Source organism: Chamaea fasciata, unplaced genomic scaffold, assembly GCF_029207755.1.
Source record: "Chamaea fasciata isolate MVZ Bird 193981 ecotype frontalis unplaced genomic scaffold, bChaFas1.0.hap1 SCAF_22, whole genome shotgun sequence".
NCBI classification, from domain to species: domain Eukaryota; kingdom Metazoa; phylum Chordata; class Aves; order Passeriformes; family Sylviidae; genus Chamaea; species Chamaea fasciata.
The window spans coordinates 2864219-2933092 of record NW_027094107.1 but is presented as its reverse complement, the minus strand read 5'-3'; the positions used below and the strand labels follow the sequence as shown (position 1 = coordinate 2933092).

Here is a 68874-nt window from a genome sequence, read left to right as displayed (position 1 = left end):
CAGGGAAGTTGTGGTTTGGATCTGACAACTCCACTTCCCCAAGAGAGGTTTCGTCCAGGACCAAAAAGCCGGAGGGACTTTGGGATTAAGTTCAGGGTAGGAACCCAAATATGCAGCTTGGGAATGGTTTTGTGTTCAGCTCCTCGGAGGTGTGGCTGAAGACAAGGATTCCTGAGCTGCTCCCAACATCCAGAGAGGGATTTCCCCACATGTTGGACATGGGGATGGAGTTGAAGTAGCTCAGCAAGTTCTCCCTGGTGAAGTCCAGGGCAATCTCTGCTCCCACACAGCAGCTCCTCACACTCTTGGTACTGCCGGATGAATTCCTGCACCATGGGCTGCCACACCACCTGGAAAACCAGGACCCCTGCTCCATGGGCTGCCACATCACCTGGAAAACCAGGACCCCTGCTCCATGGGCTGCCACACCACCTGGAAAACCAGGACCCCTGCTCCATGGGCTGCCACATCACCTGGAAAACCAGGACCCCTGCTCCATGGGCTGCCACACCACCTGGAAAACCAGGACCCCTCCTCCATGGGCTGCCACACCACCTGGAAAACCAGGACCCCTGCTCCATGGGCTGCCACACCACCTGGAAAACCAGGACCCCTCCTCCATGGGCTGCCACACCACCTGGAAAACCAGGACCCCTGCTCCATGGGCTGCCACACCACCTGGAAAACCAGGACCCCTGCTCCATGGGCTCCCACACCACCTGGAAAACCAGGACCCCTGCTCCATGGGCTGCCACACCACCTGGAAAACCAGGACCCCTCCTCCATGGGCTGCCACACCACCTGGAAAACCAGAGCCCCTGCTCCATGGGCTGCCACATCACCTGGAAAAGCAAACCTCAGCTCCCTCCCCTGCCCCTGCAGCCACACAGGCGCTGCAGTCCAGGATCCCAGCCATCCCAGTGTCACACCCATCCCACCCCAGCTACTGGCAGAAGGTTTTCCTCTGGGGACAGACATTTGTGAGTTGTCCTGTGGAGGGTCTCCAGGGCTCTTTTGACTTCCTTGCCAGGATATTTTTCGATGACTTTCCAGAGTTCCTGCTTGCTGTAGGGCAGCTAGAAGCTGAGCTCCTCCTCCTTCACCCCCTGAGCCACGTGTGCTTTGACCCCCTCAAAGAAACGCTGGAAAGGGAAGGAGACATTCCACGAGCCATCCTGAGGTGGATTCCTGCATCAGGGCTGACACCTGAGCACTGCCCTCAGCTCCCATGTCTAATTCAGTTGAAATTAAGAATTTAAGAATGTTTAATGAAGTATTGGAGATTTTTATCCTCCAAGAAAGCAGAGTTCAGAGAATTTCATGGTTCTCTTCCCGCCCTGCTCAACAAGCAGCATTCCTGAAAGTTGCAGGCCTGTGGAGCAATGGGAGTGCTGGAAAATCCCTCCAGTTCCTTGATGCTCCCCCCGGTTTTCTCCTCACAGAAAGTTTTGAGCCAGAGGTGGGGATGGGGGATCCCAGAACCTGCAGAGGTGTAAAGCAAAACCTGAATTTTCTCAGTTCTCCTGACATCTCTGCCAGAGCTGGACAAGGCATTCCACATCTGCTGTAAAACAAGGGAACAATCCCTTCCTTCATCCTCCTGTCTCTTCATACAGCCCAAGAATCTGTTTCGATATTCCAGCTGCAACTTGGCTGGGGAGAAATAACCTAAATCCCAAGGATTTTGAGTTCCTAAATGTATGAACTGTTTCCAAGAACCAGGAATCAGCTCCTGCATTACTTACACCTTCTCTTGGTGAAGAGAAACTGGGAGAGCTGGAGAAGGCCATGCCAGGATTTGGGGAAATCCAGGTGCCCTCGGATCCCACTCACTTTGTTGTGAGCAACAAAATGATCCTTCCCCTTGGAAAAGGGAGGATTTGGCGCCATAGCAGAGCTCAGGTAGCATGAGACACGGAGCTGATTTTCCAGCCAAGCCAACAAATGTTTGACAGCAACGACTGGAAACAAATTGGAAGTAACAGGTCCCATAAATAATTCCAGCTGAGCTCCATCTGTGAGACGTTTTAGGAAGAGGGAAGGAGCAGGGAGCCGTGGTCTTGGGAAGGAGGGAATGTCTGTTTGAGTTAGCAGAGCCAGATGCTCTTAGCTCAGTTAACGGAGCAGCCACTTGGGAAGTGTTGGATGGATCAGCCCAGGCAGCTGTGAAGAAAGAACTGGGGTCTGCCAGATGCCGGCACGCAACCGGAGTGGGAGCGGGAACAAACTGGGAACAAACTGGGAACAAGTTTCCCACCAACGCTTTGGAATTCTGTCCCCCTTGTGTCTTGGTCCACCACCTGGAAATGGGCATGAGGACAAGGCAGCAGGAAAATGAGAAAAATCCCCACATGGTTTGGATTGTCAGTAGGAGGAAGGAGTGGGAAAGGAGGGCTCATCACATGGTCTGGATACAAGGAATTTTTTTCCAGTGAGAACAAGCTGGGACAATCAATCAAACCTGCCCAGGGATGTGATAGAGTCCCACCACTGGAGCTTACGGGATGTGCCTGGACAGGGAGCTGCAGAATCTCATCCAAGCGACCTCCTCACTAAGGTTTGGACTGGATGATCCTTTGGGATCCCTTCCAGCCTGGGATTCTGTGGTGCTGCTGAGGTGGGACTGCACAGCCAAACCCAGCAGCGGTCAGGGAAGGGAACACTGGACAGGACATTCCACATCTGCTGTAAAACAAGGGAATGATCCCTTCCTTCATCCTCCTGTCTCTTCATACAGCCCAAGAACCTGTTTGGGTATTCCTGCTGCAATTTGGCTGCAGAGAAATACCCTAGATCCCAAGGATTTAGAGTTCCTAAATGTACAGACTGTTTCCGAGAAGCAGGAATGGGCTCCTGCACTATTTACATCCCTTTGCACCTTCCCTTGGTGTCTGTGCTCAGACTGGGAGAGCTGGAGGAGGCCATGCCAGGATTTGGGGAATCCCTGAGCAGAATGAAATCCAGGTGCTCTCATTTCCTGTGGCAACAAAGTAATGTAATCCCAGACTGGATTCAGGGCAGGGAGATGTGAACCCCAGTTAATCCAGAGTTTTGGGAAGAGCCCTTGCCCTCGGGGGCCCAGGCCAGGGTCCTGTACTCACCCTGAGCCTCTCCAGGCTCTGGCCCGTGTACGTGGTGATTCATTTCTCCGTGTGCTTGCCTTCCCTCTTCTCGTCCTCCAGGCAGGGATGTTCTATTGGCACAGCAGGTTGTGGATTTGGTGGGAATTTTCCAGCATCACCACATCCGTGTTCACCTCCAGGCTTGCTGAGGGCAGGCTGGAAAGGAGGGAGGGGAGCAGGTGTGGAGAGAAGCCCCTGCAGGCTCTCAGGAGGGATGTGCCTTTGGGATGGCTCACGTGAACCATCTGACCTCAGAGGGACTAATTATAACACAGATCCTGATCCCTGCCCGTGATTCCCAGCCTGACCTGCTTCCCTGCAAACATTCCCGGATCCTGGCAGGGCCGTATCCATGGATTTATCAGTGGGTCACCCCAGAGTCACCCGCAGGTGGGAGGTGCCCCTCTGCACCACCTCGTGATCTGTAGTCAGAGCTGTGACTTCTGCAGCCCCTCAGGTCCTCTCCAGGCAGGAAAACAGGATATTTCCACTGACAGGGAGTGAGGGACCCAGCTGGGACAACACAGGGATCTACTGGAAGCTCCCCATCCCGCTCTCCCAACCCCTGCCTCCCTACCAACACCCCTTGGTGTTTTAGGGGGAGTTTTTCTTGGCTCCCAAGACCTTGTAAGAGGAGTCTGATCCATGAGGAGCTCTGGCTCCATAGTGGGGCAGGAGATGTTGGAATTGGATCCAAAGCTGAGCCTCTGTGTCTATCAGCCCTGTCACCCCCAGGCCCACTCTGCTGTGACAGACGCTGCACACACTGAATTTGTCTGGTGCTCCCAGGGCCCTGCTCAGGAAAAGGGGCTTCAGGTGCAGGCAGTGCCCAGGGGACAGGCAGCTCCCACCCTGCCACACCTGGAATTTGCCTGGTGCTCCCAGGATCTTGCTCTGGCAGAGAGATTTCAGTGCCCAGGGCACAGGCAGCTCCCACCCTTCCCTGGTGGCCCAGCTGGTCACTCCTGCAGCTGCAGGGGGACATTTCCTGACAGGAACACCCAGCCTTGCTCACTGCTGCTGAAGATGCTGCTAGCCAACCTGAGCTGGGCCTTGTCCAGCTCCCCCTGGCACTGGGAATGTCCAGAACACCTCCTTGGAGAAGGCCACGAACTCCTGGGAGCAGCTGCCCAGGGCAGGATCCCCCCTCTCATCCTGCGGGGAGTCTTGACCTCCTCGATCTCCTTGCACAAGGTCCCCTGAGAATGACACAAGGACGTGGCACCCTCAGATGTGACCTCCTTTGGTGGAGCACAGGCTAGGGAACAAGGCAAGGAACTGGGTTTGGGAATGATTCTTCCATTTGCAATGTCTTCTGTGATTCCAAGGAATGTGAGATTCCTTGTTTGAGGCTGACATGGAGCTGTGCTGCTGTAGGGGCTGCCCAGGGAGGTTTGGGGTCCCCATCCCTGGAGGTGTCCAAGGAACCCCTGGAGATGGCACTCAGAGCCCTGGGCTGGTGACAAGCACCAGTGGATGGGGCACAGCTTGGATTCGGTGATCATGGAGGTCTTCTCCAGCCTCCATGATCCTGGGATTCTGTTTAGAAGGTTCTGAAAGAGGTCAAACATCACTCAGGTCTACTGGGCTTCCTCCCACGATGGACACTCACGATGCTCTTGGCCAGGAGCAACACATTCCCTGGGAGGGCGTGGAGGAAGGACGGGTGGGGAGGTGGAGGAAGAGCCCCGGGTCCCAAACACGGCGTCCCCCAAGGTCACCAGGACGTGCAGGTGAGCGAACCTTGTTGCAGATATCCAGAAATGCCCTCAGCTCCGGCTCCAGGCAGCTGAAGATCTCACTCAGCAGTTGGGTTGTGGTGTCTTCTGGCCTTACAAACCAAACCGAATCATGGAAGAGGTCAGGAATTAACTGGGAGGGGACACTTCAGCCCAGGTCCTGTCAGAGCACCCAGTGCGTCCCGTCACCCACGTACTGGCTCTGGGTCTTGGCGCCAGGAGGGTCCTCTGAAGGTGCCCTGGGCTCTCCTCCCTTAGTGGCAGATCCCCAAAGAAAGATCGGAGTGGAACTTATCAAAGGATCCCAGAGTGGTTTGGGATGGAACTCAAACCCCTGCCATGGGCAGGGACAGTTTCCACTGCCCCAGGCTGCTCCAGGCTCCATCCAGCCTGGCCTGGGACACTTGGATACTTCCAGGGATCCAGGGGCACCCACAGCTGCTCTGGAAATTCTATCCCAGCACCACCCCCACCCTCACAGGGAGGAATTCCTTCCCAATATCCCATCTAAACCCACCAAATGATGATTTGTCTGCTCTCCCTCAGGCAGGAAAATGAGCCCTGGATTTATTTCCGCTGCCTAGAGACCCCTGCTTTTCCTGGAGCTGTGAATTAAATTCCATTTAATTCTCCTCTTAAGCTTCCCACGGCTGATTCCTGGAGGATGAGAGGCCAGGAGAGCTCAGGTAGGATAATGGGTGTGCCAGGCTGGATAATGGGCCTGGAGAGGACACGGTGCTCACTCTCACCTGCAGCACCTGCAGCTCCATGGAATCGCAGCCCAGCCAGGAGAATTCCTGCAGGAATTGCTGCTCCGAGGTGCAAAGGGGCTGCAGCTCGCTCAGCACCTGCTCCAACACCTGCTTAGAAACCACCTTTGCCCTGGAAACCCTCTGGAATTCACTGGGGACACGGGAGCAGGTCCGTGTGCACCTGAGGGGACGTCGGGCAGCACAGGGAGCACGGGGTGGGGTGGGACATGGAACACCTCAGGAACCCGCAGCTCCTGTCCTTGGGTGACTTTATGACGCCTGTGTCCCCAGTCATCTGTTTGTGCTGTGCCTTGAGTTCCGTGCCTTTAGGACTGGTTCTGAGAGCGAAGCAGGGGAGCAGGAGAAGCGCCAAGTTTGTTTTTGAGAAAGCTCCCGACTCCTACACGCTCCTTCTCTGCTGTGTGCTCGGCAGAGGCTCAGGCAGGCTGCAGCACAGACATCTGCTTTGCTCTTAGTTAGTTTTAGCTGGCTGAGACAGACAAGCTCCCTGGATTGGTTTTTTTGGGTTTTTTTCCTTTTCCTTGGGACTGTTTAAAGCAACTCTGGACTGGAAAACCCAGAAGAGCTCCGGGAGCTCACACCTGCGGCCCACCGGGACCTGGACCTCGGAATTTTTCCAGCAGCCCCGTAGGGACTGGGACTGATAAGAGACTGAGAGAGCTGAGCTACACCCACGGCAAGGACTTTCTCAATTTGGCATCTCACTCCAGAAGGAGAAGTTTTCTTGTTTCATATTATTCGTTCTTTATGCTTGTGGGCACTTGGCTTGTTAAATAAATAGTTTTTTCCACTTCTCTCCGAGGAGGTTTTCCCTGGACCAGTTCTGGGGAGGGGCTGTTGGGGTTTGCTCTCCAGAGGGACCCTGTTCAGGGGTTTTCTCCCAAATTTGCCCTAAACCAGGACAGCTCCTTACCCTGCCAATGTTCCCCCCGGCTGGGGTGTCTTCCTGCCTTTCCCTGCTTCCCAGGGCTGCTGCCTGGTCCCCATCGGCTTCTCCTAAGTTTCCTGCAGACCTGCACAGGGTGTGGGATGTCAGAAATCCCATCCCTCTTGGATTCTCCATCTCCTGGAGTCCTGGGTATTTAAAGTCTTTAATGTCTCTTTGTGTCTGACCTTATGCATGAATTGATCTTTTCCTGCTGCATTCAGATAAATGAGGAATTCGGATGAAATTCCCTTTTTTTTAAATCTGCCTTCTCACCTGTTTCTTCCTATTTTTCATTATTTTTGTTTTATTAAACTGCCTTTTTATTTCATTGATTGAGGTGTTTATCCCTTTGCTGCCTTCTGCTTACTCCTGACAGCTGAGTTGTGGAAAATCCCAGGGGATAAGACAGCAGATCAGCACAGGAGCCTGCAAAAGTCTCAGGAAAATTGTTTGGTGCTTAATTTTGATTGTGAATTGCCATAAAAAAATATCCTGGGGAGGTGGGAGTGGCTTTTTCCTCAAAAAATGCCCTTTTAAAATTAAAATCTTTCACCTGGAAATAAATATATTTCTCCAACACTGGCAGTTTTACCACTGGGGCTTGGCTCGAGCGGAAAAGTTGAAAAAACCCTTTGAAAGATGCATTTAAAAATTCCTGTTATACTCCCCAAAAAGAATCAGTGGGGAAACATCCAGATATTTTCCTAGTTAATCCTAAAAATAGGAATCATTCCCTTATTCCAAAAGTTCTGGGGCAGTCAGGCCCATCAGCCACAGTATCCCAAATAACTCTATTTGAACCACTCCCTGCAGGGTTTTTTTCCCTTTGGGAGCTCCAGGCTGAGCAGGGATGAGGGATGAGCCAGTCCTGCTCACGACCCCAGCCTTGCTAAAACCAGGACTAAACTAAGGAGCTGCTTCCTAGTCTTTTCCTCACCATTACATTATAATTTCACCGGCTGGGAAGTGGCAAAACCAGGAAAAAAAATATAAATCTTCCAACAGCAAATGGGAAAGAAATTTACAAGGGAATGGGAAAATGAGAAAGGATTTAATTACTGGCTCCCAATTAATTAGAAAAAGCTCAAGGTTGCCTTCTGAACTCTCCCATAACGTAAGGGAAGGAATCAGCAAGTGGTGCCATAAATAAAATCCTCTATAAGGGCAGGGAATCAACCCAAAAAATTTACTGGGATGATCAGGAGAAGGGAAGTGGCCTGGAGACCTGCACTGGGACATTTTCCAGCAGGGATGAGGGATGTTTTCGGGCAGGTTTCCTCATGGCCTGGGCTCCATCCGTGAGCAGGACAAACGGCAGGAAAGACCTTGGATGGGGTTCCTGCAGAACCTCAGCAAAGCCAGCCCTGCCCTGCACGACAGCCCGGGAGCAGCCGGTCCTGCAGGAATGTTCCAGCAGGAGGCTCCGGGAGCCGGGAGCGCCCCGAGAGCCGGGCTGGGAATTCCGGCCGCGTCCTGGAGCCGGGAACGGGTCACCTTCCCCTGCTCTGCCCCCAGGACGGCACAGAAAGCTCGGCTGTGACACCGCCAGCCCCGGGGAAGGTGCCACAACCTCTGTGGGGACAACTTGCTAAAAATTCCCCCTTTTCTCACGAACAGGGATGTTGTTCCAATGTTCTGCTGACATCAAGGATGGGCTGAACAATCCCAGCCCAGCCTGGGGCTTCTTCCTGTCCCAGACAGGCAGGAGCTGCTCTGGAGCAGAGCAGGGACATCCCAGGACAAGGAAATTCACCCTGTCCTGCCCGTGGAGCAACCCCAGCTCCGGGCAGACACTTTGGGATGATTTCTACCAGAGCAGGAACACCTTGGAGCCCTCCAAGGATTTTCTCCTGGGGTTTAATCACTCCTGGTTTATAGAGTCACGCAGGATATAAAGACAGATAAAATACTGGAAGGAAATTCCAGTTTAACATTTATGGAAGGGGTTGGGGCAGACTGGCTGCCCCACATGCCCTGCACCACCTTTTGTTTAATTTAACAACTTTATTTCCATAAATGGTCCAGTGGTGGCCAGTGAGGCGCCATTAGGAGTATTTCGGTGAAATTTTCCCCCATTTTTTTTTTCCCCAGACTGCTGTGTAGGTGTTTGTGTCAGCCCTCCCCATCCTGCTTGGATCCCAGGGTTTGGAGGTGCCCTGTTTTCCCAGCACCGAGTGTCTTTCCCAGGGGAAGTGACGCTGGGCAGGAGGAGCTGGAGGGGCTGCTGGGGATGTTTTGGGTGTGAGGAGCCCCAAAAGTGGGAGCCACCAACCCCATTCCCTTCCTTCAGCTCCATCCCCTGGCTCGGGATCTGAGCACCCGTGATGAAGGAGGTGCAGAGCTGGAGGTGCTGACTCTGATGGACAAAACACACCAGCCTGACCTTCAAACTGGGCCAAACTGGCCTGGAAATTTCCATTACAGCCCTTTGTTTAGCTGATGGAAAATGTGACTTGTGGGCCATAAAAAAATTACCAGAGGAGACAGATCAGTTTCTCTTTTTATCTTCAGAAACACCTGACTGGAATGTTTTGAGTCAGACCCAGCGATTTTGGTGGAAATGAGCACCTTGGGACAACACGGCCCCACGGTCAGCTCAGTGTGAAATCATCCCACAAATATTGCTGTGAATTCCCTCTGTCTTCTGGGACAGGCTTCCCCCTGCAGGGAAAAGTGTCTGAGGAATCTTGCAGGAAATATGGACCAGGCGTTACAGAATCATAAAATCACGGAATGCTTTGGCTTGGGGGGGACCAAAAAATCACCTCATCCCACCCCTGCCATGGGACACCCTTTTCGTGCCCAGAATTTGAAATTCAAAGCTCACAGAACTTCTAAGTGACACTTGAATGTCTGCAAAGATACGTAGTGGCTGCATGGGAGCGTTAGAGTTTAAAGTTAGGACTCTGAATACAGTTTTCTTACCTTTTATGGGCCAGGACCTTGAACATTTTTGATGATTTGGGAGGAATTAGTGTGACTAGAGTTAACAAGGGTGGAGTAAATTGTGTTGAGGAGTGTTTTAAATTAGACTAGACTATTATTAGTAGCTTCTCATGGGAGAAGAGGCCGGGGGAGGTTATTCCCAAGGTGTCTCTGGAATATGCAAAGACATGCATTTGTGTATGGACACCTCCCACTATCCCAGGTTGCTCCAAGCCCTGTCTGAAGACAAGACATGATCTGGAACACTTCCAGGGATGGGGGGATTGTAGGGTCTTCCTGGAGCCTCCTCCAGGCTGAACAACCCCAGCGGGTCCTCACAGGAGAGGAGCTCCAGCCCTTGGAGTAGGTGAAGGCAAAGGAAGAGAAAACCTGGTGGGGTTTTTTCAGGTGATAATGATGGAGTGGGAACTCTGGGAATCTTTGAGAGGCAGGGAGAAGGCAGCTGACAAGAGGTTTTGTTTCCCAGGCTTTTCCACATCCCCCTCTCTCTCCTGTGGCTCCTTGGAACACGATCCCAGCCACCACTGGGTCATTCCTGAGCCCTGCACAGGGAAGGACACAAAAACTTTGGCTCTGAGGAGCAGCTGAACAAAACTGGGGAATTCATGGAGCTGAGGCTCTCCCAAACACTGCCTGGTGTGGAGCAGAGTTGGCTTTTCCCATCCTGCCAACTGCAGACCCAGGGAATAAAGTCCTGGACCCAGCCTGGGGAAGCCGCTTGTGCTGGAGGTGACTGTCACCAGCCCTGGGTGCCAGCAAACCCTGCCCAGCAGCACAAAGGGCAGATTTGGAATCACTCACTTCCTTTTCTTCTTCCTGACAGGGAGATTTTGCCCTGTTCATACAGGGCTTTGATTTCCCCCTCGTAGAATCTGCCAAGGTTTTGGGAATAGACCTGGAATGGGGAGAAAAGTCCAGGAAAGAGCAAAAAGGCCAAATTTGGGCATTTCAGACCTTTTACTTCAACACAATTCTGCTACCCCCCACCTCTCTGTTGGGCACTGAGCTCCAAGTTGGCCGCACATTCCCAGAAGGACTGAACTCTGGAAGCTCAGGGGTTTCATGGCTTTGGTGACATCCAGGTCCCATCAGGAATCCCCCAGCTGGACCTGTCTGTTCCCAGGGAATGGTTCACAGTGTTTGTTGAGGGTGTCAGCCACACCTTGGGGAGGTTCCTGGGCAGAACAGGGTTCACGTTCTGTGGAAGTGCAGCCCCACACCTGAGCAGGTGTCTCTACATAAGGAAAAGAGGTTTGGCTTACCTTTGCACTTGTGTGGAAGTTAAACTAGAATTTTCCACAACCTTCTCATTGTAATTGGCCCAGCACAGGAGCACGGATCAGGCTTTGGAAATGCACCTCAAAGCCAATTTCATTGGGCAAGGTGCCAAATATCCCACCGAGACCATCAAGCACTAAAAAGACCAAGGAGCTCAATCGCTTTTTTGGGCTGCCTTAGCCAGGGTAAGAGTGTTCTCTGCACTGCATTCGACTTATATGTCTTTGTTTGACTATGTTTGTTATTGTTGTCATTATTAAAACCTTTTGCTTTAACAAAGCGTGTCCAGAGAAGTTGTGCAAGATTTTATCAATGCTCCTCAGCCAGGCCATGAGGGGGGTGTGGGGCTGCAGCTCCTCGTGGTGGGGTCCATGGCTTGGGGCAGCCACAGTGCCAATGGGGTGACCAAGAGCAGGGGCCTGGGAAATGCCCTGAAGGGACAGAAATGATGGAAAAAAATTAACATTAAAGAACCTTGAAAATCTGCTGGGACGCTGTCAGGTGGGACTGGAGTGGGGCAGACGGAAAAGTTTGCTCAGGGATGTGCCCAGCCAAGGTCTGCAAATCTCCGGGGATGGAAATCCTACAGCTCCCTTCCCAGAACCACTGCTTGAAACCGAACACTGAGGATTTAAGGAAGTAGGGATTTGGGAATTGCTCCTTTTCACGGAAGGAAATCTGTGGGATTGCTGCCCACAGGAATCTTCTCCATCAAATCTTTTAAACTGCCAGATCAGTACTTGAAGGTGTTAATCGAAGGATCACAGGACTGGGGTTTATCCTGGGATTTTAGGTTGCAAACAGATCAACAAGCCCCAAAATATCATAAGAAAACCTAAACGGAAAATCTCCAGGCCTAATGACTTAAGGAATCTCACCAGAAGGATTTTGGGAGCACGGATGTTACAGTTCTGGTTTCTTTTTCTCTGCCAAGGTTAGGATGAATAACATGGAAAACAAAGATTTTGGGTTCAGACTTGGATGTTTATTATTTCTTATCTATTTACAGTATTTACAGACTCATGAGTCGTGAGCTCTTTCTAACAAGGTAGAAAACGAAGGTAAAATGGATGTATCTAACTCTTTCCAAGGTTATTTAAGCACGAATCACCCAATAACGAGGTGACACCTGTATTATTTATATTTCTGACCCACCAATGACCACCCAAGGCCCGCAGTGTGGTCCTTTTCCACCGAATCACAGAAAACCACCCAAACCCATGAAGAAGAAGGAAGAAGAAGGTGAAGAAGAAGGAAGAAGAAGCACCCAGACAACGCCCAGAATCTTCCATCTTGATTCACACACATTACTATATACTAAAATCCCAAAAATTAAGTTTCTAGAATTCCAACACATGGATTTCTCCTACATCCCTGGAAAATTAATCTGAGGACTGAGGGACAAGGGGAAGGTGTGTGGGAAGACCTCTTTGGAGAGACAATTTGGGAAAATCCTGTCACAGCGGCACCTCCTGCACTGCTGGCTTGATTTCCCCGGAATATTCCAATTTCCCAGGATTTTGAGCTGCCATGAGGAGTGAAGCCCACCTGCAGCTCGAAGATGTTGGTGATGTGGTTGATGAAGGAGTTCCCAAAGTTCTGCTTGAGGCTTTCAAACAGGAGCAGCTGCTCAGCCACCGCCTGCAGCTTCCAGTAACCTCAAGGGGGAAAAAAAAATATAGATTTTGGGATTTGAGGGGATCTCGGGGAGCTGCAGACTCACACACCTCAGAAAGCTGGGAACTCAGACAGAAGTCCTGAGATAAATCCACCCAAAAGCTGATGAAGGGGCAAAAGCTTTCCTGTGGTACCAAGGAAATACAGACAAGGAGTGGAAAATAACATTTAAAAAATAAAAATAATCCATGAGTCTGACCTCAGCCAAGGAGACACGCCCAGTCTCACCACAAGGAAAACTTGGGATTTCCTGCCAGGATCAAGTCCCTGTACATTTCCAGGGATCCAAAAACTCCCACATCCTTCATCCACAATGAACTGTTGTCTCTCCACACTGGAGCACAGACGGCACCGACCACGATTTCCAACCACAGCTTCCCCAGCTCCTTTCCGAGCTCCAAGAGGTGTTGCCCAGGCCTGGCAGGGTGATCCCGTGGGAGAAATCCCTGCTCCCTCCTCCCTGGGATAGACAGGAACATCCGTGGAGGTGGGCAGAGCCTCTGCTGCAGCCGTGCAGGCTCTGATTGCTCCGGGGCTGGGCATCAGCTGTGCTCCCTGCTCAGGGCAGCCTGGTCAGCAACAAAGCCAGAGGGGACAGCTGCAAACACCGCCAGCTCTTCATCCCTTCTCATCCCTTCTCATCCCACTGGGAATGTTTCTGCCTGGAGCAGCTGATTCCTGCCCTCAGCAGCGGCTGCTGTGTCCGCCAGGAAATCCATGGAAGTCCCCGTGAAAAACAATGTTCTGCACAGGAACAGCTGCAGTGGTGGCTGGGGAAGGCCTGGTGTTGCAAGCTCTGCCTCTAATTAGTTCATGAATTGCTGGGCAATTCCAGCATGGTATTGCCCAGCAATTAATGGAATAATTAGGGAAACATCCATTCCTGGGCACTCCCAGGTCATGATTTTTGGCTATTAAATTACTAATTGGTTTTGTCATTCCTAATCCTGCCCTGGAAAAGGACTTCCAGAGACCCCTCTGGGCCATGGTGAGGGTCCTGCACATCCCAGCTCTTATCAGTCCATCCTTACCTTATCGACACCATCCCTAATTTCCCAGCCAGAGGAGCTCCACAGCCCTTGCAGGCAATCAGAGCTTTCAGTGGTTAAAATTCCTCGGAAGTTTCTCCCAGCAGGTTCAGCAGCTGCAGATTAATGTCCTTGTGAACCCCCACACTGTGAGGAGCAGGATCTCATCCATCAGCCCCGTCCTGTTGGAAGCGGCAGGGAGTTTTCCCAGGGGATGTGATCCACCTGCTGCTTCACACTCCAGCAGCTCCTGGCAGGCCTGCAGGGTCTCCTCCACCCTGGCCACCTTGTCCATGGAGCTCATCAGCAGGGTCACCTGCTGCTCCCAGGAGATGATGGCTCCGAGGCTGGCCTGTGGGAAGCAGGAGCAGCGGGATTCGGAGCTTGGCAGGGGATGATTGTCACCACCCTGGGATCAAACGTCCTGTCCTTTGTCACAGCGTGGCTTTAGCTAAGACAAAATGAATCCGGTCATGGCAAGCCCAGTTTGGCTGACCTGGCTCGTTCTAGAAGTCCTCAGGTGGATAAGAGGGTTTGTGCAGAGACCTCAGCCAGCCATGGTCAGTGCAGAGAGCAGACATCTCACTGCTCAAGGAGCTGGGCAGGGCTCAGACTCGGACCACTCAGTGTCTAGACCTGGAGTTTTGAACTCCCTACATTAGAGAGTTGTGAACAATAAAACAGGTGTTTGTCTCATGACCAAGAGGACTCCAGTCATGATTTCTGTCTCCCACCCACGACTGTCACGTCACAGTCCTTCACCCTCCCGAGGCACAGCAGAGACCTCGTCACTCTGATGTGCAGGATGCTGGTGGAATTGCAGCTGTCCTACCTTAAAGGACTTTAACTGAAGAGCCGCTTTTAGCTTTACCAGTTGGGGATGCCAGAGGGGGTGTCAGCTCAGGGCGGGAACCACTAAGTCATGAAGACATTAAAAATGCTGCTTGCAAAGCCCTGCTGTTAACTCAGTCAGTAAGAGCCCCTGAAAAGACTTACACAAAAATAAAGCAAGGAACATCAGAGCCATTTCTTACATTTGTAGATCGCCTGATAAATGCAATAAAAAGACAATGGAAAGATGACCTGGCCTGTCTTTATCTGCTTCACAATTTTGCCTCTGTTAATGCTAATGAAGAATGTAAACAAATAGAGCTTTACCTAATCCACAACCTTCTATACATCAAATGATCAAAATTTGTAGAGAAAAAAAAAGTTCACAATATATTACAAAAACTATTGCTGCTCTTAAGGCAGCACTTCAGGCAGAAGCAAGAGATGATAAATTTGCAAATGAGGCACAGCAGAGACCTGGTGGCTGTCATGTGCAGGGTGTTGGCGGAATTGCAACTGTCCTACCTTGGCCAAATGCCACCTGCATGTCCCCAGGGCCAGGGCACGCAAAACCCTCCCCTGGGCAAGGTGTCCCCTCAGAGCACTTCCAACTGCCCCAGCAAGCAAATTCCTGTGGAGTGTCCAGGAAATTCTGGCCATGAGCAGAAAAGTCTCCATCAGTCTGGAGAGGCCACCAAGACCTGCTGGTTCTATGCAATGTGTCACTGCAGGAAGTGTCCAACCCTCTTCTCCACAAGTGGTGGAGTTCCTTGAGGACCTGGTGTCCACCCCACAGGATTTCAGAGAAATATGGAATGGGTTAAACGGGACCTTAAAGCTCTTCTGATTCCAACCCATGGGCAGAGACACCTCCCACTGTCCCAGGCTGCTCCCAGCCCCAGTGTCCAGCCTGGCCTTGGGCACTGCCAGGGATCCAGGGGCAGCCACAGCTGCTCTGGGAATTCCATCCCCACCCTCCCAGGGAACAATTCCTGCCCAATCTCCCATCCAGCCCTGCCCCCTGGCAGTGGGAAGCCATTCCCTGTGTCCTGTCCCTCCATCCCTTGTCCCCAGTCCCTCTCCAGCTCTCCTGGAGCCCCTCCAGGCCCTGCCAGGAGCTCTAAGATCCCCTCTCCAGGTGGACACCCCCAGCTCTCCCAGCCTCTCTAACCATGGATACTCATCTCCAAAAGCACCAGCAATGCTCCAAATTCTGCCACACCCCACCCCACCCCACCCCACCCCACCCCACCCCATCCCATCCCATCCCATCCCATCCCATCCCATCCCATCCCATCCCATCCCATCCCATCCCATCACATCCCATCCCACCCCACCAGCTCTGTCCAGAGCTTCCCATTTATTAATTGTTCTTTAATTAGAGCCAGAAGCCTCCCCCAAGCCTGTCCCCATTGTCAGCACAGGGAGCATCCCCAGTGACACTGATGGGACAGTGCTGCTGGAAGGGGTTCTCCAGAGGCTCCAGGAAAAGGGATACAGTCCAGCTGCAGGCAGCACAGAGCTGCTGGGAGCTGCCTGCAGTTCCACATGTGTTGGGATCCTGGAATTCTGGAGGAATATCGATGTCCAAATCAGAGCCTTTGGCCTCCCGGTGTCCCAGCCGTGCCGTCCTTCCCTTTGGAGAAATCAACTTTTCCTTGCTGCCAGTGCAGGGATTTCTGTGATTCCCAGAACAGCTGGCTTAGAGGAGGGTGATTAATATGGGAGAGAAAGCCAAGGTGTTATCACTGGGGTGTGGGGAAAACATTTAAATGGATGCATGTGCTGCTCTAACTTGCTGGGATTAATAACATTTAATATTGGAGATTAAGGCTCGGAAATGGAAATGCTCATTAATTAATTTGTATTAGTGGGAAGTCACATTTATTCATTACAGGGCATTAAAATAATGTATTCAACGGTGCCTTTCATCTCAAAAAACTTAATAAAGATGTATTTGTCGCTCTCCCAGGGTGTTTTACAGCTGGGAACAGTCACAAAGTGCCCGAATTCCTCGCCAGGAGCTGGCAGGAACAAACCTCAGGAGTTTGGGCTTCCAGATTAACTTCCAAGTGTAATAAATCAGATATGGGAATACAGCAAACTCTGCAGCTAATGGAGGTTGGATTTAGGGTTTGTGGTTTCTTGTGTGGTTAAGGATATTTCCTTTGGCTTATTTTTTCCCTTTTTTCCTCAGTTACCAACCATAAAATCCCAGATATTTTAGCAGAAGGTAAATGCTGGAGGCAGCTTTACCAGCTTATTTGTTCCAGAACTTAAAGGAGAGATTTTCTCTGCAGAAATGCAATAAGTCACAGCAACCCAAATGGAGTCAGTAAAGCTCAGTAGCCAAAAATCATGGAATGGTTGGGGTTGGAAAGAACCTTAAAGCCCATCCAGTTCCATCCACTCAGGGATGGGAGCCAGGGATGCTGAAGGATCCTCTTGCAGGGGACTCTTGAGCTCCTCAGTTTCATTTTCTCCCTTTCCCTTCCAAATCCATGGAAAACCACAGAATCCTGGAATGGTTTGGGATGGAAGATACCTTAAAGCCTCTTTTGTTCCAACACCTTCCACTATCCCAGGCTGCTCCCCAGTGTCCAACCTGGCCTTGGGCACTGCCAGGAGTCCAGGGACAGCCACAGCTGCTCTGGGCACCCTGTGCCAGGCTCTCCCCAGCCTCCCAGGGAATCCTGGAAACACCCAGTGCCTTTTCTATTGGCCCTTCCACAGGTTTATATTTTCCTTTTCAATGTCCTTCCAGCTCTGTTTCATTTTTCTCCCCTTTTCCTTCTCCCTGGGTCCTGCTTTTCCCTCTGGAGGGACCCCTTTTGTCCCTTTCCCTTCCTCAGCCAGCCCCAGAGCACCCCACACCCCAGCGCCCCACAGTCAGACCCTTCCCTACCTTTCCTCCTGGAATTTCTCCCAGATCTCACCATTTCCCAGAGCAAAGGGAAGTGTCACATTTTAGCTTCTTTTTTTTTTTTGCCAGAGTTGTGATTGAATGCACCAGACAGTATTTCTTGTTCAGACTCAGATGTTTATTAGTTCTTATCTATGTTACAGTCTCACAAACCATGAGTTCTACAGCACTTCAAGCTAACAAACTAAAAATGGCCCCAATCTCTCTCTCTTTAAGGCCTTTTAAGAATAAACTGTCCAATTAAGAAATGACACCTCGATTATTTTGACTTTTAACCCAATAACCAACCACCCGTGGCCCACAATGAGGATTTTTCTATCCAATTACAAAACACCACCCAGACCCATGAAGAAGAAGGTGAAAAAAAAGGACTCAGCCTCCACCCTAAATCCTCCATCTTGGTTTATATATATTACTATAGTCTAAAACCTTTAAGTTTTCCACCCTGTGCTATCACACACTTCTATTCAAACTCCACACCCACAATCCCAGTGTTGTCTCTCAATTTTGGGAGCCTTTTCCATGGCCTCAGGTCAAATGCAGTGTTTGCTTGGGGGGGGGTCAGTGTCTGGCAGCACAGAACATCTAAAATTCTCAGGGTTCCAACAGGGAAGAGCTGCTGATGCCCAGAGACTCCTTCCCTCCTTCCCGGCACCCCTGTGTCTCCATACCTCCTCCAGGCCCTGCAGCTCCCGGCCCAGCTGCTCTCTGAAGGCCGCGGAGCTGCTCAGCAGGAGCTCGTGCTCCTTCCTCAGCTCCAGCACGTCTGCGGCTTCCTCTGGAGCCACCTCCTGGTTTGGGCTCAGCTCCTCCTGGAGCTCAGCGTCCACCTGCTCCCTCCCGTCCTCCCAGGGCATCCCTGTGGGATGTGGGGATGTGTGGAGGCTGTTAAATCAGACAGTAATATGAACACGCTCCCCTGCCGGACAGGATATAAACACAACTCCCTAAGGGAGTGTCTTGGTTTAGGAAGACCGGTCTCTGCCAGGTAAAGCTGGAGCTTCCCTTGGAATGGAGAATGTAAACCCCCTCCCTCCAAGTTATCATAATTTTGCAATTAAGGGGCTTTTGGGCAAAGACATGGGAATAGGAATACCAGTTCTTTACTAGGAATATTTAAAATACAAATGTAGTGCTACAAAAAACAAACAGACAAAAATCCTAGAAATCCTGACAGTCAGAATTTGACCTGACCCCCTGTTGGTCGGGGTGTTGGTGTCAGCCCAATCCAGTCCTCCTGCAGTGCCAGATGTGGTTCTGCTGGAGCAGAGATGATCCTGGAGAAGGCTCCAGTGGTGCTGAGATGGGTCCGGGCTCCCTCTGGGAATCCAGTGCACACAGGCTGTGCTGCTGTTCTGGATCCCAGCTTTGATCCAGGCGGGAATGCTGGGCTCCTCCCCCTGGGTGGAGCCTCTCCCCATGGGATGATGGGATTGTATCAGCCCTGCAGTGAGCCTGGACGGCCCATGGACAGCAGAGATCCCCTGGAGGGAGGATGGGTCCTGGAAGGGATAAAGAACACGGCCCCAGCTGGTTTGAACAGCTGCCCATTAACAGAAGACACCCACCCCCTCCCGCCCAGAGTTATGAGGAAGAAAAGATTACACAAGAAATAAAGAAAAGGTTACACAAGAGAAAAACACCTCCCCCACCAGCTTCAACAGACAGCAAAGAGAATACACAGTTTTGGTTACACATTGCAACCCAAGACAGGGAGAAACCCTGGCAGGCAGCTCTTGCTGTCATGGTGAGGAAACATGCTCCCCCCATGAGGCTTTGCAACAGCTATGCAAATCTTTTGTACCCCCATTGGCCCTTCCTCTTTGCTTCCCCCCTAATCCCTTTGCTGATTGGTCCTTCCCTTGATCCCTCAGTTGATTGGTTGTCCCCTGAAGCCCTCAGCCGATTGGCTCAGATGTTTTACCCCACCTCCTGCCGTCCCTATATAAACACCAGTTCCCTGAGGCACTTTGGCCTGGGGGAAGCTGCACTCCTCCAGGCTAGACGCTGAAAAAAACCTCCTGTGGAACTCCATACGAAGGCTCTGACTCTTCCTTCAGCGTCACCCCAAAGAGCTGATTTCACTGAAGAGTTTGAAATCATTCAGCAGGCAGCAAACGTACCCGTGCCTCTGGGACGAACTTCTAAAGACACTTCCCCAGGAAGGTCAGGGCACTGTGACCACCACCTGCCATGACAGGGATGGCCAGAGCCTTTTGGTGAGGTCATTTTAGCTGCCCTGCTCAAATCGGGGCCCACTGAGACCGAGGGATGAGCCCGACAGCCAGAATAGGATCACGGAATAGGGCAAAGAAAGATGGATGTGGGATAAAGGGTCAGCTTTGCAAGAGGGACAAAACGGACATGGGGGTTGGGTTGGGATTTTCCTTGCTCTTGTCTCCAGGATTGTGTGCTGGGCCACTCTGATGTGTCACACAAAGCTGGGACACGTTCCAGAGGTGAAGGAACTCCTAGATTTAAATTAAAAACTCCTCTAATTTAATTTAGACACAGAGGAAAAAGGGTTTGATGATGAGCATGGGGAGGCCCTGGCACCCTTTCCCAGAGAAGCTGTGGCTGCCCCTGGATCCCTGGCAGTGTCCAAGGCCAGGTTGGATGGGGCTTGGAGCGCCCTGGGACAGTAGAAAGTGTCCTTGTCCGTGGTCCTTAAGGTCTCCTCCAACCCAAACCCGAGTGTTTCTATGAAATGGACTGAAAGTCGTCTGTTGTAGAGTTAAATATACATATAAATAATATATATAAAAAACCAGATCAATTACATATATAAAAAAAACATTGTATATTCACAATTGTATTTATTTCTTGATGAGGGGATGTCACCAGGCTCCTGCCCTGGTGTTACCAGCCCTCACCTCCCCAAACCAGGTCCAGAGATTCCTGGGAATGAGATAAATTGGTTTTATTCCCAGTCTGGCTGCGTGTATCCGTGGGCAGTGGATAAATCCATGGCTGTGCATCCAGACACCCAACGCCAGCTCCTGCTGCTGCCCTCAGCAGGTACCACCTCACCCTGTCCCACCACCAGTTTACTGCCTGAATTTATTCACCTTTCACTGATGGGGACTGCAAAAAACTCCGAGTGCTCCGAGTGTGACAAGGCCATTAATTAATTAATTCATTAATTGCCTTCCACTGCACCCGAGGGGACAGCACAGGTTCAGCCTCCACAAACATCCGAGGAAGGTTTTCTTCTCCTCCAAGCTCCTGAAGGTCCACTTGTAAAGCTTCTCCAAGTGAAGCTCAAAGTCCAGGCTTGCCAAGATATCCACAGGTAATTAACACATTAATTAACAAGGTTCTGCCAGTCCTGGTTCAGCACTGCTCATTTAATTCCACCTTATAAAACCCCTTCACCTTTTCCTGCAGTTTTGGGGGATGAGTGATGAGTTTTGACAGCGGCCTGTGGCAGATGCTTGGGATCAAAAGCATTCCAAGGGCAAGCCCGGAGTTCTGGTGCCTTCAGGATTCCCTGGCAGTTTCCAGAATCCCATGATCCAGCAGCTCCCTGAGCTGGAGGTTGGATGCACAGCCCTGTGTTTAACAGCCCTTGAAGGAGCTGCTGTCCCTGCTCTCCTCTAATGGTTTTTGGGATTATTCAGAGCGTTGGCACTTCCAGCATCCTGTGGGAATGAGCTCAGAAGTGCTGAGTGGGAAAGGGTGAGCAACTGGAGGTAAGAATTTGGGATAAATCCAGCACCCACCCCACCCCCACTGCAGATATTCCCTCTGCAATCCCCATCCCGCTGAAATCTCAAAGCTCTCTTCACTCCAGAGTGGGAATACCCAGAGAAACCCCAGAAAGTCTTCCACAAGCTCAGCCCTGAAATCCCTCTGAAGGCAGTGTGGGTGGGATCACCGGCATAACCCAGCATCCCACTTCCTGGCAGGGGAAGGAAAATGGACAGGGAAGAAAGACATTTGGCCTTTCCCGTGTTGTTTCCATCCATACAAATGTTTCCATCTCCCTGTTCCCGAGGGATGTTGTCTCCTGAGGGGATCTCCAGCCACAGGAGGTGCAGTTTTGCCACTAAACTTTGTGTAAGTGGAAAGAATAATGGAGGCTGCTGAACTTGGAATATCCCACAGCTGGAAATTCCTTCCCGCACCATCCCAGCTCTGCAGCACAGTCTGACCCTTCTGGAGAATTTCTAAAAATGGGCACTAATCACCATCACAGCCTTGGGGAGCTGATTGGGATCACCGCAGTCCTCAAACGTGTTCACTCCGGGCCAAGTTGTTCCAAAATGCCTTGAAGTGACACTTCCACCCGGGAGCCAGCCCCTTGGATGGCACAGAATTTTGTGAGGAGCTATTAAAGGCGGGAGACACTAATGAATCACCTCATGAATATTCATGACGTTTTGGTCAAGGGAGCAGGAGCTTCAGCAGGACTGGATTTGCTGTGGCAGCATCTGCCGGTGCCAGGGAAACCCTGGTTTGAATTCCAGCTGGTGAGGAGGCCCCATTTGAGGAATGATAGGCACAGTTCTGGCTGGCTGCGTGCAAGGAGCCAGGAAGGGCCAAGGAAGAGGCTCCAGGCCTGGCGAGGGGAAGAGACAATCAAAGAATCCTGGAATGGTTTGGGATGGAAGGGACCTTAGAGCCCATTTTGTTCCAACACTCTCCACTATGCAGGTGGCTCCAAGCTCCATCCAGCCTGGCCTTGTGCACTGCCAGGGATCCAGGGGCAGCCACAGCTGCTCTGGGTACCCTGTGCCAGGGCCTGCCCAATATCCCATCCATCCCTGCCCTCTGGCAGCAGGAAGCCGTTCCCTGTGTCCTGACACCAGCGGAGGAGGATGTGGGGAGGTCATCCTGCTCATCCTGCCAGCAGGAAGGTGAAAGGAGAGGAGGCTGCAGTCTAAAAATACATCTGAGAATGTAAAGAGCTGCCTGAGCTAAAGGACATCACAGCACAATGAGGGGGGGGGGATGATGGGGGCAGGAATAAAGGCTGGGAATTATAGGACGGAGAACCAGGTTCTCTCTTTGCCTCCCAGCAGGAGGTGGGCAAAATTCACCAATATTTAAGGCCTGTATGACCCGTTTATCCCAAGGGGTAGCAAATGAGGGGGGAAAGACTGAAAATCTGGAGGTATCTCCTACTCTGAATTCCTGAGGAGCCAAAGCAGTTCCAGGAGCCAGGCTCACCTGCTGAACGAATTCTCAGGTGTGGTGGGAGCTCCTTATCTCCTTGTGTGTGGGAAGTGTGAGTTAATGAGGGATCAGAGCAGATCTGGTATCTGCATTGGGATTCTTCCTGCCAGCCATTCTGTACTTCTTTTGTTCTGGATGTAAAGCTGCGAAGCTGCTCTTTTTCCCATTTATTTTCATGTTTGTGCAACCCCAGGCATGTCGCCAAAGCCTCTGGAACATTCCCATTAATAAAACCCTCATTATCCCCACTCTAACGATGCTCTGCCAGCCCCAGCAGCAGAAAGGGAGGCCCTTATCCAAGCTGCATTTCCCCAAAACCTTAATGTCACCCTAAAGGCACAAATTCCCGCTGACTCCAGCCCTCCATAATCCCTCCTTCAGTAAATCCAATCTTTAAATCCCTTATGGAGATGTCAGTCGAGGAGCTTTGTCCCCATGGCCAGATGGGGCTGGCTGTGTCCTGCCGGTGCTGGAGAGCTCTGCAGCCTCCCTGGGCTGCTGCAGACGGCTCCACAGCTCCTGAGCTTTCCATGGAAGCTGTGTCCACGCACCACCAGGGAATTGCGGAATTTGGAAAAGAACTCCAAAATCAAGTGCAGCCTTTAAGTGAGCACCGCTGCGACTGCTAAGCCACGCTCAGGTATTTGGCCAGGTCAGGTATTTGGCTAGCCTGACTTTCCTAAATTAGAGATGGAGGATCCAGGAGGGAAGGAAATCCCTCAGCATCCCCTCAACATCTTGGACACGGGGGGCTTCTCCCTGCAAAACACAACCAGGGGGGAGAGATGATCCATGAAAGATCTGGCTGGCCCATCCCTGGAAGTGTTGGAGCACCCTGGGCTCTGGGAGGTGTCCCTGCCCACGGCAGGGAGGAATGAGATGGGTTTTAAGGTCCCTTCCAACCCAAACAACTCTGGAATTCTGTGACTCCCAGGTCTCAGGAAGCTGGGTTGGAAGGAACCCCAAAGCCCCTCTCCTTCCAACCCCCTCCCATGGGAGATGTTATTGGGATGCTCTTCCACTCTCAGCAGAGCCAGCAATGTCAGGATTCCCAGCAATCCAAGGCCTGTAGGTCCTGGATGAACACCTGGAGACCACCAGCCATCCTTTCCCAGCCTCTGAGCTGCACGGGGAGGGGAAAAACCAATTACCTTGGGCTTCATAAATGAGTGAGAACCAGGGATCAATAAAAATACAGACTGCAGGAAAATAATAATAATAATAATAATAATAACAACAACAACTATAATAATAATATTTAAAACAGGCACTGGGACTGTTTGGGAGGAGGAATTTATTGTTGAATTTGCGGTGCTGCAGTGAACTGAAAGCAATGAGCCCCTCAACAACTCCCTCCCAGTTACTCCCTCAGCTCAGCCACACATTTAAGGAGTTTGAAATCGTATCCTCAGTTATTAAAAATTCCTACCATGCCTGTGACTCCCTCAAAATAAAAAGGAATTTACTTCTAAAATGATTCTGTCACCACCACATCCCTCTGAGCCTTTCTGGGTTACCCTGGTTCCTCCATCCCTGTCAGGTTTTCAGCCTCTCCGATGGCAATTCCCTCCCCACACCCATTTCCCAACACTTATTCATTTAGAGCAGCACTTGAACTCCAGGAAAATGATGGAAAGGCAGAGTAATAGAGTTAATTCCGGAAACTGGAAACTTCCCGTGGCTGGAATTGAAAAGCTGTCAGCAGCAGAGCAGGATCACAGCCCCCTCCTCTCGTCATCCAGAGACAACCTGCGAGACTTAAAGATGCCAGGGAAAGCTTCCTGAAATTCCCCATCACCCACCCAGCTGCTGGCAGCCAGGGAAAGCACCTTGGGAAAGGGAAGAGCGGGCAAAGATTTACCAGGGGAGCAGAAATGGAGCGAGTCACAAGGAGCCTCAGGTCAGGAAATGATTTGTGGGTGAAATGAAAGCTCTGAGAGAAAAACAGGAAGGCTGAAGGACCCGAGCGAAGCCCTGAGCATGAGGGAGGGGCAGGAAACCCCCAGGTACAGGAGGAGCATCAAAGCTGCAGAGGGAGAAAAGCAAAGCAGGGTGAAATCGTGCCCCGTTTCCTCTTTGTTTGTTATGGAGTCAGGGTTAAACCCCCCTTCATTTCCTCTTTGCTTGGTTAATAGTCAAAATTGGGGTTAAACCCCCCTTCATTTCCTCTTTGTTTGGTTAAAGATTCAAAATTGGGGTTAAACCCCCCTTCATTTCCTCTTTGTTTGGTTAAAGATTCAAAATTGGGGTTAAACCTCCCTTCATTTCCTCTTTGTTTTGTTAAAACCAGTCAAAATCAGGGTTAAATCACCTCCATTTCCTATTTTTCTGTTAAGAATAGAGAAATCAGGATTAAATCATCTCCATTTCCTATTTCTTGGCTAAAAAGAATCAGTCTTTTTGGAGACAAATGGTTCCTCCAGCTGAGCTCACCTGTCGCCCACCAAGCACGGAATTGCAGCTCCAAGGGGGGATTTGGTTGGGATTCTCCTTTCTAATTTTTTTTTTTTTTATCCCCCTTTGAAAATTCACCTCCCAGTGCCAAAAGCAGGGAAATCCCAGATATCCCAACCCTCCCAGCCCTGGCAATGCCTCCTCCTCCTCCCGTGGGAATGCTGAGCATTGAGGGTTTGGTGCAGGTTGAGGATGGGGAAGAGGCAGACGGAGCTGGGAGCGCCGGCAGGAGCAGGGATGCTGCAAAGCGGGATTTTCCCGCTGACGGGCTTCAGGGATTAAAAATAATTCAGTGTCCCAAACCTATAAAAAAATAATGATCATCCCAAGAAATCGAAAGGGAAAAGCGAACGGGACACGAGGAGGCGGTGGCAGCGGCGGGGCCGCGGTGGCACGGCCCGGCCTGGCGTGTCCCCGTGTCCCTCGCTGTCCCCAGCAGGACGCCGCCATTCAGACGCAAACAGGGCGATTAATTAAACATAAAGCCTCGCTTTTACCCCCGCGTTTTCACCTCCGCTGCTCTCCGCTCGCGTTTTTCTGGCCTGCTGGGTTTCTTCATGCCCCAGATAACTCCGGGAGCTTCATCTCCGCCGCTCCTGGCAGCCGCCTGCTCCTCTTTCATTTTTCATGAAGGCTTTTCTTGCTCTGCTCTCTCTGAGCCTCGCAGGAACCGAGGGGGCTCTTTGTCTTCAGCTCCCGGTTTGCTTTCCTGCACACACAGACAAAGCCAGGCCCTGTGCCGGAGCTGCATCCCAGGAAAGGTGATTTCTCCACTCTTCCCTGCTGGCAGTGAGCAGAGTTTGGGGTTGGAGGGGTTCCCGCTTCGTTTTCCAGGGAGAAATTGGTAAAGCCCATGGGGAGATGGAGAAATGGCCTTTTCCAGGCTCCTCTGGGTGAAACCACCTTGCAGACAGCTCTGAAAAGCCGGGAGGGTGGAAATAGATTAAATGGATGATATTTTTGAGGTCTCTTCCCAAGGCCAAACCTTTCCATGATTGTAAGACCCAAGAGCTCAAACCGGGGTAGTGCACAGGCTCCCATGAACTTCTCCTGACATTCCCAGATTTCCAAACCCTGCAGCTTTCCTGCCCATCCCTGCAGACCCTGGATGAGCAGCAGGGCTGTGGAGAAGCCACTGGTGGGGGATTCCTTGCAGGGCTGTGGAGCAACAGCCCCGAGCCAGCAGGAAATGGGAAATCAGGTCAGGAAGAAGCTCCCTGCCAGGAGATGGGTGAGGCGTGACCGGGCCTTGCTCTTATCCCATCCCTTCTCCCAGGGATGGCTGCAGGCAGCAGAGCCCAGTGGGATCCGGATGTGCAGACACAGAAAAACAAATTTTTGCCCTCTCGTCTTTGCCACACAGGAATTACACCTGGGATTATAAAAACCTCACCAAATCCATTTTATTTTTTTTTCCCTGGGTTCTGAGCTGCTCCATGTCAGGAAAGGACAGAGCAGCAGAATCAAGATTTATGGAGGATAAGAATATTTTAGGAGAAGCCATTTGTTCTGTTCCATATGCCATAAAGTCCCCATTATTTGTCCCCCCACTCAGTGCTCGGGGACAAAAGCCACTCAGCAAGTGAAGAGGCAAAGCTTTAAAACACACAACGCAGCAGCTTTTTAGGTCACATGGAATTGCCCCGGGGAAGCCACAGCCTCAGGATTCCAGTTGGAAAAATGGCTCCACAGTTTGGGAAAACTGGTTGGAGAGTTCCAAAGGATAACCCAGGAGGGCTGGAATTGCTGATCCTGGCACGGGCAGCCCCTGCTCCCAGTGATCACATCCAGGTCTAGCCAGGAAAATGGGATGTGGAAGGAATTCCTGGCTGGGAGGGCGGGCAGGCCCTGGCACAGGGTGCCCAGAGCAGCTGTGGCTGCCCCTGGATCCCTGGCAGTGTCCAAGGCCAGGCTTGGGGCTGGGACAGTGGGAGGTGTCCCTGCCACGGCAGGGGTGGGATGGGATAAGCTCTACAATCCCTTCCCATCCAAACCATTCCAAGATTCCATTTTCCATTCTAAAAGCATCAGGCCAGGAAGGCTCCTCTGTTCCAGGGAAGACTAGGAATGGGTTTTTGCCTTTAGTGCCAAATTCACACAGGATGATTTTCCATTCCCTCAGGTTTCTTGCTTCACAGCTGGGAAGGAAACACACCCAGGGATGGCAGGGAAGCTGCTGCATTTGGGATCTTCCACCCTGGAACCTTGTGGCTGATCCCTTGTACCGCCTGGAGGACTAGCCCTGGCTCCATCCCAGATTTCTGGGGGGCTCTTTCATCCCAGAGCATCTCCGGGGTGCTCTGATCTGATCCTTGGCTCCACTGACCATCCCGGGGAGCAGAGGCAGAGGGGACAGGAGGGACTCAGCTCCCGGGGCACTGTGGGCACCTGATTTTTGCCTTGTGGACAATTCCAGGGCTATCCCTTCCTCTGGAAAAGCTCCTGGTGCCACAGGGACCTTCCCCTTCCTGCATGAGCAGCCCTCGGCGAGCCCTGGAGCGGATCCCGAGTCACTGGCGGGTGACAGGGCTGCACACCCTCCTCCTCCCCGACGTGCCAGGTTTTTGGGATGCTCGGCGGTTTTTTGGGATGCTCCGGAGGCGGAGATCCCACTAGAGGGTGCTGGGAATCTCCGAAAGGCTCTGCCTGCTCCCGGGCCATCCCTGCGAGGTCCGGTGGCCACATTCCCTCCCCTCGGCTTCCCTCTCTCCTGATCTACGCCCAGCACAGCCAGAGCTGTCGCAGCTTTACACTGGGGTTGCTTTATGGCCCCACGTTCTCTTTTTTTCTTTTTTTCCCCTCGAGTGAACACAACCCACAAACGGAGTGAGCCCGAGCGAGGGATGGGGATCGCAGGCTGGGATATTCCCAAACCCCTGAGCTTCCAAGGAGACCTGGCACACACGGAGAGATCCCTTCCCTGCCCCAGCGACTTCCAGCAGAACTGAAGAATATTCACCCAGCTCTGGACCACCTCCAGGTGACCCCACAGCCCCTGAGAGCCTCTCACAAGACATTTATGGCCTTTTTTTGGTGTGAGAGTGTGTGTGTGTCCCCCTGCCTGGATGTCACAAGGGATGGAACTTTGTGGGACACACGTCCAGAGGATCCAGGCTTGATCCGATGTGAATTATAAACTAAAAATGAGAATTTTCCCTCTTTCCCCAATGTTTTCAGAATTCCAGCCCAGTGAGATGCTGATGAATGTAACGAATTCTAATTAATATCTATTAATTCATCACATTGAGCAGCCTATTAAGATTTCTTTTTCTGATAGACTGTACAGATAATCAGATTAATTGAATTTAATTATATCTGTGGGGGGAGGGGAGAGAGACTTGGACACAGGGAAAAGTGAGGCTCATCTGAGTTTTCCTGTCAGCCGGGAATCCCCCAGGAGCTGATCAGCTGGAATTCTGTGCATTTGGCTCCTTGACTCTTTAGATAAATTGGAATGATGGCTCCAGCTCCCCCCAGTGACTCTGCCAAGGCCACCCCTAAGCCCCGTGTGTCCCCAGGTGTCACCCCCACAGGGCTGTGAAATCCCTGAGGGGATGGGGACTCTGGGGCTGGATGAGCTTTTCTGTGGAGAAATCCCCCCACACATCCAACCTGGACCTCCCCTGGCACAACCTGAGGCTGTTTCCTCTCATCCTGTCCCTTGTTATGGACATCACTTGTCACTTGTTAGGGTGGAGTGAGCACTGCCTGCCTGGGGCACATCCTCCAGGAGAACTCATCCAGGGGCAAATCCAACCTCTGTTGGAAATGAAAGACCTTGGAAAGACTTCCCATCCCCCAGGGCCGCCAAGATCCCAAATCCCTGCACTGCTCTTGTCCCAGGCTCCTCCTGGGCCTCAGGGAAACAGGAGGGAGGGAAGACAGGAGACATTTCTCCAGAAATGATTCCTTTTCCCACAGCCAACCGCTCCTGACAGGAGATGGAGCAGCCAGGCAGGCTCAGGGAACTGAAGGCCTGGAAGAACTGGCAGAGAACACCCCTGGGAATGTCCAGCACATGTGAAATGTCCCTTTGTCACTCAGGGCAGGCCTGAAGTCCCTGACCCCTCCTGGCACTGGCCTGGAGCCACTCGGGGACAGCGGCACACCCCAGGCACTGTCACCTCCACCCATCCAGGGAGGGTCCCTGCCCATGGCAGGGCTTGGAATGAGGTGGGATTGAAGGTCCCTTCCTATCCAGGATTTGGGGAGTTTTGATCCCTCTCTCAGCTTTGCAAGGATAAATTGTCCATTCAGGAAGCTCCAGAGCTCTGTCCCCATGCCAGGCTCAGTCCCTGCAGGGGTCTGCTCTTCCAAACCACCCAGAGGGGAGGAGTTATCCCAAACTGGGCTGGGATCTGAGCAGTTGATCCGGGGAGATGGGAGCTGTGCTCCAAAGCCCCTTCCAAGCACAAGAAATGCTCTCTTCCCAGCCTGCATCTCTGGGAGCGCTGGCATGGCTGGATCTCTCCAAGTCATGAGGCACACGGGGCACGTGGCCAGGGAAACGGGCCAACAAATTTCCCTGGCACGGGGCTGGGGTAGGGATGTGCCTTCCAAAACCCACCCCTGGCTGGCAAAGTGACATTGATGCTCCCTGGCCTCTCTGTGTCCAGCTGCAGATCCAGGCAGTGAATCCTCCCTGCACAGCCAGCAGGGCTGGAATTGATGTTCCCAACACAGCTCCAGCTCCTGGCTGGGCTGGTCCTGGCCTGGGGGTGGCTCTGGGCTCGTCCTTGACCCACTGAGACTCTGGGAAAGCAGTTCCAGGGGACAAAGGGACAGGGATTCTGTGCTAAAGGGTGAGGGTGGCATGGGAAGGAGTGGGAAGGAGAAGCCATGGATCCGTTTGGGCTGGAGATCACAGAACCCCTGGGCCTGGAAAAGCCCTCTGGGACCATCAGATCCAACCATTCCCCCAGCTGTGAGCCACATCCCCAAGTGCCACATCCACAGGGCCTTTAAATCCCTCCAGGGATGTGACTCCACCAGTGCCCTGGAAAGACTTTTCCAGCGCTGGGCAACCCTTCCTGGGAAGAAATGAGTGAAGAAGAGAAGGATCTCAGCACCCTCCTGAAACTGGTCTAAGCTGGGAAACCTGGGAATCTGTGAGGCTGAATCCCTCCCATTGGTAGGAGAGGGCGGGGAGGGCACACCTGGGTTTGCTCTGGGGGATTCCCTGCTGCCCACACAGATCCCTCTGTTCCCTGTCCCTGCACCAGCAGCATTCCCAGCCTGGCTCTGGCAGCCGGGTGGCACCTTCATGCCCAGGCAGTGCCTTGGCAGAGCCTGAGGAACAGACTGGCTGCACCAGGCTCCCACAGGTGCCTCCTGTCACCCACCTGCCACCTCCTCCCCTCTTCTCATCCCATCTCGGCCGTGTCTTACTGAACAGCACCTGAATAAACCCTCTGTGCATGAAAATCCAAGTGTTTGTGGGGAGTCTGGTAGCCCAGGTTGTTCCCAGCTCACTGTGTGCATGATCCACATCCCAGAAATCCCGGGGGGTTTTCACAAGGTTTTTTTTTTTACCCGTTAATTTTTGTTTGCTGGAGCTTTCCCTGGATCCCGCAGAGGATCCACAGGGGGATGGGAAGGCAAAGGCCATGGCACCTGCTCCAGGAAAAGCTTGGACTCACTGGGTTCTCCTGGGAGCAGAATTCAGTCTGGAGAATTCCCTTGGAGGAAAAAATCCTCCAGAGTGATGGCAGAGAGTGCGAGGCAGAGAAACTGGGAGAGCTTTTCAGGAGATATTCCTGCTCTGGCCAGGCCATTCCTCACCCCTTTCCCTCTGAGGCTGAAATATTCCCAACCCTGCTCCAGCTGACAGCTCTGGCCTGAAATCCAGCGGTGCCTGTGGCCCTTAATCAGGATTTTAATTCCCCAGCTCGGCAGAGGTCACAAGGAAAGGTCTGGGTGAGACATCTCTGCTTCAGGCTTGAGCAGTTCCAAAGCGTCCATCCAGGAATGAGATGGGATGGATGGATGGACGCTCATTTGTTTCCCGTGGCAAATCCCGCCCGGGATGGGAGCAGGTCCCTGACGCAGCATTTCCATCATCCCTGCAGTGACAATTCCAGTCCCACCAGAGCATCCCAGAAAACGCTCCCGTGGTGATGCCACCAAACCCTGGCTCCTTCGGGAGGAGTCTCCAGCCCTGTCCTCACCTCCCCGAGCTCTCCCGGGCTGCGTGGCCAGCCGAGCCCCTAATGAGAAGCCAATTAAAGTGCACCACTAAGCAGAGCCTTTCTCCTGCCCTGTCCAACCCGATCCGTCACCGAAAATCTGCAACGACGGCGGCAGCCGCTGCTAAAAATGGCCCCGATCAGATGTGTCAGTGAATTATTGAAGGAGCCTCTGACTCCGCCGGGGTCAGACGGGTGTGGCCGCCGCGTCCCCAGGGCTGCAAAGCCACCTGAGCTCCGGGCAGAAGCAGATTAACCCGCTTTTATAGAAGCTGGCAGCGGCCGGAGCTTCCAGGAGCGTGGTGGAGGAGCAGGGAGAGCAGGGGGGTGGCTCGGGCACAGCCGCACAGAGGATGTCGCCGCTGTCGCTGATGTCGCCGCTGTCGCTTCTCTTTAACCTCAGGTGCTCAGAGCTCCGCGCTCCCGGCGGACCTGGGCGGCGCCGGGGGCAGGGAGGGCAAGGAAAAGAGGAAAAGATGGAGTTTAGGGATGCTGGCGGGAGTTCCTGCGGATTTATGGGGATCTGGGAGCCTGCGCGGGGTCAGTGATTCAAGGCGGAGAGAGCCTTCAGCCCCGAGAACTTCTCACCCCAAAATCCCACCAATTAAGGGTGGTTAATTTTAATAATAATAATTTTAATAATAATAGTAATTTTAATAATCATTATTTTTAATTAACCCCAGAGAGGAAAACCCTGCACGGGGGGAGAATGAAGGAGGAATGAGGATGGGGAAGAGAGAGACAGAGCTGGGAGCACCAGGAGGAGCAGGGATGCTGCACAGGGGGATTCTCCCTCTGATGGGCAGACAGACCCTGAAAGGATTAAAAATAATTCAGTGCCCCAAACCTATAAAAAAAATGCAGTGCCCCAAATGTCCTAAAAATAATTCCGTGCCCCACAGGAGTCTGGCACTCAGGGATTCTGTTGCCTTTTTAGGACTTTTTAGCTCCACTTTGTTTAAGGATGAAAGATTCCTGCCTCCAGCCCTGGCCCGTGAATCACGGCCGTGGCATTGAGGAATCCCAACCTCAGTGTGGACCCTTCTGACATCCATGAATTAGGGGATTTTTCCTCTGGTAAATATCCCTGCCTCCACAGGCAATTCCCTCTGTTATCTCTGGATAAGGAACGGATGGAGCAGCATCGGTGCTCCGGGACAACATCCCTGCAATGTGACGGGTCACGGGATCCTCATCCCAGCACGGCTCACAATCCATTTGTTATAGTCTGGGCTTTTTCGGCCAAGGAAAAGTCAGGCAATGGAAACGTTTTTGTCTCACTTGCAGTTTACACTCCTCAATCCTTAAAAACGCAAATTTAAGGAGACTTCAAGGAGTTTTGGGGCGGCACAAGGGGGTTTTAGTGGTGCTGGGGAGCGGGCAGGACCCTCTGGCTGGGGATGAGAATGAGGCACCGTGGGGTGAAGGGATTTGTGTCCAAGCTGGGAAAACATGGGAATAGCAGCCAGGAAGTGATGCCAGGGCCTTCCTTCCTTCAATCACCCTGTGGAATCCCAGAGTGGACACAAACAAACCCTCATTAAACCCTTCCCTTCCTTCTCTTGGGATGGAGATGAATCATCTGCCACTCTGGTGGTTGATAAAAGTCTCCTAAAGCCAGAGAGGGACACAAATTCCTGCTCCACTTTTCTTGGAAGGGCTTGTAAAAGCTGCTTTATAAAACTTCCTGGCAACTTCTCGTGAGTTTTCAGGCCCCCTGGTCACTTCCGTGGTGCCAAAGTTCTTCCCCTTCCCTGGAGATCCCGTTCCCAGTTGCCTCTGGACACATCAGCAGTAGCCTGGATGGTTTCCATGATTTCCACACCAGCTCATGGGAATATTGGCACCAATTTGAGTGCAATTTTTGTTCCCTTAAATCAGTTTAAATTGGATTTTAAATTGAATTTTAGGAAAAATTTCTTCATGGAAAGGTTTGCCCAGCCCTGGCACAGCTGCCCAGGGTGAAAGCACTGGGCTGGACCATTAATCTGGATCATGGTTGGGGTCACAGCATCTTCCAGGGACAGGGAGTTGTGAGCCAACAGAGCTGAAAATCCCCTGGGAATTCTTTGATGAACTTGCAGTTACGTTGGAGCAGAGCTCCAGAAAAGTGGGACAATACCACACTGGATTTCATCCCAGACCCAAAAATCAAACAGGCTCATGGTGGCTAAATTTCCCCCCAGGCAAATTTCAAAGATGCTTGAAGCACCTGTTGAGCAAATCCCATCCATCCATCCATCCATCCATCCATCCATCCATCCATCCATCCATCCATCCGTCCGTCCGTCCATCCATCCATCCATCCATCCATCCATCTGTCCATCCATCCATCCATCCATCCGTCCATCCATCCATCCATCCATCCATCCATCCATCCATCCCTCCATCCATCCATCCATCCATCCATCCATCCATCCATCCATCCACCCATCCATCCATCCATCCATCCATCCATCCATCCACCCGTCCATCCATCCATCCATCCATCCATCCATCCATCCATCCATCCATCCATCCAACGAACTGGGCCCATCTATAAATCTGTCCCACAAAATATCCACAGGGCAGAGTTTCTGCAATTGATGGGGAAATAATCAAACAGTCCCGGGATACAAGAAAACAACAAGGAGAAACCCAAACAGAAAAATTCCTTGGATGTGAGTGCCCAGACTCAGGGATTTGATTTGCAGGAAAAGAAGAAGCTGCATCTTCTGTTCTTACAGAATTTACCGGGGACAAAAATCCCTGGATGAACTCAGGCCAGCTCTGCTATCAGAGAATGTTGGGATTTAAGCTTTATTGGACTTCCAGGAAACGTGTAAATATTCGGGTGTTGTTTGGAGTTGTCATATTTTCCTGGGTTTACAGAAAATTGGAATTTTCAAGTAAACTAAAAAGAGTTGGATTCTCTTTCCTTGCTTGGTTTTCCAGCCTGGACAAACAGGCTGCCACAACAGCCTGAGCTCCTTATGATCCCACTGGTGTCATTCCTGCCTTGGGAAAGGGGATTTCAGTCCCTCCAGTCCCCTCAACAATATAAAATCACCCAAGGAATAGCAAGAGTTTGGCTGCTGGAAGGTTTTTGCTGGCCGGATTTGGAATTATGGAATCATGGAATGGTTTGGGTTGGAAGGTGCCTCAAAGCTCATCCCACCCCTGCCATGGGCAGGGACACCTCCCACTATCCCTCGGTGCTCCAAGCCCCGATGTCCAACCCGGCCTTGGACACTGCCAGGGATCCAGGGGCAGCCACAGCTTCTCTGGGCACCCTGTGCCAGGGCCTGCCCGCCCTCACAGGGAGGAATTCCTTCCCAATATCCCATCTAAATCCCCATTCTTGTTTCAAACTGTTGCCCTTGTCCTGCCACCATCTGGCCGTGTTAGAAACCCCTCTCCCTCCTTTTTGACAAGCCCCGCTGCATTCCCAGGCGATGGCGGGGATGGAATTCCCCAGCCGGTGCCGCCCGGTAGCGGAGCGAGGAGGATGCGGGGACGGCGGGGGTCGGATGGAGGCGGGGGAAGGCGGGGGAAGGGCGGTCCCGGGGACAGCGGGGGACGGCGCTCGCCGCCTTCCCGGCCATAAAACGGCGGGGCCAGCGCTGGGCGGGCGGAGAGGAGCGGCGGCAGCGCTCGGCGGGCGGCAGCGGCTCGGCGGGCGGCAGCGGCTCGGCGGGCGGCAGCGGCTCGGCGGGCGGCAGCGCTCGGCGGGCGGCAGCGGCTCGGCGGGGAGCGGAGCGGAGCGGAGCGGAGCGGAGCACAGCGGAGCGGCCGCGCCGCCCTGCCCAGGTAACGGGGGCGGCGGGCTCGGGGTCCCCCGGCCGGGGAGCGCCGGGACGGCTGCGGGGCTGGCCCCGCTCACGGCCCCGCCGCTGTCCCCGCCGGCCGCTCTGCGTGTCCCCCCCCCGAGCCCCCGGCCCACCATGGGCGGCCCCCCCAGGCTCCCCCGGCCAAAGGGATGCGAGCTCCGCGCACGGGCGGCTCCTGCCCGCTGGGCTGTGCCCTGGGCAGGGAATCGCCAGGGAAAGGGACCCAGAGCCGCTGCGGGAGGGGACTGGGGAGCCGGGACCGCGCTGATCCTCTTCCCATCCTTCCGGCTCTTCCTTGCCCAAGTCACTCCTTGTTCAAAGACGATTCTCCCTGCGAGCCGGGAGGAGGAGTGTGGCCGTGAAGCGCTGGCTCAGCTCTGCGCCCGTGCCCAAAAGTGCCCACAGAGTTGTGTCTTTGTCCTTTCGTTGCTCCGAAATTTGTGCTGGGATCCTTTGGAGCAGCTCCAGGGAATCTTTGCGGCAGGACACGGGGACGGGGCGAGACTTTGGGCTGTTCCTTGGCTGTGGGACGGGTCTTGGGGGGTCCCAAGCTCCGAGCAGACCCAGGGCAGCTCTGAGATCACCCAGGGATGGGGCAGAGCTGGAGGTCGGCCCAGGGAACCCCTTCCCTCCGCGGTCTCCCAAATGCCTGCACAGAGCACGGCATGGATCCAGGCTCCGGCTGCTGAGCCAGGTTTATGTAAGCTGCTGATTTGCAGTGTCAAGAGACATCCAAGAACCGGCTTGCTTTTGGAAAATGTATAAATCCGTGGCATCTGCCCCGAGGCTGTAGCAGCAGCCCAGGATTTTTCTTGGTCCCAGCCCCTTGGAGAGGTTCTGCCGTCTCTCAGCTTGGCTGCGAGTCTGTGTTGAGCACTTTCCAGGAGCAAGGACAGAGCAGGAGTGTCAAAAGGCTCTGTCCCTCTGTCCTGCAAGGCACTGGTGCCGCTTTCCCCCAGCCCCGGGGTGCTCCACAACCCCTCCAGCCCCGGCTGTGCGGGGCCCCTGCGCCGGGAGCTCCTCCCTTGGCAGCTGCTCCTGCCCGCAGGACGCCGGGCTGGCGGGTCCCCAGGGTGTGACAGCCCTGCCTTTCCTGTTGTTGACAGCAGCCCCGAGCCCCTGCACCTTCCTGGGCAGAGGGGCTGAGCCTCTCTGCTGTCTGGGGAGCTCAGGTGGAGATGGCACGGCCAGACCACGGGCAGTGTGCCACGGAAGGGGACGTGGCTTTGGCTAACGCTGCCTGTTCCAAGAGCCAGGGATTGGGGAAGAGAGATGGCTTCCAGACTCCTGGAGAGACAAGGATCTGCCCTGCCTGCTGACCCAAATCAGACATGTAGTGGTGCCTTGGCAGTGCTGGGTTGGACTCCATGATGTTAGAGAGCTTTTCCAGTCTAAACAGTTCTATGGTTCCGTGTGTGATGTGGCTTGGGATCGTTTCCAATCACTCGGGATTGGGGCAATGGCTTGAGACCCCTTGGGATGCCCTGCAGTCAGCTGGGATCAGGGCAGCAGGCCGTGTTTTCTGGCGGTTTTAACGCGGTTTTGACCTGTTTGTGCTGCAGGTGGGAGCAGCGGGAGCTCACCATGGCCCTGGCAGACCCCGCGGGCTGTGCCAAAGGCGGCGAGGACAACAACCCCTTCCCTGACATCATCGAGCTGAACGTGGGAGGGCAGGTGTACATCACCCGGCACCCCACGCTGGTCAGCGTGCCCGGCTCGCTGCTCTGGGAGATGTTCACCCAGAAGAGCGTGCGCTCGCTGGCCCGCGACAGCAAGGGCCGCTTCTTCGTGGACAGGGACGGGTTCCTGTTCCGCTACATCCTGGATTACATGCGGGACCGGCAGCTGGTGCTGCCCGAGCACTTCCCGGAGCGCGGCCGGCTGCAGCGCGAGGCCGAGTACTTCATGCTGCCCGAGCTGGTGAAGCTGCTGGCGCCCAAGCTCAGCGAGCAGAACTCCCTGGGGGACGATCCCTGCCAGAGCGACCCCGAGGAGCTGTCCCCCGGCGGGGACACCGCCCGCAGCCTGGCCTCGGCCGTGCCGCCCGGCGCCGTGTCCGGCGGAGCCGCCGAGGGCCGCAGGGCCGGGTTCATCACCATCGGCTACCGCGGCTCCTACACGCTGGGCAGGGACAGCCAGACGGACGCCAAGTTCCGCAGGGTGGCCCGGATCATGGTGTGCGGCAAGACCTCGCTGGCCAAGGAGGTTTTTGGGGACACCTTGAACGAGAGCAGGGACCCGGACAGGCCCCCGGAGAGGTACACGTCCAGGTACTACCTCAAGTTCACCTTCCTGGAGCAAGCCTTTGACAAACTGGCCGACGCCGGCTTCCACATGGTGGCCTGCAACTCCACGGGCACCTGTGCCTTCGCCCACGAGCAGACGGACGACAGGATCTGGACCTCTTACACCGAATATGTTTTCTACCGTGAGTGACACAAAACCAACCCTCCACCGACCAACCGCTGACTGTCCCTTTCCCGTCCCGTGCTGGCTGTGGCCTAGAAGGTAGAGATCCGTACCCGAATCCCGGCGTCCTCCCTTTGCCTCCTTTTCAGTTGGTTCTTGCGTTCTTTTCCCTCCTCCTTGCTCCACGTTGAACCTGCCCAGCTCTTCCTTGTAGCAGCTGCTGACCACCAGCCTTCCTCCCTCTCTCCAACTGCTGCGGTCGCTCCCAACCCTCCCTGGATGAGTGGACTCGGACACTGCTGTGGACGTGGGTTGGGTGGGAGGGGTGGGACGCTCGGGACGCTGCTCCGGGCTGGCATTCCTGCAGCTGGATGAGCTTGGACACTGGACTGGGCTCTCTGTCCCCTGCTGCTCCACGGGATCCTGCTGCACACACTGCGCCCTGCCAGGGGGGTTGGGAGAGGAATCACTGGGATAAAGACACGGGAAAGCAGAGCCGGGGAGGGGGTGGGGGTTGGAAAGTCGCAGCCTGGCAGCAGGGCGGGATTGGCAGGAGCCCTGTAAGCAGCTTAGCCTGAGACTGGCAGCGCTTGGGAAGGGCAGAGGCTCCCCCTGCGCCCGCAGCTCCGAGCTGAGACATCATCACGGCTCCAGGACGCCTCGGGAGGGACTTTGGGGGGGATTTTTGGGAGGGTGGGAGGGGAAGATGTTCTGGGAGGGAGGTGGAGGGGAGCGGGGGAGGCTCGATGTGCCCGGGGGTGTAAAATGCTTATACAGCTCTCCAGCTCCTTGGAGCCTTGGCAGCCAAAAAGTCCCTTCGTTTTTTTTTTCTTGGGAGCACAAGGGGAATCACAGGGATGAGGCTGGAATGCTCTGGTGGCAGTCAGGCCACAGCTTCCAACCCAGGAAAGGGAATTTTGGCCGTTTTGGTGATCTCCTGTGAGGCGTTTCCAACCCCAGCTCTCCAGGCCCTCCTGGGCTGGAGCTGCTGCTCTCCTCCTGTGGGCAGTGAGGGATAAAGGGACAGCCCGGAGTGGCCGTGTGCCCCCGTGCCCAGCTGGCACAGCACAGAGGAGCTTTGGTGAGGGGGTCCCAAGGGGAGAAGGAAGGAAGGAACACAAAGTTATCAGAGCCTCTGTGCCCTGCTGTGCCCCTCCTGTCGCTGCTGGGCGGGATCCCAGGGCACCACAGCCCCCAGCCCAGCCCTGGGTGATGCCCAGCCCCAGCTCTGGCACACGGCCTCAGCCTGCAGGGGAGGTGACCCTGATGTCCCTGTCTGCTGCCTGTGCCCATCCTCTGGTGCTCTGCCACCCGTCCCTGGCATCCACTACCCATCCATGACATCCACCACCCATCCCTGCTCCCACCCTCCATCCCTGCTCCTGCACCCTCCATCCCTGCTCCTGCACCCTCCATCCCTGTTCCCCCACCCTCCATCCCTGCTCCCCCACCCTCCATCCCTGCTCCTCCACCCTCCATCCCTGCTCCTCCACCCTCCATCCCTGTTCCCCCACCCTCCATCCCTGCTCCCCCACCCTCCATCCCTGCTCCCCCACCCTCCATCCCTGCTCCTCCACCCTCCATCCCTGCTCCTGCACCCTCCATCCCTGCTCCTGCACCCTCCATCCCTGCTCCTGCACCCTCCATCCCTGCTCCTCCACCCTCCATCCCTGTTCCCCCACCCTCCATCCCTGCTCCTCCACCCTCCATCCCTGCTCCTGCACCCTCCATCCCTGCTCCTGCACCCTCCATCCCTGCTCCTGCACCCTCCATCCCTGCTCCTGCACCCTCCATCCCTGCTCCTGCACCCTCCATCCCTGCTCCTCCACCCTCCATCCCTGCTCCCCCACCCTCCATCCCTGCTCCCCCACCCTCCATCCCTGCTCCCCCACCCTCCATCCCTGCTCCTCCACCACCCATCCCTGCTCCTGCACCCTCCATCCCTGTTCCCCCACCCTCCATCCCTGCTCCCCCACCCTCCATCCCTGCTCCTCCACCACCCATCCCTGCTCCTGCACCCTCCATCCCTGTTCCCCCACCCTCCATCCCTGCTCCCACCACTCACCCCAGCCCCTGTGAAGCTCCTGGAGCAGGAGCTGCAGGATCTCCTCCCTGGCTGGACAGTATCCAAGGGTCCATTCCTCCTTGGGATTGATGTGGGAGGGAGGTTTGCAGCTGCTTCCTGCACGGGTGGGAGGGCTTTGGGACCAGCAGAAGTTTCAAACCAGGTTCTCCCTCTCTCCTGAAGAAGGGGAAGGCAAAAATGGCATTTTGACATTTTTCGTGGTCCTGTTCCTCATTCCAACAACCTCTGGAAGAGGAAATGACAACCAGCTTAAGAAAAGACAAGAAAAAGGAACTTGAGCTCTGTGTGCACACAAAGAAAACCTTTAAATAAAGGGGGAGGGGGCCTGCATTCCGTATTTGCTTTATTTTTTTGAACTGGAGATTTTCCCAAGTAGGATCAGGAAAAGAAATCGCTGCCTTGTGGGAAATGGGGCTGTTTTGATGTTTTTCCCCACTGGAACTGGGCTGAAAAATTGATCTCCCGGGAGGAGGAGTTTTTGCCTGAGGGAGAAACCAGAATGGCAGAGTCACCATTCCGGGGGGTTTGATGTGGCAGATTCTGGGACTGGGGCTGCTCAACCCAATCCCCCACAGGAAACACGGGCAGGGGTTACTCCTGAATCCTTTCAGAGCCCGATGGTTTTCCTGGAAGCTGAGGCTTCATGGAAAAATCCTTTTGTTGAGATCCATCTTCCCAAAAATACACCTGATTTGGGGCTGCTTCTCTTCCTTGCATATGTTTATTTATAGGAAAAGTGTCCTTGTCATGGCTGAGAGGAGAATCTGGCTCGTTTGATCCCCAGGAAAGACCCTGGATCAAATGGAGCAAATTTTCTGGGAAATGGTGGCATGGAAAAGCATCTCAATGGGGTCTCCTCTGAACAATCCTGGCAAGCTGGGAAGAACCAGGCAGGGAATGGCCGGAGTGAGCTGGGAGCTCTTGGGGCCGCAGGGAGACAGTGGAGAACCAATTCCCTGATGTTGCCTGGTTTTCCTGGGAACATTCCCAGGATTTCTGTGATCCCCAGACCTCGAGCTCCTGCTGGCTATCCCTTGTGCTTGTCCAAACCACCCAGACCTGCTCTGCTTGTTCTGTCCTTGTGCTCCCCCTGAGCATCTCCCACTCCAGGCTGTCCCTAGGGAAAATCCAGCCTTGTCCAGCTCCTTCCCTGCTGGATTTGGAGGTGGTTTTTCCTTCCCACCAGGAGGACAGGACCCTGCTCCTCAGCTTTCTGCCAGTGCAAACCAGGTTAAGCCAAGCTCCAGGTGCTGCTGGAGGTGCTGGTGGCAGCATCCCACTCTTTTCCAGGAGCTCCATCCAGAAATCCTCCCCATCCACTGCATTTCCAGGGCTGGGGAGGGGTTTGGGATGGCCCAGCTCATCCCTGGGAATGCTGGCGGGGGAGGAAGGCCCATGGGCAGAGCACACCTGGAGCGGGGGGGATTATCCACCTTTTCCAGGAAAACCAGGGCTGGGAGGGATCCCTGGGATTATTTTAATCTGCCCTGCACTGAGCACTCAGCAGCTTTTCTCACCCTGCTGGGAGCGGGGCCTGGGGGCTGGGATGGAGTTTGGGATGGGTTTGGGATGGGTCCCAAGAGTGTCCAGGCAGCAGATCCCATGTGGATCCCTGGGGAAGGCTCCTGCTCTCCCTGCTGAGCTCAGCACAGCCCAAGGAATGTTTCCATAAAGAGCTCCCAGCTCCCCAAGAGCGTTTCCCCCCCGAGAGGGAACACACGCCAGCCTCTCATTTCGAGATTCCTGGAAAATCCCTCATCCTGAAATAAAACCCCTGGTGGGAGGGAGGCAGGCAGGAGCTGGGGCTGGCTCTGCCTTCCCAGGCAGGCACCTGCCCACAAATTGCCGGTTGCTCCTCACAAAAACTGAGCTTAAGGAAAAGCCAAATCCCATCTGTCTCCATCAGGCACTTCTGCCACCCCTGGAGAACATCTGGAAGCACTTTGTGTCCTCGGGCTGGCTCCAGCCCCGCTCCAAGGGGACCCTTTGGTGGCTGAGGGATCCCAAAGCTGAGCTCTCCCCATCCCCGTGGAGCAGCTCAATCCCATGGCACTGGGGAGAGGACAAGGAGGCTCCTGTGGGGATGAGAGAGGTCAGAGGGGGACACAAAAATCCCGTTCCCAGTCCTGAAATCCCATCCTGTCACGGGAGACTGGGTCAGCGTGCCACAAAAATCCAAAGGATTTGATGGAATGTTGAAATAGAAAGGATTTGGTGACGGAGGAGCACGGAGAGGGGAGAAGCAGTTGCAAGTTGGAACCAACCTCTTCCTCTCTCAAATAACCAGGAAATGGTTTGGGTTGGTGAGGACCTTAAAGCTCATCCAGTCCATTCCCAGCCCCTGCCAGAAACAGGGACAACTTCCACCATCCCAGGATCTCCAAGCTCCCTCCAGCCTGACCAAAATCTTATTAAAAATAAACCCCCCAAACTCCCTTTAACAACAGGGGCATCCAGCACCGGGAAAAACCCGCTGGAGGGAGGGGGGATTTTCCAATTCCTGGTGCAGAAACTTCAGCCTGGATGCTTTGTTTAGGAGGGATTTAACAAAACAAGAGTTTGGGCTCAATTTAGCAGCTACAGCTGCTGTGTTCTGACCACAGAGAGACCTCTGGGCCTCCTTCCAGGGCTGTGGGGAGCAGGAGAGGGAAGGCAGATGAGTGTTCGAGTCTCTTGGAACTTTTGGGAGCCGTTGGATGTGTTGGATTCCGGTGAGTGCTGGAGAGTTTGCCAAATAAATCCCGTTCAACCGGCGCTGACAGTTTGTGCTGAGCTTAAGCAGGCTGGACGTGGGGATGTCCAGGTGGTTTTCTTCAAAGGCTCTGGCAGGCCAAAAGGTTTTCCTTCATTCCAGGTGATGGATGGCTGGGAATTATGTCCCTCCCTGCTCCAGGAGAGCTGGGCAGGATCTTAGGGAAAGATGTTCCTGCAAATAACCTAAACCAGATTCCACCTAAATCACTTTGGAGTCAAAGCACAACCTCTGCATCCCAAATGTTTGCTGTCCCTCCTTTCCCTTCTCCAGGATAAATCCCAGTAGGATAAATCCTCCGGGATGCAGAGCTCAGCAGCATCCTGAAAGGATTAACCTTTCCTTCACCCCCACACCCCTAAAAACTCCTATCAGGAATAAATTTCAGGTCCCTTCCCACCCGAACTAGTCTGGGATTCTGGGATTCCATGATCTGGAATTTTGAAGGGAGGTGGAGCCTGGCCTTGTCATGGTCCTGTCCCATCATTCCCGTGGGAAGCAGGGAGGAGGAGCACCTTGTTCTCTGGATATCCCTGGAATGTTCCTCCCAGGGAAGAGCAGCCCCTTCCCACCAGAAGGGATGCAGATTTGGGGGCCATTTCATGAAGAAAACCACCTGAAAAATCAAAATTTTCCCCTCAAAATCCAGCTTCTGAGTTCCCATACAGCCAGAACCAGGGAATATTCTGAATTGGAAAGGACCCACAGGGACCATCCAGTGCAGCCCTTCAGGAATGGCCCCTACAGGGCCCGAGGTTTGTTTGGCTTTAGTTTGGGGCCCTGTCCGGGACAAGAGAGGGCCCAGCCCCGAAAACCCAAACAAAATCCAAATGTTTAAGGCTCAAAGATGAAAAGAATAAATAAAGGAAGCTGGGGAAAAAAAAAAAAAAAAAAGAAAAAAAGAAGTATGAAATCAAGTTTTCCTTAGGCCTGCCTTGTGCTGTGGGATTGGCCGGACAGGGAGTGTTTTTTGGGATCAGATGGGGAGAGCGCGGAGCCAGGGAAGCTTTGGGGGAACCAAAAGGGACAACAAAACAACCCCAAAGTGGGGCTTGTGCCTCTCCCAGCTCGCCCTGCCTCAGTCTCCCCAGGCACAGCGTGAGGAAAGGAGTCCTTTGAGGTCGCTGCTGGGATGTTCTGGAGAGCAGAGCTCTCCTGGGAGCCATGGAAAGGATATTCCAGGAGTTCCCTCAGCTCTGGGATGTGGGGAAACCCTTGCTCTGCTGGAACACAGCCTGCCCACATCTGGAACCCCAAGCGCCGAGAGAGCCATGGAATACTGTCCTAAAATCATGGAATGGTTTGGATGGGAAAGGGCTTTAGAGCTCATCCAGTTCCATGGGCAGGGACTCCCTCCCCTATCCCAGGTATTTCCAACCCCATCCAACACTTTCCCCTCTCACTCCGGCTGGTTTAAAGCAGGCAGGATAAATAAAACCCCGCCGAGTTTCACTGCCTGGCCTCACCTGGGGATCCCTGCCTTGGAGCTGAGACTTCCAGCCAAAAAAAAACCCCAAAAACACCAGGATAAACCCAAACCCTTCCCGTCTCCTGCAGAACAGAGCTCGCTGGGGGCCGTCCCCTCTCCCTGGAATGACTCCCTGAGCGCAGCCATTATTCCCGTTAGTCCCTAATTTGCTGTTAATGGCCCGTTTTAATCAGCTCCAAGGATTAAATGCCATTGAGGAGACGGGGGAACGGCCTTTTCCAGCTGCAGGGATCCTGGGCCGGGATGTGCGCAGAGGGGAGGGTTTGGGGGTGAAGGAATGGGATGACAGGGGACAGGGACAAGGGTAAAAGTGACATTTGAGGAGCAGAGTCTGCGTTCAACTGAGAAAGGAGAGGAGTAAACAGGAAATTGTTTCGCAACCTCCCGCCACCAAAGCTTCCCCTGCCCCGCCCCGCCGGACGGGCCCCAAGAGCTCCCCGGGAAAGGGGTTTTTCCCTGGATCCCGGGGTGCCTCGGCTCCCACGGGATGCCCTTGGCGTGTAGGGGGTGCAGCAGCAAACCTGCCACCCTAAAAATCCCCTCGTCCGGGGAGGGGGAACCCCCCGATCCCACCGCAGGCAGGAGCGGCCGCGGGCTTCCCATCGCTCCAGGAGATCCCAGCAGGGATTTTGGAGCAGGCAGAGCCTCCCGGGCATTTGGGACTCCCGATTTTTCCTGCAGCACTTGCACCTTTTAAGTCCTCCTCTGCTTTCCCGGCTCCTCATCCCTGTCCCGTCCGCCCTCCGTCCCTTTAATGGAGCAGCTCCAAACCTGAGGGAAGCGAGGGCGCAGCCAGTGTTTTCCATTTTATTCCCAAATTATCTTTGTCCTTTGTGTGCCTGGAGGGGATTTAACGTAACCCTCGGGGGAACACAAAAAACCCCATTAACTCCACACCGCTGCCTTTTAACTGGAATTTGGCTCCAGAGGAACTGAAATCCCCAGGTCCTGGGTTGGAAGGATTCCCAGCCTTCCCGAACTCCGCAAAAGGGGCCAGGAAAGCGCTTCCAGCAGGCTGGAAAGCTGAGCAGGAGCGGGCACTGCGGGGCTGCGATAAGGCGCTGGTGCCAAATACTCCTCCCAGTTCCTGAAATTTCGGAGTGGTTTTAATCCGCCCCCCTCCCAAAAAACGCAACTCCTGGAAAGCGCAACTGCTTCCTTCCAACGGGATTAATTTGTGTTTGGATGAGGAGTGAGGTTTTGGCACCAGGAATTTCCACCGTGAGCGCTTCTCCTCCCTCCTTCCCTCCCTGGAGCTGAGGTCATCCCGCAGTGTCATGGAAGTGAAGGACAAAGTGTCCTGGCGCTGTCACCCCGAGCCTTGGGAGGAGCCAGGAATCCTCCCAGGTGTGTTCCCGGGTGCGTTCCCAGGTTTTATGGTGGATATCCCAGCGGGGCTGCTGTCCCCGGCTGAGCATCCCGCCCTTCCCACCTCGGGGTCTGCCCCTCCCAGCCGGGGCTGATCCCACCTGCCCTGCTCGTGTTCCCACTGGATCCCTCCCGCAGCGGCAGCACGGCCTGAAATTCTGGAATGGTTGGGACTGGGAAAGCCCTTAAATCCTGTTCCACCCCTGCCGTGGGCAGGGACACCTCCCACTATCCCAGGGTGCTCCAAACCCCCTTGGACACTTCCAGGGATCCAGGGGCAGCCACAGCTGCTCTGGGAATTCTATCCCAGCACCTCCCCACCCTCCCAGCCAGGAATTCCTTCCCAGTCTCCAGTATCTGAGGCTCGGAGTGGTCACTGTGACCTCCCGTGCTGGTGGACATCCCAGATGAGATCAGCAGCTCCACGTACTCCCAGATAATTAATTGACTCTTGGATGGAAGCATTGGAGGGGGCTGGGAACAGCTGGAGCATCTCGGACGTGCTCGGAGCAGGTCATCCATGGAAGGTTTTTTGGTTGGCTTATTTTGTTTGTGCGGTTTCTTTTTTTCTCTTTTTATTCTGAAGACCAAAACAATAATAAAAAACCCCACCAAAAATCCCAAGCCATTATTTAAATAACAGGAGCTCGGTGTCACTGATTGAAAGGGATTTAACTCCAACCTTAAAGCCCGGAGTGCTGCAATTTCCTGATTAATTCTTCCCAAAAAAAGCCAAGGGTAAAGCCCCTCCTGGCCTTGCCCCTGCTCCCCCTGGATCCTCCCCTACCTCAGGGGAATATTCCCAGCTCTCTCCTGAGTCTCTGAAGTTGACTTTAATCCCACCAAGGTTCATGACACATCCAGGGGACATTCCCAAGGCACATTCCTGTGTCCTGTTTGTAATTCCATCCATCCCAACGATGGAAGTTTCTCCATCAGAGCTGATCCCAAGACCCTTTCCCACCCGCCTCCAGCACCCCATTATTCCATTTTCCTCTTGGCTGTTTCCCCTTTCCGCCTTTCCTGGGGAATAAAAGCCCTTCATTCCCAGATGGCCTCTGGGGAACATCCCATTATTTCATTATTTATATGTTGGGAACCAGCTCTTGATTCCATCCCTCCTTTCCTCTCCCTTAATAAGCTTTTAATCCACACTGGAAGTTCAACAATCCCCCCTTGGCTCCAGAGTTTCCTTAAAAGCCTCTTGGATGGCCTTTATCCAAAAGCCCTCAGGAAAATGGAATAACTGCTCTCCATTATCCACGAATTTGTGGGCTGAACATAAAACCAGGGGATTTTTTTTTTCTCTCCATGTTTATTAGGAGGGTTTTAATTCAGCTTTTAATTACAATTTCGATTTAATTAATACACAGCCACAATTCCGAAATGGATTTTGCAAATGTGCTCAGGTAAACAATTTATTCCACGGAAAAAGGCACATTTGGGATTAATTATGACTGATGCCAAATTGATCATTAATGAAGCTTTAGGGTTAATTAGAACCAGGTGCAAATTTCTCAGACAGGGTAGGAAACAGTGCAGAAAATCCCCCTTTTTTTTAGTAAAAAATGTGTTTATTCCTGCAGCTCCCAAATGGAACATGCCGATTTTCCCTTTTCCAACAATATTTCAGGATTAAGGGTAATTTTCACCTCCCTCTCCACGTTGTGTTAATGGGTTTCCAGGGAAAACTCCAATAGCAACCAGCTCCAACCAGGCAGAGTTGCCTCATTCCAGCCCCCTTTGCTTCCAGCAAAAGCCATGGAATTAATAAAGCATTTGGGAATGTCTGCAAACTTTCCCTTCTTCCCTGCGAGTGGAAAACAGGTTGTTGATCCCATTTTACAGCTGAGGCTTTCCAGGATGGAGAGCAGGAAGTATTCCTCAGGCTTCCAAGGGGCACAAGGGTAGCTCCTTCACTTTTTCAGTGGGAAAAAACTTGGGCTGTTGTGATGCCCAGGCTTGATCTGATCCCAAATCCTAGGGAATAGGATGCACCAGGACATTGCTTTGTCCCTTCTCCTACCGGACATCTTGGATCAAAATTCCCTTTCCAACAACTCCTGGGTTTTGCTGGTGCAGGGGCATCTCCTGCTGAAATTGGGATGAGGTTGAGCTGGAGAACTTTTTCATGGATTAAGGGGGAGTCAGGTTATTCCCAACTTCCAAAAGGCAGGGAACGTTGGGAGGAGCCCAGATGGGACAGAATCACAGCATTCGTTTTCCTAGCTTCCCTCTCCAGTGGGAGTGTGGAACACCAGAATTCCATGATTTTGGAGCATGGATCCAGATCCAAACCATCTCCTTTGTTTCCAGGTCCCATTGTACGAGGCCAACTCTCCAGGCAGCTCTCCAGGCACTGCAGCCTTCCAGGTAAATCCATGGAAAAACATGTCCCAGGAAAAACCTGGGAGTGGGTGAAGGAGGAATCCCAAGCATTTGAGTTTCAGCAGGGGCTGTGATTCCCAAGTGTCCCAGCACCTGGTGGCTCCTCGGTGGCTTTCATCCCTTCCCCACATCCATGGAATGTCCCCAAAGCCGTTGTGTTTGTTGGACAACATGGATTTGAGGCCAGAAGTGAGGTTGAGCCGACATCTTCCAGTGGTGGCTGGAATTTGAAATCTTCCCAAACCCAGGGAAGCAGCAAGTGCCCATCTGAAATTTGAAATAAAATGGGATTAATGCCGTTTTTCCGATGGAGCAGTGGGAATGTTCCGGCTTCCTTGCCAAGGTCGGGATGAACACACGGGACACGCAGGTTTCGAGTTCGGACTCGGATGTTTATTATTCCTTATCTATTTACAGACTCACAAGCCGTGAGCTCAATCTGGCAAGTTGGAGAAACGAGGTAAAATGGAGAGCCTCTGACTCTTCCCAAGGTTATTTAAGTGGTAATCCCCCAATAACGAGGGGACACCTCTATTATTTATGCTTTTGTCCCAACAATGACCACCCAAGGCCGCAATGTGGACCTTCTTCACCCAATTACAGAAAACCGCCCAAACCCGTGAAGAAGAAGGAAGAAGAAGGTGAAGAAGAAGGACCCAGACAATGCCCAGACTCCTCCATCTTGCCCCATTTATATCACTATAACCAAAATCTCAGATCTCAGTTTTTCCCCTGTGAGATCACACAAGGCCATTCAAACCGCACGCCCACAGCCCCAGTGCCGCCGTCGCTCAACCTCAGGAGTCTGTTCCACGTCCTCAAGTCAAATGTGGTGCCTGCCTGAAGGTCAGCACCTTTTAACTCAGAAAGCCTGGAATTTTCAGCCTCCAGGGTTCCAACAGAGCGGAGCACGGACAGCCAGCACGGGGAGGGTGTTTCCTTATCCCTGGGATGAGGGAAAACCAGGACAGAGCAGCTCTTCTGCTCCCACCGTCCCAGGGATTAACCCAAAATCCCAGAGAGCCTACGGGAGGTGCTGGAAGAGGAACAAACTTCCGGAAAGCTCCGCCAAGGTGTGCAAAGCCTCTGGAAGGAACAAACCCTCCCTTGGCTCCTGGCACCGCTCCAGCCTCCGCCTCCTCTTCCCAATCCTATTAGAATTAGAGGGATAGAGCTATAAGAGGAAAAGTTCATCCCCGGAGCAGCACTGACAGCTTTGCCTTTAAATCTTTAATAAGCACCGGCTGCAGGTCAGCACGTGGAGTTGGGAATGCAGCCAGTGGAGCTCTGCTGGAATGTTTGGGAACACCTGGAGAAGCTCAGCTGGGTAAAGGAAGTGGGGGACCCTCAGCGTTGTTCTTATTCCACAGAAAATCTTTCCCCTTCCACTTGTGTGCCGGGAATTCCATCCCAAGCCACATTCCCGTGTCCTGTCTGGATGCTGTTCTGCCCGAATGGCTTTGGAATGCCCTACTGGAATGGCATCCAGCCCATATTCCCTCCTCCAGGACTTTGGGACTTAACTGGGGGCAAACCCAGCCACACTGGCATAGTAGTTGGAATTAGGAATGGAACCTTTCCAGCCGCACTGGCGGTGACCACAGAGCCTCTGGATGAAGTTGGTGGTCCTGGGAAGCAGGGAGCCCTGGTTACAGCCTGGGAAGAGTCGGGAATTGTCCCAGGAATCACAGTTAATGAGGGAGGCCATGGGTACAGGACATGCTGGGATCCTGCTTCCATCTCCTGGAGGCTGCACCTTCTTCTAGATCATAATGGATTGGGATGTCCAGCCTGGCCAGGCTGTCTGGGCAAATTCCTGCTATCCTGGTTTCTGGCAACCACTGAACACAGAATCCTGCTCGGCTGTGGAGGTTTGGGGAGCTAGAGCACCCAGTTCCATCCCCTGCTTCCCACGGCTGGGTGGAGCAGGATTGGTTTTGTCCCAAATCAGGATGGCCTTAGCAGAAGTTTTCAGGCACCTCTGGAAGAGGAAGGATAGATGGGATATTGGGAAGGAATTCCTGGCTGGGGGGGGTGGGCAGACCCTGGCACAGGGTGCCCAGGGAAGCTGTAGCTGCCCCTGGATCCCTGGAAGTGTCCAAGGCCAGGCTGGATGGAGCTTGGATCATCCTGGGCAGTGGAAGTGTCCTGGGTGATGATTCCATGATTCCCTGTCTGCCTGGTGGCACTGGAGCATTCATGGGATTTACCTGGGATCATCCCTGTGCCAACGGGATGATCCTGCTCCGACTCTCAGTCATGGAGAGGAAAATCCCTTGAATGGGGCAGGAACTGCAGCTGGATCCAAAGGCTCGTCCGGGCTGTGTGGCAAATGGAAGTGTCTGCATGGAAATGTCAGGAAAGAAAATGATGGAAAGCTGAAGCACTAATCCTAGTGTGGGATAAACACTTTGTATTCCTCCCTGTTTGTAAATCCAGGTAAATGAGGCAATATATGGAAAGCCAGGGATAGAAAGGTTTAGGGAAAAGGCGGGAGAGCAGGACCAGAGCATGAGGAACAGCAATTCCTGGTGGGAAATGTGGTTACAGGCACTGCCCAAAGATCAAGGATCACCCCAGGAAGGGTTTGGGAGGCACTGGGAGTTTTCCTGATCATTCCTCACCCTGGGAACCCAGCGTGGCGCTCTGGGAGATGCTTTGGATTCTATTCCCATCCACCACTCTTCCCACATTCCCTCTGCATCATTTCCCTTCTAAGATTTTCTCCTTTGGGTGTTGATTTTTAGGAAACTCCTGGCTCAGCCTTCCCATTCCCGAGCCTTCAGAACCGGAGCAGAGCCCCAAAAAGCCCATGTCCTCTTCTGAGCCCATCCTGGACCTCAAGGGAGACACGGCGGAAGCACTTCCAGGTGAGAACCAGCACTTCCAGGTGGGAATCAGCACTTCCAGGTGGGAACAAGCATTTCCAGGTGGGAACAAGCATTTCCAGGTGGGAATCAGCACTTCCAGGTTGGATGCAGCTCAGGCTCACCAGGAGCTGCTCCTCTTGGAAGAATTCTTGGCAAAGCTTTGCCATCCACACTGTGGATCACTAATCCCGGTAAACAGGCAGGTCTTAGAATCACGAATTATTTCCGTGGGAAAAGACCCCTGAGACCATAGCCCAGCCATTCCCAAGCGTGGCAGTACCCCATGTCCCCAAATGCCACAGCCCCGGGGGTTTTAAATCCCTCCAGGAGGGAGCTGTGCCAGGCCTGGAAGACCTTTTTGGGGAATAAAGGGTTATTATCCAAATGGATCGGCTCGGCACGGAGGGAAAGCTGCTTTTGCTCCATGAGGTCCCAAGCCCTCCACCCCAGGCAGATGTTCTGCTGATGTAAAGCAGGATGGCTCCGTGGGCTCCCGTCATCCAAGGGCTCTTCGCCGTCACCGGAATTTGACCTCGGGTGTCTGAATCCGTCATAATTCCCATCCCGGCCATAAAGCCGGCGTGGCTGCTCGGGAAAAGAGAGAGGGAATCAAGTGCTGACGCAAAGGCTCGGTGTGGGACAGCTGCTGTCCGTCACTCCCCCTCAGCTGGCTGCACTTCCAGGGACATCCCACAGCCCTCCCGCCGATCCCACCCCTGTTATCCCAAAGGACTCGTCAAGGAGCTGCAGCATCCCAGCTCTGGGAAAAGCAAAACTTCTGCCCACGGAGAGAAGGCAGCGAGAGTTGGGAGACCCTTGGAGGGGGGATTGGGAGACTTTTGGAGATGGGATTTGTTGTTCTTTTCCCTGTTTTTCTGTCAATGCCAGAACTGGGCGGATTAGAGCAGATGTTAAATTAATCAGTGACAGGGAATATCTACTGCTAAATGTGTGTGTGTTTTATATATATGGATGAAAATAAGCAGGGAAAAATACTTGGACTGCACAGATCCACAGGAAACAGCCTGAAACTGACAGCAGAGCTCCCAAAAAAACAAAAAAGGGAATGTTTTGGAAACAAGCACAGCTGCACAGGGGATGGATTGAATGGCAGGAATCAACTGTGATGAAGGCAGCCAGAATTCCAACCCCAAACACCGCTCCCCTCGCTCAGCTCTTGGGCGTGGGCCCTGCCAGCTCCAGGGAGGGCAGGAAATCAGGAAAATCGGGAGGAATTGGAGATGAAAGGCGCCGTGGGATGATTCGGGAACAGTAATTAGGTGCTGATGGATATCGGCTCGCTCGGGGTGGAGTGGCGAGCGCTGATTTAGATCCCGGCGGGAGCTGGCCGGGAATTAAAGGCACAAAAACCTTGGGCGGGTTTGTTCCAGCTCCAAGGGATTGAAGTCCTGGATGACAAAAGGTGGCTGGAGTCAGATCTCCATCTGTCAGTCCTGACAGACAGGCGGATTTAAAGGCTAAAAAGGTCGGAATGGCACAGCATCCCATGCTCAGGAGTCATGGAATAGAATCCCGGGCTGTTTTGGGTTGGAAGGGACTTTAAAGGTCACCTAATCCCCCCTGCCATGGGCAGGGACACCTTCCACTGTCCCAGGCTGCTCCAAGCCCCATCCAGCCCGGCCTTGGACGCTGCCAGGGATGAGGCAATGCAGCCGCGGATTCCAGGCTGGAGGCATTCCCACATTCCGGCCATTCCTGCAGCTTGCGGATATCCACAAGCACTCAGCAAAGGCTGATTTAATTTAGATGAAAGATCTCCAGGGCATTTCCTGCAATCACATTGTGCCTGCATGGACCGAGATCCTGCAAAGTGGAACATCCTAATAAAACTGGCACACATTCCCAGAGCAGCTGGAGCTGCCCCTGCATCCCTGGAAGTGTCCAAGGCCAGGCTGGACACTGGGGCTGGGAGCAGCCTGGGACAGTGGAAGGTGGTGGCGTGGAATTGGACGAGCTTTAAATCCCAACCCAAATCATTCCGGGACTCCATGATTCCTATAAAAGATGGAACTGTCAGCTCCATACCCACAGGGTGATGTTTGTGAGCACAGCTCCATAACTGATGCAATTCCCAATCTTTTCCTCACAGAGGACCTGGGAGGATCAGGGGAGCAGTGCTGCTGCCCACCAGGGGACCCTGCAGGGAGCGGACAATCCATGGAACACTCGGAACCGACAGCAGCAGGTACCAGTGTCCAGCTTTCCTCCCCTCAGGGAGCTGCACCTTCCGCCCTCAGAAAAATCCCTGAAATCCCTGTTCCCACCTTGCCTCCTCCTGGCAGCACCTCTGTGACGGAGGAAAGTCTGGATTACCTTCCCAGGGCTCCAAGGTCTTTCAGGAGGTGCCTTTTGCTGTCTGGATTTTTTTTCCCCAGCTTCCTGCTGAGCTTTTCCAACAGCAGGAATGGATTGCAAAAGGAGGATCCAGGGAGAGTTGGGCTGGTTTTTCTGCCATCTGTGTCACGAGTTTGGGGCTCCAACAACTCTCTGCACCGGAGCTCGGTGCCTCCTGCCAAGGGATGAAGATTCCCTGGGGATCCAGCTGGGATCACTGGCACTGCCAGGGCCCTGTGGCAGGGCCTGGGTCCTGAGCACATTGGCCCAGCGGCACATTAAGCTCCCAGTGACATTCCCAGCTGGATTAATTCCATAAAACAGAACAATTCATGCCGAGTCAAGTCCTGAGACTGACGGGATCCAGCAGCTGGCACGGGAACAGCTGGATTGGGCACTGGGATGTTGAGGATACATCCTGGGCATGCAGGGGATGTTCTGGCTGCACCCTGGATTCCCCTTCCGATACTTCCCAAACCCAGCGTGCTCTTCCAGCTCATTTGGAAACTTTTATCCACCTGGTTTTGGCCCACATCACCCAAGCTTAAGAGGCTGGAAGGAATTTTAAGAAGCTTGTAAAGGAACCGAGACACTGTGGGTACACCCCAAGCTCTGTGAGGTCCTGGTTTTTCCATTTAAACACCAGAGGGGAAAGAGCTGTGGAAATAAAGCCGTGGAAGAGAAACATGGAATGGTTTGAGATGGAAGGACCTTGAAGTCCATCCAGAGTCACCCCTGCCATGGCAGGGACACCTCCCACTGCCCCAGGGTGCTCCCTGCCCCAGTGTCCAGCCTGGCCTTGGGCACTGCCAGGGATCCAGGGGCAGCCACAGCTGCTCTGGGCACCCTGTGCCAGGGAGGAATTCCTTCCCAATATCCCATCTCATCCTTTTTCCCGGTCAGTGGGCAGCCGTTCCCCCTTGTCCAGTCACTCCAGGACCTCAGAAAAAAAAATCCCTCCCTGCTTATTTTGAGAGAAGTTGAGTCTCTGCAACAAATGGTGGGAAAGGCAAGGAAATCCTGGAGGCCGGGGCAGTGTGAGCTGCAGATCCCTCATTTGGGATCCCCTGGGAATGTCCCATTCTCCCCACCCATCCCTTCCAACACCCCTGGGGATGGAAGCAGCGCGGGAGAGCAGCAAACGCAGCGCTGCGAGCCTGGGCCCGAGCTCCCGTGCCTGCCACAGCCTCTGGAATAACAAAGCGCCATCCCGGAGCCGCAGGATGGGGACAGTTGATGCTTCCCGCAAAACCGGCGGCAGGAGCCGGTAATTGCCCCCAGCAGGATTCCCGCGGCTCCACGGGGCTGCTCGGAAGTGTCGCTGCTGAATTTAATTGGAGCTCTAAAGCACAAGTGGCACCGGGGAAGGAAAAAAAAATCTGTGGGAGAAAGGATCAGAACAATCAGCCATGCTGATCCCTTTTCCCAGAGCAGCAGCCGGGAGGGACACTCAGGATTGTGGGGTGCCCTTGGATCACCCGAGGGATGACACCCCCTTAGCGCCAGACAGGGGCTCAAAATAAAGATAAACCTGAGGAAAAAAACAGGGCGTTTGTGCAAAGCTACAGGAAAGAGGAGGCCACGGAGCTGCTCCAGGGCTGGAGCCCCTCTGGAGCCAGGCTGGAGAGCTGGGAGTGCTCACCTGGAGAGGAGAAGGATCCAGGGAGAGCTCAGAGCCCCTGGCAGGGCCTGAAGGGGCTCCAGGAGAGCTGGAGAGGGGCTGGGGACAAGGGATGGAGGGACAGGACACAGGGAATGGCTTCCCACTGCCACAGGGCAGGGCTGGATGAGAGACTGAGAAGGAATTTTTCCCTGGGAGGGCGGGCAGGCCCTGGCACAGGGTGCCCAGAGCAGCTGCGGCTGCCCCTGGATCCCTGGCAGTGCCTAAGGCCAGGTTGGACATCGGGGCTTGGAGCAGCCTGGGACAGTGGGAGGTATCCCTGCCCATGGCAGGAGTGGCTCTGGATGGGTTTCAAGGTCCCTTCCATCCCAAACCATTCCATGTTTCTCTTCCACGGCTTTATTTCCACAGCTCTTTCCCCCCTGGTGTTTAAATGGAAAATCCGGCCCTCACATGGCTTGGGGTGTGCCAGCAATGTCCAACCCCAACCATTCCGTGATTCTGAGATTAAGAGCAGGGAGATTTCAGGGATGTGAGTTTGTAGCCTGGCACCAGCCCTGCCGGACCACCCAAAGGACATCAGGATGGTGCGATGTGAGGAATATTCAGGAGCCATTCCCTGGAAACCTGGACTTGCTCTCAGCCTGGTGACCTGAACAGTTCTCTGTGCCTCAGATGGGAATAATTGTAATTATTGTAATTGGGGATGTAAAATTGAAAACTTTGGAAAATCAGTGTTATCCTGAGGCAGCCACAGTCACGGGATGCTCCAGGAGCTGAGATGCTGGAGAGGAACTGAAGGATTTGAATTCATTCCCCAGCTCAGACGGAGGCTCCTCCTGGGAATTTGGGCGCTTAAATTCCCCAGCCTCAGCTCCACGTTTCCCAAAAGCAGCTGCCAGGTTCACAGATAAGATGATTAAAGCAGCTTCGAGGCTTCATCCCATCACTCAAAGAATTCGGGGCAAAGATTCATCCCTGTAACTTCCCATAGAGATTTGCCAAAGCAAATCCAGCCTTGAAGGGTTCTGCTTGCTGATGGATGACACTCCTGCTTCCCACCTCCAGCAACTGCAGAGCTGGAGCTGCTCAGCAAATGTCAAAATGGGAAAAAAAAGAGGAAGGAAAAGGGGGGAAAAAAATCCAACTCTGTCCTTACAAAAGTTTTGAAGGAAAAAGAAAATCCCCCTTGACATTTCCTGCTTCTGTGCAGGGGGCAAAGTGTGGGGTGGAAGATTTTAAATTGGAATCCTTTCTTCCTTGTTTGGGATCTCTGCCACCCAGGTGTGTCTTTAAAAGAATTCCTAGCAGGTCTCTCTTCTCTCTCATGTCCCTCAGTTTCCTCATCTCCCTCAGCTTCCTCAGCTTCCTCCTCTCCCTCCTCTCCCTCATCTCTCTCTCTCTCATCTCCCTCAGCTTCCTCAACTCCCTCAGCTCCTTCATCCTCCTCATCTCCCTCGTCTCCTTCATCTCCTTCATCTCCATCCTTCCCTCCTCTCCCTCCTCTCCGTCATCTCCTTCATCACCTTCATCTCCCTCAGCACCCTCAGCTCCTTCATCCTCCTCATCTCCCTTGTCTCCTTCATCTCCATCCTTCCCTCCTCTCCCTCCTCTCCCTCCCTGTCCTCACACTCCTCTCTTCTTTCCTCCCTAGCCCTGGAGGCCACTGCGGAGCCGAGGGAGAACCCCGGGAATGCTGCTGGAGCCGCCGGGAATGCCGCTGGAGCCGCTGGGAATGCCACCAGAGCTCCCGGGAATGCCACTGGAGCCACCAGGAATGCCACCAGAGCTCCCGGGAATGCCACTGGAGCTCTCGGGAATGCCACTGGAGTCGCCGGGAATGCCGCTGGAGCCGCCGGCCCTGAGGAGCCCACCCCGGCTCCCCGCTCGGACCAGCCGGTCGCGGGCACGGACCCTGGGCCGGAGGAGAAGGATCGCAGCCCCAGCAGCTCCCCGCCGTGGCCGGCAGCTCCCGAGGAAGCCCCGGCCCGCCCCAACACCCTGGACTTCTCCAAGTCGCTGAAGAGGACGGAGGAGCTGAAGCAGGCGGGCCAGCGGCGCGGCAGTGACCAGGCCGCCGTCAAGGAGAACGGCGTGGAGGTCCCCGCGGCCGCCACCACGGCCACCAGCGAGGAGCGCCGGGCGCTGCAGTCCGAGCTGGGCAGGTGCATCGAGGAGTTCCGCAGGATCAGGATCCCGGTGGCCTTTCCCAACAAGAAGCGGCAGTGGCAGAGCGAGCTGCTGAAGAAGTACCAGCTGTGAGAGGGGATGCCGTCGCCCAGCCCAGGGAAGCGCGCTCTCCGGGCTGTCGGGTGGCCGTCCCGGCAGTGGCACGTGTTGTCCACGCTCCCAAAACGAGGAGCAGAGGTGGCTCGTGAAGCCCGTGCGGATGTTGGAAGGGTCACAAGCCTGTTCCCACCACGGCCAGCAAGGGGATGCTCCATGTCCCCAGCGGCACAGGCACAGCTGGAGGGGGTAGGACAAGGAATGATGTCCAGGGTGATGTTCAGGGCCGGCAGAAATTCCCACATTTCTGAGACTGAATTTCCCTGGCGTTTCAAACAATAAAATCGAGTTGGTGTCCGAAATGAACTCCAGTCTCCTCGTGGCTTCGGGGCAGATGTGGGAATGAATTTGGCTCTTCAGAACTCTCCAGGTGGCGTGGAGATGGAGTTTCCTCAATTGCTTGGATTTGGGGGCTGTGGAGGGGGAGACTAGATCCACGTTTTTATTCCCTTTATAAGGAGCCGGGTCGGTAAAGTGTTTGGGGAAGTGTTGAGGGAAGTGTTGAGGGAAATATTTAGGGGAGTGTGGAGGGAAGTGTTTAGGGAAGTGTTTAGGGAAGTGTTCACAGGGACACGGAGAGTGGAGCAGTGTGAGATGACCCTGGGCAGAGCTGGCAGCCAGGAAAAGGCTCTAATCCCACATCATTCCCTGCACAGGATCCCCGGTTCCCGGGAGACAGGCAGACACGGAGCTCAGAGAGCAAGGCAGGGGCTGAGCCAGAGCTGCAGTTGGATCTGGAATCTGTCCATGGCTCATTGGAGGCTCCTCAGCAGAACGAGCTGCAGAGACACTGCCGGTGCCAAAGGGAGCTGGCAAACATTCCCAGATGGATCTGGCACCTGCAGGCAGCCCTGTTCTCCTCAGGGTTTGGGAATTACAGCTTCTCCCACCCAAGGACGCGCCCCAGGCTCTCCCTGCCTGGATCAGCCTCCAGCTGCAAGGGGCACTCTGCAGGGCCAGGATGGATTTTGGGGTGGAGGAGAAGGATATTCCTGGCAGAAGGCCTTGGAATTCCGTCTCATTCCTTCCTGAATGGCACCCATGGTGCCTGCCTGAGGGTGCCAGGCGCTGAACTGAAAAGCATTTTGCCATCTGAGAGCTGCACGCACTCAAAAATTCAATGAAAATTAAACTTAAATTAACAACTCCTTAACCGGGCACCAGCCAATGCAATGGCACTTGGAGAGAAGCTGTGGGATAGTTTGGAATCTTTCCTGGGTGCTCCTCTCCTCTCCAGGAGCAGCAGAATCCCCTCAGGGCCCTGTGCCGGTTCAACTTCCCCCAGGTGCTGCCAGAGGTGTCTGGAATGTTTCCAGCCCCCACATGCAGGGCTGGAACAGCTGGGCAGTGAGTGACCCATTCCTGTTTATCCTTCAGGATTTGTCCGGCTTCGCTCGGAACGGGCCTCAGCTCCCTCTGATTTGGGGAATAAATTGTTATTTGTCTTCACGTCCCAGGAAATTCCTCCTTTGCCAGTGCTCTCTTCCAAAGCCAAGAGGACACAGAGGCGCGTTTGATCCCAGGCTTTGATCCTGGACATGAGGGAGAGGAAATCCGAGTTTAGGCAGAGTCTGGCTCCCCGTGAGCACGGCTCTGGGATTGGGAATCAGGAATTCCTGCTGTTGGATCCTCTGTGTGAAGCTGGAAACTCTGGTGCTCTCTTCCTCCTTCCCAGAGATTTCCCACTGTGTTTCCCATCTGCAAAGGTTTGGGAACAGCTCCTGGCAGGTCCATGCTGAGCTTCCTTCCATGAATTTGGTCCTGGGAACGGCAGGAATCGGAGAGCACCAGGACACAGCTCCTTCCCAAGGGAATGAGCCCCCTGGATTGATTTCCCACAAATACCTCGGCTTTCCTGGAGCAGCAGGAAGCCATTAATTATCCAGTGACAGTGTTCCCTTAATTGAATGCCATTATCCCTTAATTAATTAAATACCAATTAATTACCTGGAACATTGCATGACACGCAGCAAATGCCATCGGCTGCCGGAGACAGAATAATTTAAACCTGTCCCAAATAATAATGAGCAGGAATTGTCCAGCAAAGGAAACAAGAAGGATTTTATTTCCCTTGGGATTTGTGGGGAAAAAAAATTTCCAACCAAATCCCTCCAGGAAAGCTGGAGGGGTTTTGCTTTCCAGGCATGGCCTCAGCTGCTTCCCTCTGGCATCACCCGTGGATTCCAAGCTGAAACGTCCCAGCAGCTCAGAGCTCCTTTCACGGGATTCCACAAAGGAATTGGGATATTCCATGGGGAAAGAGCTGGTTGCCTCTCTTGGCTGCAAAGCATTTGGATTGGGTGGGATTTTCATGCAGGAAAATGGAAAATTTTTTTGTTTCTTCCTGATCTGAACGAATCGCAGGAGCAGATCTGAGCTTCCCAATCCGCTGGTGTAGGAGAAATCCCCCCAAACCACAGGCTGGAGCCTCTGCTCCCTTTAGGAACTCTGCTTTCCCAGCTGGAATAAAACCCAAATTTTCCTTTTTTGGGGGGAATTTCGGGACAAAACCTCCCTGCAAGCTGCAAATGTGCAGCCTCTCGCTCATGGCAGCCCTGGGACAAAGCCCGGGAGAGGGGACGGGCCATCCCTGGGCTCTGGTAGCTCTTGGCCACAGCTTTTCCAGGGGTCCCGGGGAGCAGGATGCTCCCGCCCAGCCGGGCAGGAGTTAAATCCCGCGGGATGCTCTGCCAGCCAAGCGCGATAATAACCGTGCTCAGGGAGCCCTGATGGCCGGGAGCGGGGATTGGAAATGGATTAGATTGGATTTTAAACCGGCAGGAAAGGCTGGAGCAGCTCCAGAGAGGGGAGACTCGGGCACATGGAATGGGAGAAGGAATTCTGATCTTCCCGAAGGATCCCCACGGATAAACATCTCTGCTTCCAAACACCTCCATCCGAGCCAAGCGCCTGCCTCTTATCTCTTATGTCTTATCTCTGTTTTAGGGCTGACTGTGGACTCCCCTCCCTTCTCCAGGCTCCAGAGAGCTCCAGCTGCCAGCAGGAAAATCCATCCGTGGAAAGGAGAAGTTGGGGATGGGGCTTGGGGAGAACAATTTTGGGTTCACAGGGTTTTATCCTCCTCAGACTCTTCCTCAAGGATTCTCCCTGGCTGAAGTTTCTGGAATGAGCCCAAGGCAGCAGGGCTGGGAAGGGGATGGAGGTGACAGAGGAAAATTTCGGTTTGTTTGGGTCCTGCTGTGCTCTGGAGCCAGGCTGGGAGAGCTGGGAATGTTCACCTGGAAAAGAGATGGATCCAGGGAGAGCTCAGAGCCCCTGGCAGGGCCTAAAGGGGCTCCAGGAGAGCTGGAGAGGGACTGGGGACAAGGGATGGAGGGACAGGACACAGGGAATGGCTTCCCACTGCCACAGGGCAGGGCTGGATGGGAGATTGGGCAGGAATTGTTCCCTGGGAGGGTGGGGATGGAATTCCCAGAGCAGCTGCGGCTGCCCCTGGATCCCTGGCAGTGCCCAAGGCCAGGCTGGACACTGGGGCTGGGAGCAGCCTGGGACAGTGGGAGGTGTCCCTGCCCACGGCCGGGGTGGGATGGGATGAACTCGAAGATCCCTTCCCACCAAACCATCCCAGGACCCCTCTCCACGGAGCCCCCCGAGGCGCAGGCACAGCAGGAATGGGTTAAAGGTGTCACTGGGATGTGCAGGACTCAGCACCTCGGAACTGTTTGTTCTCGTGTCCAAACAGAGAATGGGATCAAATCATTCCTGGAGCAGGCAGCGAGGAGGAAAGGATCCCTGCTCTGGTTTAACACATCCGGGGATTTCATTGATCCCAGTGTTCTCCCAGAGGGAATCTGCAGCCTGAGCTGCGGCAAATAAACCCATCTTTAACTCTTCTGCAATTAGTTTGATTTATGTCTCTTTTCCAATTACTGGGAGATGGAGATCAGGGTCAATGGATTTTCTGGGAGCTCTAAATCAGAGAAGAGCTCCGTGTTAAAGGGAAAAACCTGGATGTGACCCAGCTGGGCAGGAAAAGGCTCCGAGGTGGGGAAGGAGAACCCAGTGAGCCCAAACAGGGCCGTGGAAGTGGACAGGGACCAGAAATTTCCGACACATTCCCAAGTTTTCAGCAGCACCCGCAGGCAGGAGGGGAAGCCCAGCAGGAGCAGGGTCCCTGTGGCTCCAGGCAGCTCCGGGAATGATGGAGGGAGCTCATCAGGAGAGAGGAAAGGGGGATTTGCTGCCTGCATGGAAGGGACTGAACCACTTCATTAACACCCCGAAAATCCAGTGGGACTTTACCCACATAAGGAAAACTTATTATGGGTTATAATCAACCCCCATCATTCCCTCCTAAAAACTGCAGGGAAATGAAACTGTTTTGGTGTGGCATTTCCAAGCTTTTTTACTAGTGATGAACAGCCCTGTTTTCCTGGGATTTGCCTCACCAGGCCAAGGCCAAACTTCCCTCTGTTCCTTCAGAGGGTTTTCTGCTCTTCCCTTATTCCTGCTCCTCACCGTGCCCATTCCTCTGTGGAAAAAAGCATCACTGGGACACCGGCCTTGGAGCCTCATCCCAAAGTTTCTCCTGGCTGCTCCTCAGGAGTTTCCTTGCTGGAAAAATCCCTGCAGAGGGAAGAGTCATTGAGGATGGGCAGAGACCCCGGATCCTGGTTAAACCTGATTATTTTCCTGCTTAGTGCTGTGTAATTCTGCAGCAATTCCACATCTCCCACAGGAAAAAAAAAAAAAAAAAAAAAAAAAAAAAAAAAAAAAAAAAAAACAGGAAAATTAGGATGAGGAGGTGCAGAGGGATCTGGCTGCCATTAAAATGCAGGGACAGCCCCACTGCAGAGGAATTAAATAACGCTCACTCAGAAGATGAGGAAGCATTTCTGGAGCAGCCATGGAAAACTTGCCAGGAAGTTTTCAGCACCAGAAATCGGCTCAGGGGGGAGCTCCCAAGGTAGGAACTCGTCCCATGATCCAAAGAACCCAAAATCCAGGCAAAAGTGCTGAAGAAGTCTCTGTTTGGCAGGAAAACTGGGACCAAGAATCTGGAGCAGTTCCCAAAACACCCCACCAAGCTCTGGATTATCCCTGAAACCACAGGACTCAAAGATGAAGAAAAGATGGAATTTCAGCCTCCTGGGAACGAAAAATCATTTTATTGGGATTTTTTTTTTTTTTAGGTTAAAAGAAGAAATCTCCCAACATCTTGCAAAACAAACGCTGAAGGGAAATGCTGGAACAGGGAATGTCTGCGCCTGGTCCTGAGTGTGCCAGGGAAGGATCCAGAGCCAAGATCCTTCGGCTTTCCAGCGGGAAGCTGCCCTGGCAAGGGCACGGAGCAGATGGTGGGAGCAGGAACAAGAGAGGAGCCCCACGGAGAATCCTTTGGGCGGGAGGGAAAAGGCACGGAGGGGATTTGCGGGAGGAAAGGAAGGTTGGGGTTTATTTCAGGAGTGACCCCGACGGAGAAAAAAACTGATTGGGGTGGGCACAAAGCTGATATTGCAGAGATTGGGATGATCCTGGCAGATGGAATCACAGACTCCCAGCCACTGGGATGCCTGGAGAGGATGGATTTGGGATTGGGGGGCTGGAGATATGGGGCAGCAATGGGGCCATGTCACCATGCAGGGGAGTGGGACAGGGTGCAAGAATTTGGGATGGAAGAGCCAAAAGTGTCAACACCAAAAGGTCTTTGGGAAAGTCACAGCATGGGAAGGACACAAGGAATTGCCAGAACGTTGAGCCCAGCTGGGAACTTTATCAGGAGAGATAAAATTCCTCTATTAAATCCTTTATCAGCTCCATAGGTGCCCTTCAGAGCAGACAAAGCTCAGGAACATTCATCATCCATGGGAAAGCATTCCCTGCAAATATTCCAGAGCCCTGCTGTGCCTTGGGAACTGCCCTGGTTTGTCATGCTGGGTACAGTGGAAGGATCTGCAGGAGGCACTGGGAATATTTGGGCTCCAAAAGATGGGATCAGTCTCCTCACAGGGGACAGGTGGGATGTCATGGGGTCATGGAATGGTTTGGGTTGGAGGGGCTTTAGAGCTCATCCCATCCCACCCCTGCCGTGGGCAGGGACACCTCCCACTGTCCCAGGCTGCTCCCAGCCCCAGTGTCCATCCTGGCCTTGGGCACTGCCAGGGATCCAGGGGCAGCCCCAGCTGCTCTGGGCACCCTGTGCCAGGGCCTGCCCGCCCTGCCAGGGAACAATTCCTGCCCAGTCTCCCATCCAGCCCTGCCCTCTGGCACTGGGAAGCCATTCCCTGTGTCCTGTCCCTCCATCCCTTGTCCCCAGTCCCTCTCCAGCTCTCCTGGAGCCGCTCCAGGCCCTGCCAGGGGCTCTGAGCTCTCCTATGGAGGCAGGATGAGAGTGCTGGGATTGTTCAGCCTGGAGAAGAGGAGGATCCATGGACCTCCCTCTGCCCAGGCATTTTGTCCTGGGAAAAACCCACCAACAGCCAGGGAAAAGCCTCCCCATGGCCACTGCTCTGCAGCACTTGGGCCTAAATAATGCCTGAGCAAGGGAGAGGCTTTCCTGGGACATTCCTTCCGTGGGTTTGATCCAGGTGCTCCTGCAGATATAAACAGGAGCAGAGAGCTGCTCCCCTCCCACAGGAACGGAGCTGATCCCACGGACAGAGGCCACAGGCAGGATAAAACCACCCTGAGCTGTTTGGCTGCCGCTTCCCAAACCTGTGCTCATCTGAGAAACCTCCCCCTGCTCCAGAGGCTCGGGAAGAGAGCCCAGGACCTTTCCTGCCACTCCTCACCACCTCCAGCAGCACCCGCTCCTGCCTCGGAGCGCCGAGTGCCCTGTGCCAGGGAGGTGTGGAATTCAATGGCTTTTCTCGGAAAAATCCATCCCTGGAGAGAACAAGAGATCACTGCCAGTAACAGCAGGGCCTGGGGAGGCCGAGGAAAACAACAACCTGCAAAGTCAGGCACTGCCTGTGCTCCACGGCCAGGTGTCCCCGGGCTGGAGCCGGGACGGGCCTCGGACTGCCCGTGGGGAGGGAGGCAGGAGAGGGGCCCCGAAGGGTTAAATCTGGGATGATAGGGCCAGCCCAGGTCACCTCTCCGGGACAGAAGGAGCAGAGACACGGCTGGGAAGGGTCCTGGGAGAGAGGAGGGAGGGAATCAGGGAGGGAGGGATGGAGGGAGGGAAGAGAGGGAAGAAAGGAGGGAAGGAGGGAAGGAAAAAGGGAAAGAGAGAGGGGAAGGAAGAAGGGAAGGAAAGAAAGGAAAGAGGAAAGAGGAAAAAGGAAAGAGAAGAGGGGAGGGGAGGGGAGGGGAGGGGAGGGGAGGGGAGGGGAGGGGAGGGGAGGGGAGGGAAGGGAAGGGAAGGGAAGGGAAGGGAAGGGAAGGGAAGGGAAGGGAAGGGAAGGGAAGGGAAGGGAAGGGAAGGGAAGGGAAGGGAAGGGAAGGGAAGGGAAGGGAAGGGAAGGGAAGGGAAGGGAAGGGAAGGGAAGGGAAGGGAAGGGAAGGGAAGGGAAGGGAAGGGAAGGGAAGGGAAGGGAAGGGAAGGGAAGGGAAGGGAAGGGAAGGGAAGGGAAGGGAAGGGAAGGGAAGGGAAGGGAAGGGAAGGGAAGGGAAGGGAAGGGAAGGGAAGGGAAGGGAAGGGAAGGGAAGGGAAGGGGGGAGGCCGTTCCCTCCTGCTGCTCCCTGTCCAGCTGCCAGCTCGGATTTCACGCTTCCCGAAGCAGAGACAAACAGCTCCCGGCAGCAGCCGGGACAGGAGCTGCACATCCCGGTGCTCCTGAGCAGCATTCCCGGCTCCGTGGTGGCCGCAGAGGGCAGCAGGGGCTGGCACAGGGATGTCCCCCCCCTCTGCCCGTCTCACAGAGATCCGAGTGCTGGAGGATGAGGAGATGTGGGGGAAGAGCCGTGGGTGACCCCTCTGCCACCCCCCGAGCACGGGGGAACGGGGAAGGTGTGGGAGCAGCCTGGAAACTGCCTTTTCCTGATAGACACGAGTTAGGGATGAGGTGTGGACATGATCCCACATCCCAGAGATCCTGTCCCCGTTTCCCGGCCCCGACAGATGTGCCCGAGGCAGAATTCCCACCCCAGCCGGCGGAATGAGGCTCGGGCTGTGCTCACGAATAAACTCAGCTGTCCCCGGCCTGCACCAAACCCTCCCGTTCCATCCCCTGCTTCCAGAGGGCCGAGGGAAGGGCCAGGGGCAGGACAGGGCTCCCTGGAGGTGTTTGCTGCGAGGAGCTGGGGGCTGGGTCCAGCTCCGAGCTCGGCATCCCTGCGGGCTCCATCCACCCCAGGAGATGATGCTCCAAGATCGTGATCCCTGGGCCTTCCCAGCACCTCTTCCACACTGTCCCGGGGAAAGGAGTTCTCAGGCACCTGGAATAATTTGTGTGTGAGCAGAGAGGGATTTTCCAGTGCCTCCGGAACTGGCTGAGAGCAGCTCCATCTTCCTCAGCTTTTCCCAGGAGGATGGAGTGCGTTGCTGTGGCACTGGAATCCTGCTGGTCCTCTCCAGCCCCTGGTCACTGGTGTTCCCAAATTAACAGATCCAGATCAATCGTTTTCCCATCACTCCTGGGAAGATACTGCACGAGGTGCAGCTCTGGATGGAAATGAGCTTCCCAAGGAGAGCAAATGTCCGGATAACGCCTCCTGCCTTCATGGATGGCCGTGTCCTGCTCAGGGAATGCATTATCCCGGGGCTGGGAATCATTCCTGACCTCCTCTGGGGTGATGGAACTGGGAAATTTCTTTCTGGAGGCTGTGCCAAGTGTTAGTGAATAGAGGAGTTCGAGTCCAAGGGCTTCCATCGTCCAGGGAATTCCAGGCGGGATCAGGGATATTTTGCAGTTCTCCATCTCCTCCCAGGCTGACATTTGTCTCCACTTTTCCCAGACACAGCTCCCTGCACGGGCTGGGAGTGAACCCAGAGTGCAGGATGAGCTCGGCTGTTCCTGCAGGTTGGAGACGAATTTTGGGGAGGCGTGGCCTCCTGCAGATCCCAGATTCCAGGATGAAACACCCACAGCTGGGCAGCAAAGAGGCTTCTCGTGTTCCCGGCTCTCCGGGCGGGAGCCATCCCAGGATTCCACAGGATAACGCGCTCCCTGCTGCTCCAAGGAGGGAGCAGACACTGATTTTCCAGGCAGGAACGCTTTTCCGGTGACACTGAAAGACTGATGGGATGGATTTAATCATTTGCTCCGTTGGACGCTGTGGGATCCACGTTCAAATCCATCCTGGAGCTGCTTCATCCTCACACTCCGGGGCTCCGGCCCACCCCAGCCCATCCATAAAACAGCAGCTCATCCAAAATGCATCCGGAGCCGGGATCAGGGGGGCCCTGACTGACTGAGCTTTATTTTATCCTTCCAAATGTTTTCCCGTCTGCTGCTCCTCCCTTTCGCTGGGAAAGGATTGCGCTCCAAGGAATGCACTGGGAGCCCCAGAATGATGGATTTGTGTGTAGGGAATGCTTACTGTGCCCAGACATCCCACAAAACAATGAAACCTCCCTGTCCCGGAGGTGCAGAAAGTCCCCAAAATCATAATTCTGCCGTGGAAATGTTGGCAGATTTTTTCCCCCCCCTCTGTCTGGCTCTGAGGATCTTTCTGGAGGATGGAAAACTGGAGTGGATTTGTTGAAGGATGAGGCTGAGCTTCTGTAGGAAGTGGCTCGGTCTGCCCTGTCCCCTTACCCTGGGACATCCACAGTCCTTACAGCCCATCCATTCCATGGGCAGGGACCTCCCACTTCCAGCGCCCTCGGACATGGATGGCGCCTGAGGGGGAATTTGGACAGAGTTGCTTTGAAGCAGATGGAAAACTCTGGAATTTATCAGTCCATAAACACCTGACAGATCCCTGTCCCCTAAAAACGGGACACTCTAATCACAGCCCAGCACCCAACACGGATTTCAGTGGGTTTCATAACTCCAGGGAATACCAACTAACTCCAGGCTGTGTCCATGTCTCTCCTGGATCCCTGACAGCTTTGGGCACATTCCAAGCCTTTCCCTCAGCAAACAGTGCCGAATTTATCCTGCCATCACCTTTCCCACAGCCGATATTCCTGTGATTTATCACTCTGTCTCCTGTGCCCTGCTCAGATCGGTGTGTCTCCCAGCAGAGCCGGTCGAGAATTCCCCGCCTCGGGAGCCATCCATGCCCTCGGTGAGCAGGAGCTGAGGGCGCAGCGCAGGGGGCACTTCCCGGAGGAGAACGGGAGCTTTGGGATGAGGAGCGGCAGCAGCAGGGCCGGGAGGGGCCGGGAGCAGAGCCGGGCTGGGCTCTGCAGCATTCCCGGGCGGAGCCCTGAATGCCACGGGAGGGATCCGCAGTCCCTGATTTATGGAGCTGCCGCTTTCTCCGGGAGAATTCCCTCTCTGCTCTCGGGAGCAGCTGCCCGGGAGGGCGCTGCCAGGGCTGTCACCCGCTGAGGTGGCACTGCCACCTCTCCCACCCGCTGGGGTGGCACTGTCACCATCACACCTTTTTGGGAAGGCGCTGGCACCTCTCCCGCTGGTTTGGGAAGGCAGTGTCACCTCTCCCACCCCTTGGCAGGGCAGTGTCACCTCTCCCGCCCCTTGGCAGGGCAGTGTCACCTCTCCCACCCCTTGGGAGGGCAGTGTCACCTCTCCCACCCCTTGGCAGGGCAGTGTCACCTCCCCACTGGCTCCATCCTCATCGTCCCCCGGCTGGCTCCTCCCTGCTCGCCCAGCACCTCCGGCCCCATCCCACGTCCCAGACACAGGGACAGGACCCCGGGATGGCGCAGAGTCACCCCGGGGGGTGCCAGCCTGGCCTCTGTCCCCTCCCAGCCTCTGGAATGCTGCTGCTGCAGCCGTGCCCAGCCCCGCGGGGAGATGAGCCCTAATAGCTGCTCGTATCCAATAATCCGTTAATTGATTCCACAAACCGCATCCTGAACGGCGCAAACAACATCTCGCAGCTCCGTTCGGAGCCCAAACCCCGCTCAGACCGGGCTGGAACGCTCTGGTTGCGGAGAAACCTTTTCTCAGTGAGGCTGAGTGCTGCCTCCTCCCGGGGCAGTTAATTAGTGCCGGTTAATTGTGCTCCTCCGGCGCCGCTCCTGCCGGGAATGCCGGCGGGCTGGGCGCACGCTGTCGTGCCCGGGATGAGCGATGCCCCGCCGAGCTGCGGTGCAGTTGAGGCGCAGCTACCCGAGCGCTCTTGCTCCCTCTTCTCCCTCCAGCCGGCACGGATGGGATTCCTCCCGGGGTTTTCCTGCATTTTATGCGCAGCCTGCAGGTTCTGGGTGATAAACACCCGGGAGGTGACAGCGGCCGGGACTCGGTGTCAGGAGAGGGGAAGGTTCCAGCTGCTCCGGGGACGCGGCTGCTGAGGAGCTGCCCCAGCGCCGGGGGGTGCCAGGAGCCTCTGAGCGCAGATCCTGGAATGGTTTGCGTGGGAAGGGAAGGAAAGCTCATCCCATCCCACCCTTGTCCTGACACCTCCCACTGTCCCAGGCTGCTCCCAGCCCCAGTGTCCAGCCTGGCCCAGGACACTTCCAGGGATCCAGGGGCAGCCACAGCTGCTCTGGGCACCCTGTGCCAGGGCCTGCCCGCCCTCCCAGGGAACAATTCCTGCCCAGTCTCCCATCCAGCCCTGCCCTGTGGCAGTGGGAAGCCATTCCCTGTGTCCTGTCCCTCCATCCCTTGTCCCCAGTCCCTCTCCAGCTCTCCTGGAGCCCCTTCAGGCCCTGCCAGGGGCTCTGAGCTCTCCCTGGAGCTTCTCCTCTCCAGGTGAGCACCCCCAGCTCTCCCAGCCTGGCTCCAGAGGGGCTCCAGCCCTGGAGCAGCTCCGTGGCCTCCTCTGGACTCATTCCAGCAGTTCCATGGAATTTTTATGTTTTATCCCAGACTGGTTTGGGTTGGAAGGGACCTTAAAGCCCATCCAGTTCCACCCCCTGCCAGGAGCAGGGACACCTCCCACTGTCCCGGGCTGCCCCAAGTCCCATCCAAGCTGGCCTTGGACACGGCCAGGGGCGTGGATTCCTCTCCCTCTCCCTCTGGACCAGAGCTCCACGGACCAGGGCTGCCAGCCAGCACCCAGGCAGCCCAGGGATGTCTGGGGTCAGCAGGACAAGAGGAGGGAGGGGGTGGCTCTGACCCCACAGCTCCCGTTCCCGGGCTGGGGCAGGGAGTGATGGACGGCTCGGAGAGGGAGAAGCAGGAGGTGCAGGAAGGATGGAGCTGATTTCCATCCCCCTGTGGAGCTGGCAGGAGCTGGGATGCGGGGAGTGGGGGCTGATTTATTGATTGATTGGTTTGTGTATTTATTTATTTCCCACTCTCCCCCTGTGCACAAATCCAAAAATAAATCAAAACCAAGGCAAGAGCGGGATCAGATCAAGGCCAGAGGAGCAACAGGAGCCAGGGAATGTGGGGATGGA

The 68874-nt window shown here is 54.3% G+C and overlaps 1 protein-coding gene and 1 pseudogene across 3 annotated transcripts; one reads left to right on the top strand and one right to left on the bottom strand.

Moving 5' to 3' along the window:
• Positions 1-91: 91 nt before the first annotated feature.
• On the bottom strand, positions 92-21005 carry LOC136300142 (exocyst complex component 1-like; annotated as a pseudogene).
• A 14959-nt stretch (positions 21006-35964) lies between these two features.
• On the top strand, positions 35965-56789 carry LOC136300170 (BTB/POZ domain-containing protein KCTD12-like). 3 transcript variants are annotated; one of them, XM_066202372.1, is made up of 5 exons: positions 35965-37299; positions 47292-47348; positions 50111-50233; positions 52344-52439; positions 55864-56789. In XM_066202372.1, the coding sequence occupies exons 1-5, from the start codon at positions 36351-36353 to the stop codon at positions 56469-56471; spliced, it is 1833 nt and encodes a 610-aa protein (XP_066058469.1). In that variant the 5' UTR covers positions 35965-36350; the 3' UTR covers positions 56472-56789. The 3 variants fall into 3 exon arrangements, with proteins under 3 accessions (XP_066058469.1, XP_066058470.1, XP_066058471.1); XM_066202373.1 differs by lacking the exon at positions 47292-47348; XM_066202374.1 differs by lacking the exons at positions 50111-50233; positions 52344-52439; positions 55864-56789 and adding an exon at positions 47781-48168 and having other exon boundaries at positions 35971-37299.
• Positions 56790-68874: the final 12085 nt, after the last annotated feature.

What these genes read in the sequence shown, in the direction of transcription:
- LOC136300170 (XM_066202372.1), top strand. Translation starts at nt 36,351, where the DNA reads ATGCCCTGCAGTCAGCTGGGATCAGGGCAGCAGGCCGTGTTTTCTGGC. An exon ending in CACCGAATATGTTTTCTACC is followed by an intron (nt 37,300 to 47,291) that starts GTGAGTGACACA and finishes CTTTGTTTCCAG; the next exon opens with GTCCCATTGTACGAGGCCAA. An exon ending in CAGGCACTGCAGCCTTCCAG is followed by an intron (nt 47,349 to 50,110) that starts GTAAATCCATGG and finishes GTTGATTTTTAG; the next exon opens with GAAACTCCTGGCTCAGCCTT.